Here is a 72089-nt window from a genome sequence, read left to right on the forward strand (position 1 = left end):
ATAGATAAAATACTAACAATTTTTCAAAACAAATTTCAATATGATAGTACCTAACCCATCGTTGAGGTTACTAGCTACAGAAATTAGGAACATGATCTACAAACTTTTCATCTATGGCAGAGCAAAAAAAAAAAGGACAACAGATATTATATTTCATCTAGCTACAGATACCATGCATATGGCAGAGCAAAAAAAAAAAAAAAAAACAGAACAAAGCAACAAGACAACATGCAGAACAAAATGCAGCACCAAGACAGATCAGAAGAGAACAGGCCCAGAAATGCAGCACCAAGACAGATCAGAACAGCAAAACAGAACAGGTCTAGAATTGTAGCACAGGTCCAAAACAGAACAACACCAAGACAGAACAGGTCCAAAATTGTAGCACCAAGATAGAGCTAAAAGAACAAATCAGAACAGCAAAACAGATCAAAACAAGCCCAGAATTGTAGCAAAACAGATCAGAACAACACCAAAATGCATCAGAACAGGAAGAAGACTACTAGAACTAGAAGATCAGCACCAGAAGATGACTAATAGATCAACACCAGAAGATCAGCATCAGAACAATGATTCTGATTTGTGGGAATTCTACAACTGGGCTTCAAAATGCAAGATGACTACTAGGTCCTAGCACCAAGGCAAAATCTGATTTGTGGGAAGCTGAATAAGAAGTCATTAATTGAAAATGGACAACTCTTGAGCACTAGACCAAGTACTAGACCCCCCAACTTTTTCATGACAAAACCTAACAACATTAAAATCCCCCATCCAAACAGATACCATGTTGGACTACTGGGAAGCAATATCAACCAAAGTGTCAAAAAAATAACTTCTCAAAATTTGAGTGTTCTCAGTATAAACAAAACCAGCAGCAAATGTGTTTTATTCATGTTGTGCTTTGTTTCCTTCAAAACATATTTTGAAATGTCTAAATGTCGTGTCAGATTAACAATCAGCACAACATGAATAACAACCAAACAGCAGCACACAAAAACAGCAGTCAAGCATCAAGCAGCCAAAATGGACAAAAACAGCAGCGATTTGTCAAATTCAACAAACAGAGACAGAGCAGAAAACCAGTAAATCTGCCACAGATTGTGGGAAAATTAGCCAAACAGCACAGTTGACTGAATGGAAAATCTAACATGAGTATGAATTTGATTTTCAATTTTTTGACAAAGTTCATAGAAATCGTAGAGGAAATTAATTACAAGGGTAATAAGTTCATATAATATGAATGTACTTGGGAAATTGGGGTCCGAACAAGAAGAAGAATAAGAAGAATCAATACATAACTAGTCTAAGCACCATATTCTTTATTACCCCCATTACATCAACAAAACAAGCCGGACAAAGAAACAAACTGAGTTAAAACTCTAGGTCCGTATCTGTATCAAAATCACTTTATATCTCATCTTCTTCTTCGTCATCACCTACGATTGTTAGTTCATCATCGTCATCACAGATGAAAGCATCATCCATAACACCCTTGGGTTGTACACACTTATTGGACTGAGAAACTTCCATTGAAATAATTTCAGGTTCAATGTCATCCCGACGCAAAACAACATCATAATCAATAGGCTCAGTTAGTACAACAGTACTGGCTTCATCATCTTGCAACACTTCATCAAATTCTGGCACATCCAGCTCTGGCATATCCCAAATTCGTCGATGTTGAAACTTTTCCACAACTCGCCAATTCGGCCCTAACTTTGTATCATGAACATAGAAAACTTGTTAAACTTGGCTTGGGAATACAAACGAGTCATCTTTATACCATCGACTTCTTACGTCAACAGTTGTCACATGTGGTTCGACACGCAAAGTTCGAATACTACCGGTGTTATACCATTCACATTGGAACCAAACAACCCGATGTCCAAACAAAAATGTCAGTTCCCACAATTTACAAAGGTAGCCGTAGAACTTTATCAATTGGCCTTGGTGGTCGCCTTCCACTACCAACCCACTATTTTGACCTTTACGATGGTTATCGCGGTCGATAGCATGGAATCGGACGCCATTATGTGTTCACTAACGCATTAGGTCCATTGGCTAATGACCACATCTCATCGGTTGCTTCTGATGACTTTTGATTTCGCAATTGGTTCATCTATACAAGGAAGTATGTCATGTCAATTCAAACTTCGAATAATTAAACGTTATCTGCAAACTACACACTAACGAGTTTTGGCTTACGCGATGTTTGAACCATTTAGGAAATTCTTTGCATTGTCGCGTTGCAATGTTGCATGAACTTCCATATTTTTGTTGCAACACGAGCTTGTGTTCCCTAGTTAATACAATGTAAGTCATAAGTAATTGGAATAATGAAGACTTTAAAAAATAAAAATCATGTAGAAAATCTATGTTGCATATATGATGAGGAATCATACTCTAGATATTCGTCTACTTCCAAACTATTGTGTAAAAGACAAACCAATGAGCCAATTCGTGGTCAGCTACGGACACATCAATTGCCCTTGGGAGGTGACCAAAAGGACGGACATTTTGAGTGAAAATCGCCAACCTCGGGCCATTGTCATCCCCATCATAGTTCTTTTCTTCCCGGTTAAACACCGTTTCAACTTCATGCAAATACAATGAACAAAACGTCGTACACTCTTTCGATATGTAGCCCTCTGCAATGGAACCTTCTGGCCAAGCTTTGTTGCCCACAAATCCTTTAAGAAGTCCGAGCATCCTACATGTAAACATCGGCCTGATCGTCAGTATGGTCATATTGAACTATAATTAAATGAAAAAAGTTTTGACTCGTAGTTATACCTCTCAATAGGATACATCCATCGATATTGCACAGGCCCTCTAAGCCTAGCCTCGTAAGGCAAATGAATTGCTAAGTGGACCATCACATCGAAAAAAGCAGGAGGAAAAATCTTCTCAAGCTTACACAGTATAAGTACGATTTGTTCTTGCAATTTCTCCAAATCAGTCACCCTCAATGTCTTTGAGCACAATTGTTTGAAAAAAGTACCCAACTCAAACAATGTGGTCCCAATCTTAGTAGGAAAGTATCTTCGTATCCCAATGGGAAGAAGTCGTTGTAGAATGACATGACAGTCATGACTCTTCAAGCCAACTAATTTACCACCATTCATAGTGACACAATTGGACACATTTGCTGCATAGCCATCAGGATACTTAATCGATTTTAAGAAATCAGAAAACCCTATTCGTTCTGCGGGGGACAATGTGTACAATGCCGGAGGCTTCTCAAAAGAGCCATTTGCATGCCTTATCAAGTGTAACTCCTTTCGTATTCGCTTGTCCTCCAGATCCAAATGTGCTTTGTCCGTGTCCTTGTTCTTGCCATCTATGCTCAATAGTGTCCCAAGTAGATTGTCTCATATATTCTTCTCTATGTGCATGACATCAAGGTTATGTCGAAGCTTAAGTGTTTTCCAATAGGGTAGGTCGAACAAAATGCTTTTTTTTGTCCAGTTCGGAGTTGGATTTTCAGTCCGTTGTCTTTTTTGGTTGGTTGGATGCTTTCCATACGGTCTGTACGTCCCCAAATTAATTTGGTCCAGTATTTGTTCTCCCGATAACTCCACAGGTTTGGACCGATTCTCAATTTCACCGTTGAATAGCGTACTTCTTCGCCAATTATGGTTCTCAGGTAAGTACCGCCGAGCACCCATATACCTTATCTTACTTCGCAACCTCTGAGATAATACATCCATGTTACAATTAGGGCAGGCTAGGTAACCTTTTGTACTCCAACTAGACAAGGAACCATATGCAGGAAAGTCGTTGATGGTCCACATGACTGCTGCATGCATTGTAAATATTTGGCCGTTTGAGGCATCATATGTTTGCACACCATGCTCCCACAGATTAGTTAACTCTTCTACTAATGGTTGCAAGGAAACATCGACGTCTCTTCCAGGTGCGGATCGTCCGGGAATAAGCAATGACATCATGAAAAACGGATCTTTCATACACTTCCATAGGGGTAGATTGTAAGGCAGTAAGATTACGAGCCACATGCTGTACGATTTACTCATATTTCCGAATGGATTGAACCCATCTGTGGCAAACCCAAGCCTTACATTCCGAGGATCCGTAGAGAACGTAGGATGTAGCCTACCAAAGTCCTTCCATGCCTCACCATCAGCTGGATGTCGCAATACTCCATCATCCACACACTTATCTTTGTGCCATCTCATATGTGCGGCTTTTTTTTTCAACATGTACAATCTCTTCAACCTCGGTGTCAAAGGAAAGTACCTCAGTATTTTGTGTGGAATTTTCTTACCCGTCTTGTCGTTCAACTTGTATCTAGACTCCGTACATGTAGGGCAATTCTCCAACGTGGCGTTGTCCTTCCAAAATAAAGTACAATCATTCTTGCATGCATGAATGGCCTCATATCCCAAACCCAATTCACGTAAGAACTTTTTCGCTTCATAAAGGGTCCATGGAACATTTTCATCGCACTTTGGTAGAATGTCTTTGAAAACTTGCATAACCATATCGAAAGATTTGCTGCTCCATTTATTGTGCACCTTCACATGAAGCATCTTAATTACGAAGGACAAGATGGAGAACTTTTCACACTCTGAATATACTTTGCGTTGAGCATCATCAAACAACTTCATGAACTTCAACAAATTGTGCCTTTCCGAACTAGTACGTTCTTCGTCGATATCATCATCCATGAGACCACTCATGTAAATCTCTTCTAACATGGTTGGTAGTTCACCCATATTTTCGTGATTGGTTGTCGTTCCAGCTCTGTGGCTTTCAGTATCATCGTTTCGCATAGTAGGATAAGCACGAAACATGGGAACATGTTCCTTGTGGTGGACCCAAGTTTGATAAGAACATGCGATTCCTCTTCGAATCAAGTGCAACTGTACAACGTGTGGACTGAATTTCGTGCCGTTCAAGCAATCAACACAAGGACAATGGATTTCATCTCGCGGCCCTAAATTCTGCGTAGCGAAATTGATAAATTACTGAACACCTTCTAGATACTCTTTACTTTTTAGCCTATCTTCAATCATCATCCAACTTTTGTCCATTATTGGAACAGTACACATCAAGCAAAGATGAACCTGGCAATGGACGGCAACTTGCAAAAATACTCCGTAATGGAAGAGAGCTTCTGCAAAGTGTAGGGGTTCGATTAGCATTGGTTTTTGAAATGAACGAAATAGTAATAACAGAAGGGGATGTTTTGCCTATTTGTCAATTGCATATAGTTGGCTAATTTCACTACTAACTTGGCATGTATTCATACGCAAATGTGACATACATTCACAATACATTCACATTTCTATGTGAAACTAACACCTCCAAATATTAGTGTATTCAATGTTATTTTTATGCATTATTCACAAATAAGAGTGTATTAAAGACTCTTTTAAGCATTACGCAGTAGTTGCTACTGATTAATCACATTTTCTAATCCTAATTTGTTATGTTTTGGACACAGATTTCTCAACTGAGGCTGACTTTTAAAGAAATTATTTTCAACTATACAAAGCAACCACAGTGTAAACCTCAAGTTTTTCGTAGTGTGTTTGTTGATTGGTCATCAGCACGCCGTCATGGGGTATGTGTTCATTGTTGGGTCATCAGCAACGTCTTTCCATAATTTTAGTTCATGACATTATATTGCTAACCCATGCTGAGGGGAGAAGAAAATGTTTTGTTAACTGATAATCCCAAAGCAAAATACCCAAAGCAAACTACTGGTTGTTCAACTATAATTTGTTAAAGATGCATATCCTAACGTCCACGTGTATTGGGTGTACAATTATAACATATTTAAGAACTCTTAGAGAGGAAAATAACAAGTATTAAAAAAGTCAATATTCTAATTTTTTTAAAAACATGATAGACTTAGAATATGAATAGCAAGAAAATATAAAATACAGTATAGAAAAATATTGACACATGCCCGATGAAGAAGACAATGTAATGAGAAAGACAACTAAACAAAATTTGTTTACCACATCATAATGAAAATTCTCCAAAAACCAAACAAAATTGAATGCAAAATGCAGGCTTAATTCACCACTACCAATATATTGTTACCCCACCAGAATGGATCTTTAAAAATTGATTCAAGATTGTCATGTTATATAACCAAATTACAAAAGCAAGCACCCATTTCATTTAAATTTAAATCTACCAAAACATGGAAAATAATACTAGAAAAAAGCAATCAATATAATAAGGAAAAAAAGTGAAAACAAGATGACATACAATATGATCAATTAACACTTTTCTCCATGAGCTTGGCATATGCTACATCCATCATAGTTCCACTTGGGAAGCTCTTCGGGACCTTTAAAAGGTACAAAAAGAGTAAAAAGTCTGTGTAAGACCAACACCAGCATATATTACAAATCATTGTGGCTAATCAAGAAGATAAACCATAACCACAAGAATGAAATGGAAATTCGTCCTAAAAAAAAAAGAATAAAATGGAAACTAAATATTTAAATAAGGAAAAAGTATTACCCTTGCTGTACTTCTGAGATCGATGCTAGAATCACCAATCCTTTTCAACAATTCAAAAAAAAAAAAACTTGGGTGAATAAGACATAAAATAATTCAAAAATTATGTAATTTGGGAAAATTCTATAAAAACTGAAGACAACCACCACTAACACTTAAAAGAGGGAAAGAAAATCACCAAAGATGGTATATTAACAAGACTATCATTAATAGAGTTCCAAATTCAAAGAATGAGGGGAAAAAATTCCCAAATAAAATCATTGAAAATTTGCATCAAATGACGACAAATATTCTGAAAACTATAACACATGAAGATTAGGAATGTAGTTGTTATTGATTGCTGCATGGTACATACCCAATTCGAAGTTGTTCCTCAAACCCAAAAATGATGGTGTGTAGGTTTGGTAGAGAGTGAGACCTGATGAGAGAGGAAAATACAACTAAGAATGAGAATACTCCCATCACTCATATGAAAACAACAAAAGCTGTACATGGAAAAACCCTAAACCCGTAACAAAAGCATTGGAAAGTTCAATGATTAGAGGTATTAGAGGGAAAGTTCAAAAATTATTGGAAAGTTCAATAGTTCAGTCTAATACCTCTAAAATCATTGGAAAGTTCAATGATTAGAGGTATATCCCTCTAATATATCAATAATTTTTTCAGAGGTCAATATACCTCTGAACTTTCCAATGATTTTAGAGGTCAATAAAATCAGTGCAAATTTGATAAAATCATCGGTAATTTAGAGGTCAATATACCAATGATTTGATAAAATCAATGATTTTTTCAGATATATTGACCTGTAATATATCCCTCTAATATATCAATCAATATATCTCTAATTTTATAAAATCAATCATTGTTAACTGATATATTAGAGGTCAATATACCAATGATTTTATTCCCAAATTGTCAATATACCAATGCAAATTTGAACTTTCCAATGGTTCACAAGTTTTTGTTGGTGGCTTGTCCCTAATACCAATACAAAATTCATATTGGTCATACGGTTCAACAATCCAAAATCGGGAATCAGAAATCCATAATCTGAAATTTCAACCAAATCCATTCACGAAATAAGAAAAAGCCCTAACATGCAAATACGACATGAACAGAAAATGAAAGAAAAAACACATATACAAACCCTACAGAAATGGGAAGAGGCGGCGAGACAGAGATAGAAACACACTGACCCAGATCGACAGAGAGGGAGAGAGATGAGAGACAAATACACATCCAGAGTGTAGTGAAAATGATGAGATATAGGATCAAAACATCTATATCCTTTAGACATGGAAGAATACCCTAAAAAGACACAACGAATAGACTTGTCATCTAACTTAGCGTGAGTGGGACACCAGTCCTGAACAAAACATGTACACCCAAAAACACGAGGCAAAAGAGGAATAATGGTAGTATTAGGCATAAGAATATGGAATGGGGTAAGGCCATATAACACACGACTAGTAGTCCTATTAATGAGATAGACAACAGTAAGAACAGGCTATGTACCAATAAGACTTAGGCACACACATGCCACGAAGAAGACAACGTATGACAGACATAATATGACGGTTTTTACGTTCAGCTACACCATTTTGTTCAGGGATCCGAGGACACGTAAGTTGTTGAAGAATACCCGTTCGATTAAGGTGGGAACGAAACTCGTTGGAGATGTATTTCCCACCATTATCAGAGCGGATGTTTCGAACAACTGTACGAAATTGTGTCTTACCCATTTCAAAAATTGAACGAAGATGGGAAACACATCAGACATGCAGTGAAGTAAATAGACCTAAGTGCACTTAGTGTGATCATCAATAAAAGTCACATAATAACGATGACCTGAAAAAGTAGGAGCAAGAGAGGGACCCCAAATATCAGAACGAATAAGCTCAAAAGTACTAGGGGCTTGTGTCATATGTGGTATATAACTAGTACAGATACATTAAGATAACTCACAAGTAACACAATGAAATTTAGAATCCTTGCAAGCTTTATTTAATAAAGGGAAAAGTTGAAATAAATATTGAAAGTTAACATGACCCATACGGGCATGCCATAACTCTAAAGTTTGAACAGAAAAACACAAGTTATATAAGGAGTCTAAACAGACGCTTGAAAATTGGCTAAAGTCGAAGAAGGTTGGTCTGATGGATCCCCAAAGTAGTATAGCCTGTTACGCATATATTCCCTGCCAAAAAATCCTCTTCAAACTCAGGATTATACGAGAAGGATTATTTCGTACTCGTACAATATATATATATATATATATATATATATATATATGCGCTTAACTCTTTTATGAATTTTCTCAATAAGCTCAATAGCCTAAATGTCTACTATCGTTTCTCAATCAGTATGATAACTTTTTCAATATAAAATTTTGGATAAATTATACAAATAGTCCCTGTAGTTTACGCGATGTATCAATTTGGTCCATGTTTTTTCAATTTGCTCAATTTTGCCCTTTCATTTAACGAATTGTGTCATTTTAGTTTAATAAATAACGATTGTTAACTTTGGTGGACGGAAAGTCAAACTATGTGTCAATTTGGTCCCTGTAATTTACATAAAGTGTCAATTTAGTCCCTCTGAAAATCGAGCAAATTAAAATAATAGGGACCAAATTGACACATTATGTAAACTATAGGGATCAAAGTGACACATTGTGTAGACTTTTCGTCCACCAAACTTAACAACAGTTATTTATTGGACCAAAATGACATAATCTATTAAATTAAGGGGCAAAATCGAGCAAATTGAAACAATAGAGACCAAATTGACACATCGTGTAAACTACACGGACCATTTGCATAATTTATCCTAATTTTTTTGAAAGTCATTCAGGTTAAGAAATTTTATTTATAATTTAAACACAAGTGCTTCATTACTTTTCTATGAAATAAAAAGGACGATGTTTTTCAAATTATTTTTTTTTTCTAGATTGGTAATACACAATAATTTATCAACTATTTTCATTTGTGATATAAATGATGAGTTCTCAGTGTCTTGAGTTTTGAGATTCGACCACTTCTCTTTCGAAATGAGTAAAAGCCTCATCGGTGTCATCTGAAACAGTTCATCGAGCGGAAGAGTATTGAGTAGGCGGTGATGGAGTGATTGACAAGGGTGATGATGATGGACATGCCTGATCTTGGTGAGTGTCAATGGCAGTGACAATGTCTTCATGCTTGAGAATGTACTTCCTCCACAAATATTTGAGATCCAAGTGCACCAAGAAACTCCTATGCTCATAAGCTAACACAGCCATAGATATAATGAGAGCAAAAGAAGCAGCAACTCCAACTTTGAGAAATAGTCCCCAAAAGCTATGGACACCCAGGCTATTGGAAGACACCGTACTAGTAGAGTCTGGACAACTGTTATTCTGCAACCACTTTTTGTCAATTTCTAACATTTTATCTTCTTCAATCACATGCAAGATTGCTGTTGATACATCACGTACTAAATGGGAACCTTTACGAAATGCCTAGTAAAGTAAAAATCAATCGAGGTATTATAAGAAATTTGGGTGAGAAGAAATATATATATATAAATATATGCACATGATGAGACAGAGGTCTTAAATAGATAAATCGGTAGTATCGAGCAAAATATATTAGATGATGCAGTCGTAAGTTTTTTATAATCATTTGTGACAATTTTTTGGTATTTGACAACCATTTAATGCATTGCCAAAAATGCCATTTGTTGTAATATTGGCTAAAATGAGTATCAATAACGTGTATTGACCATTTTCTATTGATTTGCAACCAGTTTACAAGTTGATTAGATGATTTTAAAAAATTTACAACCGCAACACCTAATTTCTAAAAGGTATCATATGATATTTATGATATTATTACATAACTACTAATACTGATATGTCTCCCGATATCATTATTTAAAATTGTGATAGGAACTAAATTATCTGCATAGATTATATTGTGAATTACAAGACTTAAATAATGGTGTCGAAAGATCAACAACTGGATATGTATTTGTATTACCCTATTTGTTTCAGACAGCTGCCAAAATTTAAAACCATGAATGAGAGAGAGAGAGAGAGAGAGAGAGAAAATATACAAAGCCAAAGCCGCCAGTCTTGTGGATTGGTGCAACCATGGTATATTTTGAGCAGTGTTTTCCAGTAAAGAGTTTCAAGTAAGGAATTTCATCGAAAGCAGCAACTATACTTTGATTTGAGAGAGCGGCATCCAATTCTCCTTCCACAGTATTATAGCCCTTAAGCTGAGAATCACTGAAATTCATTCGTTTCATGATATCATAAATAAATGAGACTTTTGGATAACCAACTGATTGCCCTTTGTTTATAATCTCTTGCACATCAGTAATAGATGGTTCTAGTTGATGAACTATCAACAGTGAGGTTAAGCTAGCCGTGTAACTTTGAGTCAGAATTAACACCACGAAACACCATATGATCACCACAAACCTTGCCAAGTTACTTACTACTTTCTCCTCTGTAATAAATGTTATTTTGGTAATTAGTACAAATAAAATAAAAATAAAAAACAAATAAACAAACTTAGAAAGAATTCTTAAATGCTAACATTGCTATTTCAAATGGATTTGAGGCCATTATTATTATTATATATGACTGACCAAGAAAGCATTCAAACTCTTGGGTTGTGATGTTATGGGTATATGATAAGAGTATTAAGTCCATATGTCCAAATGCATAGTTGCAGCACCAACAACAGTCTAAGTTCAAGCAGCTCAACCAAGGGTTGTAGCCTCAGCACAAGTGTGTGCAAGTGAATTGTACATGTAAGGAATCGAAAGTAGCTAGTTTAGATTCAAGATCAACGACGGGCTTGTATAAGTACACGTGTAATAGAGAAGGGGATTAGTGAGTTAGAGTTTGATATAAATATCTGTAACCTCTTGTTAATTGATTCATCCAATACAGAAATCAGTTTCTTGTTAGTATATCATGGAATTTCGATCATACATCTTGTGTTTAAATTTTAGACTTGAGTATGTTAGTTTTGGAAATGCATCCCCTCCATATTACTATTTTTCATATTCTTTAATACTTCAATTTGTGAGTCTCATTGATCCGAACTACTGATCTCATAATCTTTGTAGCGAAGACTATTTGTGATATCAATGAACAAATAAAAAAACTGCATTTTGTTTTATAAACTCATAGTTATTGTCCATTTTAAAAAATAAAATGTAATTTTGTCATGTGTTTAGTGATATCTGATGAAATTGATTTTCTACACAGTTCATCTGTACTACTGGGTCTACGAGATGAACATTTTAATGGTGATTCAAACTGTTCATCCCGTAGACCCAGTAGTAAAGATGAACTGTGTAGAAAATCAATTTCATCAGATATCACTAAACACATGACAAAATTACATTTTATTTTTTAAAATGGACAATAACTATGAGTTTATAAAACAAAATGCAGTTTTTTTATTTGTTCATTGATATCACAAATAGTCTTCGCTACAAAGATTATGAGATCAATAGTTCGGATCAATGAGACTCACAAATTGAAGTATTAAAGAATATGAAAAATAGTAATGTGGAGGGGATGCATTTCCAAAACTAACATACTCAAGTCTAAAATTTAAACACAAGATGTATGATCGAAATTCCATGATATACTAACAAGAAACTGATTTCTGTATTGGATGAATCAATTAACAAGAGGTTACAGATATTTATATCAAACTCTAACTCACTAATCCCCTTCTCTATTACACTTGTACTTATACAAGCCCGTCGTTGATCTTGAATCTAAACTAGCTACTTTCAATTCCTTACATGTACAATTCACTTGCACACACTTGTGCTGAGGCTACAACCCTTGGTTGAGCTGCTTGAACTTAGACTGTTGTTGGTGCTGCAACTATGCATTTGGACATATGGACTTAATACTCTTATCATATACCCATAGCATCACAACCCAAGAGTTTGAATGCTTTCTTGGTCAGTCATATATAATAATAATAATGGCCTCAAATCCATTTGAAATAGCAATGTTAGCATTTAAGAATTCTTTCTAAGTTTGTTTATTTGTTTTTTATTTTTATTTTATTTGTACTAATTACCAAAATAACATTTATTACAGAGGAGAAAGTAGTAAGTAACTTGGCGAGGTTTGTGGTGATCATATGGTGTTTCGTGGTGTTAATTCTGACTCAAAGTTACACAGCTAGCTTAACCTCACTGTTGACAGTTCATCAACTAGAACCATCTATTACTGATGTGCAAGAGATTATAAACAAAGGGCAATCAGTTGGGTATCCAAAAGTCTCATTTATTTATGATATCATGAAACGAATGAATTTCAGTGATTCTCAACTTAAGGGCTATAATACTGTGGAAGGAGAATTGGATGCTGCTCTCTCAAATCAAAGTATAGTTGTTGCTTTCGATGAAATTCCTTACTTGAAACTCTTTACTGGAAAACACTGCTCAAAATATACCATGGTTGCACCAATCCACAAGACTGGCGGCTTTGGCTTTGTATATTCTCTCTCTCTCTCTCTCTCTCTCTCTCTCTCTCATTCATGGTTTTAAATTTTGGCAGCTGTCTGAAACAAATAGGGTAATACAAATACATATCCAATTGTTGATCTTTCGACACCATTATTTAAGTCTTGTAATTCACAATATAATCTATGCAGATAATTTAGTTCCTATCACAATTTTAAATAATGATATCGGGAGACATATCAGTATTAGTAGTTATGTAATAATATCATAAATATCATATGATACCTTTTAGAAATTAGGTGTTGCGGTTGTAAATTTTTTAAAATCATCTAATCAACTTGTAAACTGGTTGCAAATCAATAGAAAATGGTCAATACACGTTATTGATACTCATTTTAGCCAATATTACAACAAATGGCATTTTTGGCAATGCATTAAATGGTTGTCAAATACCAAAAAATTGTCACAAATGATTATAAAAAACTTATGACTGCATCATCTAATATATTTTGCTCGATACTACCGATTTATCTATTTAAGACCTCTGTCTCATCATGTGCATATATATATATATATTTCTTCTCACCCAAATTTCTTATAATACCTCGATTGATTTTTACTTTACTAGGCGTTTCGTAAAGGTTCCCATTTAGTACGTGATGTATCAACATCAATCTTGCTTGTGATTGAAGAAGATAAAATGTTAGAAATTGACAAAAAGTGGTTGCAGAATAACAGTTGTCCAGACTCTATTAGCAAATGTATATACAGAAAGTATGTGAGAGATCAAGAGATATTGAGAGAGAGAGAGAGAGAGAGAGAGAGAGAGAGAGAGATTCATACCGTTGTTCTTCAGACAACGATGGGCGAGCGAGAGAAAGAGAACGATGTCAAGAGTTTGAGCGAGTCAGTGCCAGACTAGGGCAAATATAAATAAAAGAAAATAGGGAAAATAAAAACCTTGAAAAATGTTGTCATAAGTATATTTTTTGCTACGGTTAAATAGACGGTCGCAAAAAAATAGACGTAAAAAGTCAATTTTCTCGTAGTGATTGTTGGACTAGAATAGGACCACGAGATATCAAACTATTCACCATTGTTAGAAGGATATGGATGATAGTGGTATAGAAGCAAACTATTCTTGTTAGTTTTTGACTCGTTGTCCACTGGCAAATTAATTTAGTTTGATTAATCTTATTTCTTAATTGAATAAAGATTTGTAGAAAGATTTATTTTACTCGATTTTACAAGTTTCCTTATTAGTTTTGAATTGGATCGTAAAGAAACTAAATTTATTTGATGATTGTACTATAAATATAAGTTGTTATGTTGAAATACCTCTTGGGTTTATAATACTTATAGCTCTATATGTATTCATTCTTTTTGATAGTGACAATTATAGTTTGTGGGATTGTCCCTCAATGTTGGCTCTGTTGAACCACGTAATATTTGATGTCTTGTGTGATTGTTTCTATCTTTGTTTGTGTTCTTCCCAATATTCATAAGTATCATCAATTTGATGTGGTTAAATTTTTTAGAAGTTCTCTAAATAATAGAGTAGAAATTTGGGAAGGAAAAAGCAAAGAGAAAAGGAACATAACAAAAGTAGAAATTAAAATTTTGTTACTTTTCCTTTCTTTTTACAAGTTGAAGATGGAAGCATACCCTAAATGTTATGTTTTGTCTTGCTTGCATGGACAATGCATGACCATATGGAATTGGTTTCTTAATGTTTTAACTCTTGTTGGATAAACAATCCATAAATTCTAGACAACTAAAATTTGTAGTTGTGATGAGACAAACTGCTGCTATAATATTTTTTCTAGTGTTTTGTGGCTTCAAGCTCTTTATACAATGATATGCAAATGCAGTGAAGAGAAGGAAGAGAGGGAATTACTGTGGGAGAAAATGGTTGAGAAAGAGAACCAAACACTAGTGCTGACTTGTCGCAGAGGAGTCCCATTAAAATCTTCATTAATTTGATGTTCAAGGATCCAAATCACAAAAGCAATGAACACAAAGAAACAAGTACTTGTCACCCATAGATCCCAAGTCAATGGCTTCAAAAAAAACCCATGCACTTTTGTAATTCTTCTTGTCTTTGAAAGGTACGATCATTGTCACACCAGATTCAGTGTATGAGAATGTAAAGTCCATGTAATTGGATCTGTTTTCCCTAATAGTAACATCTCCAACAACAGCATCAAATTTCTGTTCATCCAACAAAAAAACCAAAAAAGTGACATATTTATAAATTATAACCCTAATAATGCCGTTATTTAGTAATTTCATATTCACTTTCCCACTGCAAATGAGATCACCAAATAAAAATATTATTGTTCTAAAAAAATAATAAATTGTGTCATATACTTCGCACATGATATAGTTTTGTTCAAATCTCTAACAAAATTCTAATAAAAAGTGTTAAGTGTAACAAGTTCTTTCTTTTTGTTGATTAGAAAACTGGAAAAAAAAAAGTGTAACAAAATAATACTTTAAAATAGTTAACTGTTGAGTCTTGAAATTCATAAAGTAAAATACAAATAAGTCATAACTTAAAAAAAAAAAGAATTCTTATTATTATTTTTAAATACCTTTATACGCCGAAATTAAATTATCAAAAAAATTAAATCTGTTTTTCATCTTCTCTTCTGCTGTCACCACCACACCACCACGTCTGACAATCATCCCCAACCTTTTCCGAGTTCGGATCCTCTCCAGCCAAAAGTCCCTCCTGTCCTCCAGTCAAGGGCCACGATTTGGCCACGTGGCCCTTTGAAGATCTACGGCTCAGATAAAAATAAAAAATAAAAAAAGAATTTCATTTCTCTGAAATGGAAGAACAGAGGATGCATTTTTTTTTCTTTTTTCTTGCGTTTTTCTAATGCAGATATTTTGGAAGAAGAAAAAGAAGAAAAATCAAGATGATGAAGATTTGTAGATTCGGATCTGCAGAGGAATTTTTTTTTTTTGTTGTTGATGAAGATGATGATGATGTTGAAGATGATGATGTTGAAGATGATGAAGATTTGATGCGTTTTTTCTGCAGATGATCTTGATGATCTTCAATGGATAGATGATGAAGGTGTTGAAGATGATGTTGAAGATGTTCAGATTTTTTTTAGATGATTTGAATATATATGCAGATTTCTGAAAAACAATGGATAGATGATCTTCAAGAATATATATTGATGATCTTCAAAGATTTTTGAACACAGAAATCTGCATCAAAACTAAAAAAAATTTCTGCAGATGTTGATGATCTTCAAGAAAAAAAATTTATGCAGATTTGAAATCTGATTTTTTTTTTACAGATTTACTCATAGATCTGTATTGAAAATATCAATTTAAAAAAAAAACGGAACTGAAATGTTGAGGGGAATAATCAATTAAGTTTGAAGAAGTTTGAAGATGATATTGATGTTCAAATTTTATCACAGATCTGCGTTTGATAATCAATTAAGATTGATGTTCAAATTTTGAAGTTTGAAGCTTGAAGATGATGTTCAAATTTTATCAATTAAGATTGATGTTCAAATCTGATCTTGAAGATTTTTTTAGCGTTTGATAAAATTTGAACATCTTTAGATGATCTGAATAATCAATTAAGTTTGAAGATGATATTGATGATGTTCAGATTTTTTTTTAGATGATTTGAAGAAGACGTTTTTGGTGAAAAACGAATTTTTTTTTTTTTTTTTTTTTTTTATCTGAGCCGTAGATCTTCAAAGGGCCACGTGGCCAAATCGTGACCCTTGACTGGAGGGATCCTTTGGCTGGAGAGGATCCGGACTCACCTTTTCCACCTCAAATGTATTGGTAAAATATATTCCTTCTAATAATATATAATATATATTCCTCCTCGTTTGGCAAGTGATAATTTTAGCTAAAAATTTAGAAAGTCATTAAAAAAAATTAAAAAGCCAACAATCTATATCAAAAAGTCAAAAATTTCCTTTTCTCTTTACTTTTTACATATGTTTTCGTAAAAAATTAAAAATTCAATATACTAATTTTTTTTATATCATATTTTCACCAAAAAGCTAAAAAATTACTAAAAAAACTTGTTCCCAAATGAGGGTGTATAGAATTTGATAATCCAACACAACCCTTTCAATTGAGATGTAATCACATCTCATATGAGAGAATTACGTTGATAAATTATATTTTGTCCCTTTTATATTTGATCATTTTTTTTATTATTTTGGTTTTTAAATTTTATTTATTTTTCACTTTGGCCCTTTATGTTTCAAAATTTTTCAATTTACTACAAAAGCTAATTTATGTTTAAAATTATATAGAAAATGATACATTAACAATTATGTGACATAAAAATATTTTGTTGTATATAACTCATAATAATATATATTTTATATTATGTGATAATTAACGTAATATTTTTTGATTAATTTTGAACAGAAATTAATTTAAGGAGTAAATTAAGAAAAACTTGAAACAAGAGTTATTGAAAAAAAATAAACTTTAAAGATTGAAGTAAGAAAATGGTTAGTGTTCAAGGATCGAATTATGTACACATAGAAAAAAACATTAAATTGAAAAAATATTTATATAATTAAAATAGTCGATAAATTATGGTGGGAAGGGGTGTTTAATTAACCTACCCCAAGGAAAAGTTGGTGCAGCAAGATGTCAAAACCTCCCTGCACTCCCATAAGGCTTTTCAAAGGGAATGTACTCGTATGGAACCGAATATGGCAGCGCCGCCATTACAGCGTCGAAAACGTCTATGCAGTACCCAGTGACCATCGTCCTGTTAGTGATAGGATCTCTCCTCACCCTCACAAAATCAGTATAAAAATTCTTTACTGGAACTGCCACTCTCAGCACCTTTCCATTTGTTGGCACCACCCATCCCTTCGGAGTATATATAGTATCACCTTCAAAACTCAAAAAAAAAAAAAAAAAAAAAAAAAATTAAAATACAAACCCTTTTTAAATAAAATAATGCTACAGTGACAAATTTATTTCTACCATCTTATTTTTTCGTTTAATTTGTCACTTTACTTATTGTCATTGAATTGGAGGTATACATGAATAGTTAGACCTTTACACTAATGTCATGTTGACTAAAATATGATAGTATAATATGGTATAAAAATATAATTAGTGTAACATTATTGTTTTTAATAAAATGAAAAGTGTGTGAAAGAGTAATCAAAATGAAGCCAAAAAAAGAAGAAGTAATAATTCATTGGAATAGGCTTTTTTTCGGTCTATAGAATCCAGTTAAGGCAATTTTCAACTCACTTTGGGCTCATTTCGATAATTCAAACTGTTCATATTGTATGATTTACTAAGTAGATCCTTAATGCAAAAAGTTTTTTTTTTTTTTAAAAGCACAAATGATCCAACTATATGACTACTAATGTTTGCTCAATTTCATTTTAGATATGCTGCAAGACCGAGAATATCAACCATTCAGATAAACAAAGTGAGCCTAGTATGAACCCGGTCATTTCAACTTGACCCTTAAATGGATAGAAGTTAAATTATTAGTCAATCCTATATGATGGACTTAAATACTTATAAATCTTGTATACTTTTTTAATGCACTAATAAGCCTTAAAATATTCATTTGACTCCAACACTTTTTAAAGATATTAATAAGTGAAAAACTGAGCTTAACTTGAAAGTAAATAAATCAAGTCAATAGAATTGGCTGTAAAACTCTTTAATGGAATAGAGGAAGCCTTGTCCCATTTTATTAACAAAAAATAAAATGGAAGTAGTGTGGAAGAGTATCAAAAGAGAAATAATTATTGTACATAATTAAAATATAAAAAATTATAATGTTATTGAGATTTATATTAAGTGGTACAATAGGTGATACCTATTGTAACACTTAAAATAAATTTGAATCACACAATTCATTTCCGAATAATATTAGGGATTATGAAAAAAATATCATGAAATGCATCATGAAGATTTTTCATTCTTTGATTAGTGTGTAATGTTTTATTGTATATGTAATCCAAAGGTGGAGAATCTTTTATGATCATCTTCATGATATTTTTTTTATAATCCCTAACAATAATCTTCATTTCCTGTCTATGTTTTAATTCTGTCTATACATATAGCTTTGTTATTATAACAAAAAAAAATGGAAGTAGTCTAGGAATAGCTGCTATAAATGGAAAAAATTCATACGTTAGTATATCACCTGGCCATATAATAGCTTTAAGGTTTGCCTGAGATGTTGAGTAATCCTTGTAACTCGTATTTACTGCATCAAACTTTAATTGTCTTACAATTCCATGTTTCGGCGTCCAAAATCCGATCCCTCTCGGCCCATGTCCGATCACATTCACAATCTCAAAAGCAGATGATTGTAGTTGCCCATCAACAAAGCAAAAATTTCCACTAAGTCCTCTAAATCTAGTGCTTGAAAGAGCTTGACAAAGATGAATACCATTTTGAGACATCTCAACACTTTCAAAGTCACTGGTTGAATTTTTTGCAATGTTGGAAATGCTCAAATTCAACGGCCCAACTTTCTCAACCGCCATTGCCAGGGCTATGGCTGCATCGTATGCCCATAACCGAAAAACATTTAGATCACTACTAGTTTTCTCTTGGTGCTTTTTGTTTTTCCATCTACTAATAAAATCTTCAAGCTTTTTACTTTTTGGAACGTGTGGTTGTACACCAATCACTCCTTGCATTGAGTCGATGATGATTGTGTTGCGGATCGGGGGCACACCAGGGAACTCAAACAAGCAATAACACACAAGTTTTAACGTGGTTCGGCAAGTCGCCTACGTCCACGGGCAGCGGATTCACTATATTAAACAAAATGGTAAGAATTACAACACTCTCTGTAATTCTCTCTCTCTCTTTGCTCTCTATTATCTCAGCTGTGTTCAACTCTCCTTAGCTTCTCTATATATAGAGATTACAAATGCAAGAGGAACTCTTTAAAATGAGCTGGCTGCCAGCCCATTGTTGTGCTTTCGGTGGCTTTACAGATTAAAGCTTCACATGGCTTCTCATGGCCTCATGGTCAACTCACATGGCCTCATGGCTTCCCCACCATGTAGCTGGCTGCCACTTTCCATGGTTTGGCAAGAATCTGTAGCCAATTTTCAACAAATCTCCACCTTGGCGAGGATTCTCTTATCCAACATAGTGATCGATCAACACTGCCATGCACCCGAAGGTGCTCAGTTCCGAGAGATGTTGACCAAGTCCAAACAATGTTGGAACTTGATCCCAGAAACTACCTTTGTGAGCATATCGGCCGGATTATCTGTAGTACCAATCTTTTGAAGCAGAATATCCCCTTTATTCACAATTTCTCGGATAAAATGGAAATGGACATCAATGTGCTTGGTGCGGGCATGATGAACCTAGTTCTTTGCCAAACAAATGGCACTCTGACTGTCACAAAACACCTCAACGTGCTTCTGAACAATTCCCAAGTCTTCAATCAACCCATGTAGCCAAATAGCTTCCTTAAAGGCTTCCGTCACTGCCATGTACTCTGCCTCTGTAGTAGACAAAGCCACCATTGACTGAAGCGTTGACCTCCAACTTACCGGCCCTTTAGCAAGCGTAAATAAATACCCTGTTGTTGACCGGCGTTTGTCTAAGTCACCAGCATAATCTGAGTCCACATATCCTTCCAAATTCTGCCCGAGTCGGTTATCTCTCTCGAACTTCAATCCCAGATTGACCGTGTCATGTATGTACCTTAGGATCCATTTCAATGCCTGCCAGTGATCTTTTCCTGGATCATGCATATACCTGCTTACCATACTCACAGCATGCGAGATGTCAGGCCGTGTACAAACCATAGCATACATTAATGCACCAACTGCATTTGCATATGGAACCTGTGCTATATGCTTCCGTTCTTCTTCTGTGCGTGGAGACAACGAAGCACTAAGCTTGAAATGAGGGGCCAATTATAGCGACCCCGGTCTTTTCCCATTTGATTATTGTATCCGGACTCAGGTTCCGTAGATTCTGTCATTGTATAATTGTTGTTGTTGTCCTTTATTTTCTCATTTGGAATTATAGGATGTGTTGGGCAGGTTTGTTTCAGGTTGGTTGGGTTTAGAAACCAAGTGTTGCTGTCCAGGATTTTGGTTCTTCGCTCGAGCGAGGAGTTGGTCGCTCGAGCGAGAGATGGCGTCCAGTTTTGACCTATAGCTTTGCATTCTTGGCTCGAGCGAGTTTTTCTTCGCTAGAGCGAGTTAGTTTGTTCTTCGCTCGAGCGATGGTTCTTTCGCTCGAGCGTGAGTCTGATTACAGACCTGAGGATTTGAGTTCCTCGCTCGATCGAGTTTTCTTTCGCTCGAGCGAGCTTTTGGGTTGTTGGCTCGAGCAAGGTTTCCTTGGCTCGAGCGTAGCTTTTCTGTGTCTGGTCGCTCGAGCGACAAAGGCTTCGCTCGAGCGAGCCTGTCCAGTTTATATACACAGCAGCGGGTTTTGATCAGTCCTTTTCATCTTCTTTTTGATTCCAAACCCTAGGTCCGACTTCTCTCTCTCCCTACTCACCTTCTCTCTTAGATTTGATCCACTTAGGAAGTGTTTCTACCCTAGATCCTTCATTAAAAAGATAGAGTGAGTCGAGGGCTTCCAATTAATCTGAACATTTGGCGATTTGGAGCACTTTGGTATTTGGGCACTCATCTCTGTCTTCACCATTTGGGTTGTTTTCTTTGAGGTAGGGATTTCCTACTCCATTTTATAGGTTTTGTTCTAAGTTTTGGTATTTTGATATGTTGGGGATACTTTGGTAAATTCTGGGAAAAACCCTAGTTGTATTATTAAATTAATTTGTATAATTAATTCATGGAGATGGGAAAAGATGGTTTAATTCATGGAATTGGGGAATTCATTGATTAAATGGCGTAGTTGGATAATTTGAATTATTTGTCTATTGAATTGTTGGCATAGTTATTTTCAGTTTAGAAATAACTGTTTTGGGCTATCGGTGGAGGATAGTCGTGATTGTTGTAGACATTGCATGTGGATTAGGAATAACTGAAACTAATCACATTGGTTAAGTCATTAATTTTGACTATTGCATTGATACAGAAAATACGTGTATTGATTGAGCATTGCATTTGCATACATTGTTTTGTGTGGGAGGAGATAGGGGATGTACTCCACGGTTTAGGGGAAGATAGGGGATGGACCTCTAAACTGGATTTTTGTTTGGGAGGAGATAGGGGATGGACTCCATTAGCATCACTTTTATGTGTGCTTATTTATATAGAAGTGTTTTATTGATACAACACTAAAATGTGTATCAATCTGGAAGTATGAAGTGTTTTGAATTGAGCTTGAGTCTCATTTGTTTGTTGATATTGGAAGAATGTGACTATGATATATATAATTCACTGTTGTAAGTTCGGCCAGGTTCTGAGTCATGTTGATTAAGTTGGAAAGTAAAAATGTATCTTAGACAATAGTGTCATGAGGCTGTAAAATGAAGTAATTGATTATCTTGGTTAACCATCTGTTGAATGCTATTGCTTTATTCATTGCTTATATGTGGTTTAGAATATTTCTACTGGGCTGTGGCTCACCCTTTATGGGAACATCATTTTCAGGTTCAGGTGATAAACTACCTCCAAGGACTTAGCTTGGGAGGGTTTGGCTTCTGGTTTGAAGAAGACTACCTTTAGTTAATTGTCTTTATTTATTAGTACATGTAAACATTCAAGCCTAGGGCTTTTCTTGTATTGAGTTAGAACTCATATTTTTGTATCCAAGTGTTGGCTTGTAAAGATGTAAGCCTGTAAGGCATTTTATTCAATGTTACATGTAATGCTTTATTTAGTAATACTCTGATGAATGAATTAATAAATTGTCTTCTTTAAATAATGCATGTCAATGATATATATAATGGGTTAATTTTGAGGGCGTTACACCAATGGTGTACTTACAGCTTTGGTTTTCCCATTGATGCCAAATCTGTCTAACACCTTTTTCAGATACTGGGTTTGTGTCAGACAAACCGTGCCCTTCTTCCTGTCTCTCTTGATCTCCATGCCAAGAACTTTCTTTGCTTCTCCCAAATCCTTCATTTCAAACTCCCTTGCTAACTGTGCCTTGAGTTTGTCAATCTCCACCTTGCTCGTAGATGCAATCAGCATATCATCTACATATAAGAGCAAATAGATGAAGGAACCGTCGGGAAGCTTACGGAAATATACACAATGATCAAATTGACTTCTTGTGTATTCTGTCTTCATCATGAACCGATCAAATCGCTTGTACCACTGTCTCGGGGATTGCTTCAATCTGTACAACGATTTGTTCATCTTACAGGCCCAATTCTCTTTTCCAGCAATTTTGAAACCATCTGGCTGGGACATGTATATCTCCTCTTCAAGATCTCCATGTAAGAAGGCAGTTTTGACGTCGAGTTGGGCGAGCTCGAGATCAAACTGTGCAACCAAAGATAACAAGATGCGAATAGACGCGTGCTTCACAACAGGTGAGAATACCTCATTGTAGTCTATTCCTTCCTTCTGAACATAGCCTTTAGCTACCAATCTAGCTTTGAATCTGATGTTGTCTCTTCCTGGAATGCCTTCCTTCTTGGTGTAAACCCACTTACACCCAATTGCTTTCTTGCCTTTTGGAAGTTGCACCAACTCCCAAGTCTGGTTCTTGTGAAGTGACCCGATCTCTTCATCCATAGCCTCCTTCCATTTGACACTTTCTGCATTATGCACGGCTTCTTTGAAAGTGCAATGAATATTGTCTTCAATGATTGGAAGTGCATAGGCTACCATATCGGTCATCCAACTGGGTTGCTTAGTAACCCTTTTTCCTTTCCTGATTGCAATGGGTTCTGATTGTTGCGAAGCCTCTGGATCTTCATTTTCATCTGAACTCTCTTCAGAGCTATCCTCTGAGACTTCTTCAGGATAGTTGATTGGCTGACTAGTCTTTGCTGGAGTCTCAAACTCCACCTGCACTGACTTCTTCAATGCTTCCTCATTCTGTTGAGGATCTGGTTGCTTCAGCATTGCAGACTTATCAAAGGTAACGTCTCTTCTGATGAGAACTTTCTTTGATTCAGGGCACCACAGTCTGTATCCCTTGACACCGTCACCGAAGCCCAAGAAGATGGCTTTCTTGGCTCTTGGATCCAACTTAGATTCTGTAACATGAAAATATGCTGGACATCCAAAGATACGTAACTGATCATAATCAGTAACTGGGACTCCTGACCATACCTCCATGGGAGTCTTCCCATCTAATGCTGCAGTAGGTAGTCTGTTGACAAGATGACGAGCATAGTTCAATGCCTCGCCCCAAAATGCCTTGCTCAATCTAGACTGTGACAGCATACACCGGACTTTCTCCACCAAAGTGCGGTTCATGCGTTCTGCAACTCCATTCTGCTGCGGTGTTCCAGGAACTGTGAAATGTCTTACTATCCCTGCATTTTGGCAAACCTCAAAGAAGGGATCTGATGTATATTCTCCACCATTGTCAGATCTGAGCTTCTTGATCCGTCTGCCTGTCTGGGTCTCAATCATCTTCTTCCACATAAGAAAGATGTCTAAGACTTCATCTTTGTGTTTCATTGTATAAATCCAAAGTCTTCTAGAGAAATCATCAATGAACGACACAAAGTAGTGTTTACCTCCCAACGATGCAGTCTTGGAAGGACCCCATACGTCGGTGTGGACGTAGGCTAGAATCCCTTTGGTACGGTGAATTGCAGTACCAAACTTGATTCTTGTTTGCTTGCCCAATACACAATGCTCGCAGAACTCAAGCTTCCCCGTCTTGGCGCCTTTCAACAGGCCTTGCTTTACCAACCCTTGTAAAGCCTTCTCACCGACATGCCCTAGGCGCATGTGCCAAAGTTTGGAAGTGTCTGATGCATCATCTTCTGAGCTGGTGGAGACAGCCACTCTCCCTGTGACTGTAGAGCCATCTAGGAAATATAAATTTCCCTGTCGAGTACCCTTCATTGCAACCAATGCTCCTCGAACAACTTTAAGGACTCCACCTTCCATGGTTACTCTGTAACCTTTGGAGTCTAAAACTCCCACTGAGATGAGATTCTTGGTTAGATCTGGTACATACCGTACATCTTCAAGAATTCTGATTGTTCCATCATGGATCTTCAGTTTAATTGTTCCAATCCCCTTTGTTTGGCAAGCTTGGTCGTTGCCCATCAGCACAACTCCTCCATCGAACTCTCGTAAGCTCGAGAACCACTGCTTGTTAGGACACATATGGAATGAACATCCGGAATCTATTATCCATTCATCAGACTGGCCATATGATGAAACTGTGAAGGCTCCTCCTTCATCATTATCTCCATCTCGTGCAATATTCACCTTCTCTTCTGTCTTGTCTTTATTTGGACAATCTTTTGCCCAATGTCCCTTCTCGCGACAAGCTGCACACTCGTCTTTTGCAAGACGTCTTTTGTCTGAAGGTTTCCCCCTAGATTTTGAGCGAGACTTTCCTCGCCTTGTATTTCTTCTGTTATTTGTTCTGCCTTTGACTGTTAATGCCTCGGATGTTGAGTCCCTGTTTACAGACTTATCTTTCCTTCTGAACTCATTGTTCACCAAGGCGTTTGCAACATCAATATACTTGATCTTCTCTTTACCGTACAGTAAAGTAGTAGTGAGATGATCATACGAGTCAGGCAAGGAATTTAACAATAACAGTGCTTTGTCTTCATCACCAACGTCATCATCCAAATTCTTCAAATCCGTAATAATTTTGTTGAAATTATTTAGGTGTTCGTTCATCGAAATACCTTTAATGTAGTCGAAACGAAACAACTTCTTCCTCAAGTAGAGCCGGTTCTCAATGCTCTTTGTCATGAACTTATCTTCCAGCGCCTTCCAAAGCTTCTTCGCAATATCATATTCTGTAAAGGCATACTTCTCCTCTTTTGCAAGGCAAAGTCGGATGGAACTGCAGGCCAGGAGATTCACCCTCTCCCATTCTATCTCGTCCAGGTCATCTGGTTTGTCTCCCAGAGTGAAGTGCAGGTTCATTTGGACAAGCATATCCTTAACTTCGCATCTCCACATGCCGAAGTTGCTGCTTCCATCGAACTTCTCTACCTCGAACTTGGCATGGGACACCGGGGTCCAATGCCTAAAAGTGCTTGTACTGGCTGAATTACTTACAGACTCGGTTGATCTAGAGTCTGCCATTTTTTTTTAGAAACTTCAATTCAAAAAACTGACCGTACAGATGCGTCCGGAACACTCCAAATAGTTGGGAAGCACTATTGGATCGTCAAAAACGGACTCCGAATGGCTCCGATCTGGCAAAAACACTTTGGAAGGGTCAGATCTGCAGAATCTGGTGCGCTGAGATGCACCGGATAATTTCTCCCGTCAACGGCTGGTCAACGGTCGGTCAACGGCGCAGGCGGCGCGGTCAACGGAGGATCGGCGGCGCGGTCAACGCGGCTCCGGCTCAACGGCTCGGCTTGGTCAGCGGCTCAGGCTGACTGGGCTGACACGTGGCTGACACGTGGTTGACACGTGGCCTGTCAGTCAGACACGGGTGCTGACGTGGCTGGATGACGTGGCGCTGACGCGGTGCTGGCGTGGCGCTGACGTGGTGCCACGTGGCTCGTCTTCTTCCTGGAGACGCGCGTGTGGCGCGTGTCTGCGATTGGGATCACGCGCCGGTGACTGCACGACGCGTGTGGGCGCGTGCCGAGACTGTGGCTGATGCGCTTTGTTCAGGGAGCGCGTGAGGGCGCGTGTGGAGGCTTCTGGGCTCTGTTTTTGCTGTTCTGGACTCCTCTCGGGGAGTTCTTCCTTCTGGTATGGTCAAAAGTGGATTTTGAGCACTTCGAAATCTGGGCACTTTCGGGAAAAATTCGATTTTTCGCAACCCGAGCTCTGATACCAATTGTTGCGGATCGGGGGCACACCAGGGAACTTAAACAAGCAATAACACACAAGTTTTAACGTGGTTCGGCAAGTCGCCTACGTCCACAGGCAGCGGATTCACTATATTGAACAAAATGGTAAGAATTACAACACTCTCTGTAATTCTCTCTCTCTTTTTGCTCTCTGTTATCTCAGCTGTGTTCAACTCTCCTTAGCTTCTCTATATATAGAGATTACAAATGCAAGAGGAACCCTTTAAAATGAGCTGGCTGCCAGCCCATTGTTGTGCTTTCGGTGGCTTTACAGATTAAAGCTTCACATGGCTTCTCATGGCCTCATGGTCAACTCACATGGCCTCATGGCTTCCCCACCATGTAGTTGGCTGCCACTTTCCATGGTTTGGCAAGAATCTGTAGCCAATTTTCAACAGATTGAAGGGTCAAAAAAATTCAAGGAATTCGTTATCCCATCAGTTATGATCCAGACATACCCTTCACTCATCATCCCGATTTCATTTGCTTTGGTAAATAAGCGAGCGCTAAGAGAGCAAGTCATGTGTACTACAAAAACCCGGGTTTGCATAGTCATCAGCTTGTAAAGCTCTGCAACAATTTCTTCATCACTGGCCATAGGATGAATTATACTTTTATACAGAACACGAATTTCGTTTTCTTGAAATGCATCAGTCAAAAATGGAATCAAACCTTCTCCATACTCATTTTCTGTGTAAATGGGTACAACTTCTTTCCATCCAAAAGCTTGAATTATAGCCGTTATGGGTTGTACTTGAGATGAGTCATTTAGAGCAGCTCGAAAAAAATATGGACTCCGAAGATAAGAGAGGGAAGAACTTGTTGCAGAGAATGAAATAATGGGGACATGAGCTTCTTCTCCAAGATGAATTAGAAAATTTGCTTGCATGGATGTCAATGGCCCAATGATGGCTTTCACTTGTTCTGTTTTCAGAAGTTCCACAACTGCATTTTACATGTACAAGAATGAAATGATATTATTAAGATTAACTCTATGGCCTCGTTTGAGAAGTTTACTATTTTAGTTTTTTACTATTTTAGTAGGTTAAAATATTTGTGTTTGGGAAGATGATTGGATTTTTTTATAGTTAGATGTGATGTTTGTAAGAGAAAAAGTGAAATGATTATGAGTTTGATGTGATATTTTGTTTTATTGACTATTTTAACCTATTTTGTTTTTTTTTTTGTAAATTTTAACCCAAAAGGCAAAAAATAGCCTTTGCCAAACAAGGCCATTGTGACAATTTGTTTTAGGTGACCACTCGAGCGGTGGAAAGACCCCTCGAGCGGAGATGAGGTACTTTCAGTAGTTTGTTTTGTAGGTCGAGAGACCACTTGAGCGAATAATTGGTTGCTCGAGCGAATATAAGGGGTCCCCTGTATCTCGTTTTATAAATAGAGATGCTAAGAGGTCCCGTTCACCACTCGGCGTGAATTTAGTAGCTCAAAAGCACTTTTTAGATCATTTATTTCACTTTTATTTTTCTTTCCTTCCTCTCTCACTAATTCCAAAAACCCTAGAACTCTCTATCTACATATCTCTTATTTTACCAAGTTTCAAGCTTAAATCACTTGCAAGAAGTAGAGTCTATGTAAGGATTTACTTTTTACCGATTGGATTTTGATTCTACGAAGGATTCTTCTTAGAAGTTTAGTTTCTTGCTCTTTCCTTGAGGAAGGATTAGTTTTAAATTAGTATCTCTTTAGTTTGAGAATGATTATGTAGTATTGTTGTGACCATGATACTTTATTTTGATGATTGAGCAAAAGTCAAGTTTTATGTTTAACATAAAAAGGGGATTTTATCCAACATTTATTAAAATTTCAAATAAATTCTTATGGATTTTGAGTATTGGTGTTGAGAACTACCATATATATGAAGTAGGGATGGCAATTTAAAACCGGCCCGATGGGGACCCGACCCCCCGATCCCGAATTGAGCGGGTTTTCCCCGAAAAATACCCCCGACGGGGCGGGGATGGTGATTAAAAATCAATCCCCAAACAGATTCGGGCCGGGGACGGGGATCAGTGTTCCAGTCCCGTACCCGGCCCGGCCCCGTCCCCGATCCCCGGCCCGGCCCCGTCCCCGATCCCCGGCCCGGATCAATCCCCGATATATATATATATATATATATATAAACTAGGTCACTGACTACTCTCTCTCTCAGAAAATACCCGTGTCCTCCATCTCTCACTGACTACTCTCTCTCTCTCTCAGATCCACCACCGCCGACCACTGCCAAGCCTCGCACCACCACCGCCGACCACTGTCAAGCCTCGCACCACCACTGCCGAGCCTCGCACCACCACCGCCGACCACTGTCGAGCCTCTCACCACCACCGCCGAGCCTCGCACCACCAACGCCGACCACTGCCGAGCCTCGCACCACCACCGCCGAGCCTCGCACCACCAACGCCCACCACTGCCGAGCCTCGACACCACAAACAGATGAGATCTTTTTTTTATTTTTTTTTTTAGATCTGTTTCAGATCTGTCTCAGATGAGTTGTATTTTCTGATGATGTTGTTGATGTTGTATTTTCTGATTGTTGATGTTGTATTTTTGGATGATGTTGTTTATGTTATTGTATTTTCGGATGTTGTTTCAGATCTGTTTCAGACTAATAATTTTGTTTCAGATCTGTATTTTCTGATGATGATGTTGTTGTTGTTATTGTTGTTGTTGATGAGTTGCATTTTCTAATTTTTTTTTTAGCCGGGAAATGCTCGGGGTCGGGGAAACCCGATCCCCGTTGGGGGCGGGGGTGGGGGCAGTGATAGGTTCCCCGTCGGGGATCGGGCCGGGGCCGGGGGGAAATTCTACCATCGGGGATCGGGGACGAGGAGTGCGATCCCCGGCCCCGCCCCGCCCCGTTGCCATTCCTAATATGAAGAGGGGGTAAAAGCCCAAATTTATTAAAACCTTAATTTTGATTTTGGTGAAAAATGATGCTTTGATGGAATTGGTTCTCAAGTCTTGAAATTATGTGGGTAATTAGAATTTGGAATACATTATTAATGTATGTTGAGTTGAGATTGTGGACTTGGAAATTGATAACCCATGTATTCTATTTTCACTATTCATCTCATGTTTTATTGAATACCTGATTACTTGGAATATGGTAAAAGAGAGAAGTAAATAGAGTATGAGTTTGGGTAGAGAGTCGATTTTTTTGAGAACAATGTGTTGTGTTGATACACGTGCAGGGAGTTAAGGTACCCAATTGCCCTGTCTTGAGCTTATCACCGGACGAATGTGGAAAAATATTTTTGGGTATCCACTGATCCTGCCATATGATAGTCGGCAAAAGTGGAAAAATAAATAGATGATTTTGGGTACGCACCACCTGCCATATTAATAGCCGGCAAATGTAGAGAGTAGTTTTGGTTATAACCCTATGTGTATAAGTAGTATGAGGCTCTTATGAGGGATTCATGACATATTTACCACGTCTGTGCTGAGAAAGTTTTTCAATGAAATTTTATTTTTTTGAGCATAAACTTTAAATTATGTTTGGGTTATGATGATGCCATGTAGATATTCAAATAATTAGATACTTTGTTAAATGTATTTGTACTAGGCATATAGCTCATCCATATATAACATTTTTAGAAATTGGTAATATGCCATCATCTCAATGAGATAAAATATACTCTTTTGTTTTGATTGGAGCACTAAGGCTCATCAATGTTTAAATGTGGAAGCTCCAAGCTTATTTGTTTAGGACCGTGAGTCCATTTTTGTTGTAATAGGGCAATGCCTTGAATTTTTGTATGCCATTAAGGCATTCTATCTTGTACACTTGTTAAACTTTGTTATATGGAAGTGTATTTAATATGTTGAACAGGAAACTGTAAAGGAAAACCCTAGTTCAGTGAGAAAGAAAACCTTTTAGTGTTTAACTATGTTTTGATTGATGTTTTTATATTAAATATTTTGAGAAACCTTAGTTCAGTGAGAAAGAAGACCTTTTAGTATTTAACTATGTTTTAATTGATGTTTTTATATTAAATATTTTGAGGGCGTTACAAATATAGCTCTGATACCAATGAAGGAAAATATGCGGGTAATCATATTACTTGAAGCGGAAACGATTTGGATTGGATGCTTGAATTACAAGCCTTGTCCGGAAAACCCTTCGTCATCAATTGAGAAGCTACCAGAGTTTCTCAATGTATTATCCACACTCTAAATCCTTAGGTTCTATAATGGTGACCTCAGAGGGAAGAACAGAGAGAGAAATTCTGCAGAGATTTTTCCGGTAAAACTCCCACAACAATAATACGTATATTATTTTCTCTACATCAAATATATAGAGATTCTCTGCTAATAAAGGTGGAGTTGTAGTCTCCCACAACAATTCAAACACCTCCTAAAAGATAATCCCTTTAATTATCTTATTTAAATAAATAACCCATGTGGATGTTCCATGCGTAATAGGTCGGGTCAAATCTGACCCAATTATCAATAAGCCATCTGTTTGTTGTGGCTTTTCTGGGCAGGAGGTGTGATCTTTGTTACGGTTGTCATGGTTGAATTCTCTTTAATCATAGAAATTGTGCTCCAGATAATTGTGCAGTATTTTAAGTGCCAACTTAGCTGGGATCATAAATTTTTGCTTTGATGTTAATAGCATGATTCTATTTGTTCCGCTTTTTCCTATTGATGTATGATACAAGGCTTCATTTTGATTCCTATTCAATAAAGGTTATTTTTACTGATAAAAAATTAATTTTTGCCTAGCTAATAATAATAATTTTAATAATTTAAGGTTGACATCTAAGAAGCACGGAGACGAATACGGGATACGGGTACGATACGATACGGATACGGCGATACGTCAAAATTCGAAAAAGTAGGATACGGATACGGCGGGGATACGTTCATAAAAAATATTTTTTTCACAATTTTTAGTAATGTAACATACACAAAAATAAAACTTCAACAATTTTTAGTAATGTAACATACATAAAATAAAACTTCAACAATTTTTAGTAATGTAGCATACATAAAAATAAAACTTGAAACAAAAGACAATATTTAATGTAGCATCACCCATAACAACCATAATGCATCACCCATAACAAAAAATTCATCAATTCAATTAAATTTCAATAATTTTAACAATATAGCATCACCCATAACATCCATAATGCAATTCAATCCCAAATTAAGGGAAAAAAATTTACAAAGTTCGTTTATTTATCAATAAGTTTATTTATTTATTTATTAATAAATTTGTTTTACCTTATTTGATTTATTAATAAGTTTACAAAGTTTATAATTTTATAAGTTGACAAATTTTATTTTTAATAAGTTTATTTATTTATTAATAAGGTTTTTTTACCTTATTTTATTTATTTATTTATTAATAAGTTTATTTATTTGTTTGTTTTGTCAGATTCAATAAACCGAATATACAAGTTTTTTTTTTTTTTTTAATATCTTATGTGATTTGCAGAGTCTACATATAAAAAATAAAAAATAAAAAAAATTAAAATAATACAAATAAATATGCAAACAGACATAGGTAAGGGAGGGGGAGAGACAAGTCGACGAAGAGGGAGGGAGATGAGATCGACATCTCGAGCCAGACAGATAGATCGAGCGAGATCGAGAGGGAGAGGGAGAGAGAGAGAGTTCGTGAGAGGCAGACAGAGGGAGCGAAAGGGAGAGAGAGGAACGAACCTGATCGCGAACCTGATCGACGATCGGCGAGCTGCTGTTCGAGACGATCGGCGAGCTGCTTCTCCTCCTCCTTCGCGGCTGTGTCGAATACCTAGGTAAGAGAGAGTTTGGTTTACTATTTTTCTTTTTTTGTGTTTTATTTCATCTTTTTTTTCATATTTTACAATTTTACCCCATTTTAAGTTTTTTAAATTATTTTTTTGCCCCCGCCGTATCCATACTGTATCCTCGCGTATCCGAGACATATCCGAAATTCAAAAATTAAAAAAAAAATCGAATACTTCATTTCCCGTATCTGATACATATCCTCGCGTATCGGGCGCGTATCCATATCCGAAACGTATCCAATACGCATACGTGACCTATTTCGGAGTATCCGTGCTTCATAGGTTGACATTCTCCCTAGTTGGAATCCCAACAGCTTTCAATAAATTTACCACATAATCTATTTTATGATCTTCATTATTCATTTTATAAGATTATTCGAATAAATCATCTATTTGAAAAGTAATAAATAAACAAATGAAATTGAATTAATTGAACAACTATAGTTATATGATTAAATTGCATTTGTCTTAAAAATAGTCAATTTATTTTCAAAATCATGCCATTTATTTTTTAAGAATAAAAATAATTCGATGATGGAATTACAAAATTATTGCAAAATGTAAGAAAAATTCAGGGAGTCAACTAGTACCCCCAGTTGAAGGGACGGGATTATCTACAATAATCTTTTTTGTAATAATCTTTCAATATTAGTCTAAGGTCTCGTTGGGAAACATGCTATTTTAGTAATTTTTTAATTTTTTGACTGAAATATAAGATAAAAAAAACTAGTAGTTTGGAACAACTTTTTAATTTTTTTTACGAAAAAATGTACAAAAAGTAGAGAAAAAATGAAATTTTTGATTTTTTGATATAGATTATAGATTTCTTAATTTTTTTAGTAACTTTTTAACTTTTAAGCTAAAACTGTTGTATGTCAAACGAGACTTAAGTAGATGATTTAAGTTCAAAACATAATTAATTATGATTTAAGTAGATGATTTAAGCTTAAAACACAATCATTTTATTGCAAGAAAGTAGTATAGAGAATCCTACTCCCCAGTTGAATTAGAAACATGAGAATTCTTCCCTATAATTTGTGAATTTGCCAAAGAAGAAGACGCGTGGGGCATTTAAAGAATTCTTCCCTATAATTTATTGTGAATTTGCCAATGAAGAAGACGCGTGGGGCATTGTTAATTTGTCTGCATTGGATGATGGACCAAGATCACCATGGCCTTATTCAAAAAATAATAATAATAATAATAATAATAATAATTCTAAGAGTTCGTGAGTTAATTTTTTAATTTTTTGATTATTTTAGTTTGAAATTAAAAAATTTTATTTGAAATATATTTTTTAGCTTTTTTTGTTTTTGTAAGAGAAAAAATAAAATGATTATGATTTGGATGTGATATTTTATTTTATTAAATTAAAAAATTTATTTTATGTTTTTGTAACTATTTCAGCTCAAAAAACTTTATTTTAACTTATATCAAACAAAGGCTTAATAGGTCTATGCACTCACAAAAAGAATATTAAAAAAAAGTATCTTGTGAGATAATTTTCTGTTTTTATTTTTTCTTGGATTTATACAAATATTGTATTAATTAATCTGGTTATTTATTACATTCCAATATGGGAAACAAGCCTTGTATATATCGTACTAGATATATCTCGTATTAGATATTTCTGATGAATGTGTGACCTCAATTGTTACATATTGTCTTAGTCACATCGCTTTCTTGAAACCAATCACTTTGATTTTTTTGGTTAAAATTTTAAATATGAAAAAAAAATTACTTAAATAAAACGACCTTGACTTTCTATTAGACGTATTTAAATAGAAAGATTGTGTTTTGTTAAGTTTTCAAATGTATTTTTTAGAGCTCAAAATTTAAAATTTGTTTAGTTTATAGTTTTTTAAATTATATTCTATTAGTTTTCTATCTTTTTTCTTATTCTTTCATATTCTACACATTAATTAATATTTTTTTTTCTCCTCTCTCTCATTGTCTAATATCTTACACATCAATCAATTACTTTTTCTCTCACATCCATCTATTCAATTATAATTCATCCAAAATTACAGAACTCCAACTACAAAACTATTTTCAAAATATAAAACCAAACAACTTTTTGAATTTTGAAAACTCTTTTCAAAAACTAATCTTTCACAATTAATTTCAAAATCAAACCAAACACAGCTAAAATTTTTTACTCAAAATTAAAATAAAATCATTTAAAATGAAAAAAAAAAAATGAGGGAAGGTTACCAAAAAGCTAACAAAAATATAATATAAAATGGCTTATTTTAAGCATTAAAAAAAATCATTTGTATCAAAAAGTTGTTAACATCGAGATCCTACATTGAATCGTTAGAAGAGTTTACAGGATCAGATCGAGGATCGTAAGATCCTATCGAAAATGAAAAATTACAAAATAATTTAATTCAAATAAATATTTCTTAAATAATATACACAAAATAAGCCTAATTTATAATAAAAAGAAGTGAAGATATTGTGAAAAATATAATACTTTATATAAAATGTAAATATAATACTATACAATAGAAAACTCAATAGTAAAAGTTTTGCATTTTTTTTAAAAAAAAAAAAGGTGAAGAAGAAGAATTTTATAACAGAACACTTTGCAAAATAATGCATAAAAAGTAAAAGAAAAATATTTAACAAAATTAGATATGAAAATAGCTTGAGAACTCAAAAGAGCAGTTTGATCGAATGATAAGGTTTGTTGCTAGCGTCTCTGGGCGAGCGGGTTCGAGTCACAAAAAAAGCCTCTCCAAAATTTTTAATGAAATTGCATATATCTTACCCTCCTCAGACTTCACTAAAGTTAAGTTTGTTTTTCCAATTAGTTAGTTTTCTTAAATTACTACAAATTTTAAAATTTTATTTTCCTAATTTGTTTTTCTTAGTATATTTGATTCAATATTACTTATGCATTTATTCATTTGGACCACATAAATTGGTATTTAGGTAACAAACATAAAAATTTACAATAAAATAGATCATATAATACAAAATCAAGCTTACAAATTAGATCAGATAGGATCGGATTCTGATTGGGATTCTATGATTCTATAAGATCCAATTATTAGGATCGAAAGATTCTATCTGTAAGAGATTTTTCACATAATTCAGATCGATTGTGCCCAGATAGATCGTAAGATCATAAGATCCAGGTCGAGATTTTGACCGCCATTATCAACTAACTGATCATAAGTGTATGAACTAATTGAAAAGAAAAAATAAATTAAATATAACTTGCATTTTATTGTTTTCTTGCATAAATTCAATATCTAAACATGTTTTAAGCAGAGATGGTTCAATTAATAAGTCACTTTACTTATTACTTAAGGCTTCCAAAAACAAATTTAAAAATTCTAATTTATGAAGGCTCTTTTTTTTTTGAAAAGCCTATTAAAACAAAGACTCATTTTGTTGTTGTTGTTGTTGTTGTTTTTTTTTTAATTTTCTTTTATTTTATTTTATTTTATCAGCAAAAAAAGATTATATTAATATAAAATAAGCATACAACATAAAGGCTAGGGAAACTGTCAATGCCTTGCATCCTAATTACTGACACCGGACAAGATCAATCATATGCACACCCACAGCAGGAAGAGGTTCCAATACAAATAGGAGCAACAAAACAGAGAGCAACTTAGCAAGACCACACCAAGTCAGCCCACAGCATACTAGAGCTAACTATCCCTCAGCCCCCATTCCTATTACAGTATTGAACTTGCTGCAGGTTGAAGACTATCTTCGGTGGCTACTAGGATTAAGAGTACTTAATTATTGATTATACATATATAACTATATATAAATTATATTTGAGAGAGAGAGAGAGAGAGAGAGAGAGAGAGAGAGACCTGCTGCAGCTGCACCAACAACATTATCCTTGGAATCCCTGACGTGGAGCTCCAGTCTGGTTTTGTAATGAACATGAGATGAATAGAAGTCTGAGAGGGCCATGGAGATACCCTTCAAACCCATCTTACCAACCCAAGTGTTCATGTCAAGAACCACTCCTACCTTTACTTGGACTGTTGTTGTGTTTGTTGTGCTCTGTGCCATGGCCGTTCCTCTCAAGGAAATTATTGTAATAACTATAAAGAAAAGGAAGAGAGAGAAAACAAGTTGTATGGTTTTTCCCATCATGTTAGAACCCTCAAGACAACTTTAGAGCCTAAATCCAAACTAAAGCATATATTTATACCCGCGTGATATATGAGAAGTTATTAGTTGGTCTTGGGGTACTGTCATATGGTGCCCCAACAGTGTTGTGATTGGTGAAAGAGATGAGACTTCCGAATTTATATTAAGTGATTGGAGAACATGAGGGGATATGATAAATTGTGATTGATGAGGGGCATGGTCACATGGCTCCACTTGGACCAACCAATAATTTTTCGTTATATATGGGGAACAAGTCAAAAAAATATATGATTTTATATATTATTAGAAAAATATTTCATTCACGCAATTTTTCTCTCCCAAATCCTCCAAATGATTGCAAGTAAAATTTCAAAAGTTGACCCCACACTCCAACTGTTATAGAACTTGCATTATGTCTTGCCATTTCATTCGGAGGGTTAGTGAGGAAGGAGGGTTAGGTGTCAAGGGAATTAAGGAGGTTAATGAAAATTTGTTACTAAAATGGTGGTGGAGGTTTAGGTCTGATGGCTTTATGGAAACAAGTTTTAGTTTGCAAGTATGGCTCTCATGGTGGAAGATGGTTACCAGTTTTGAATCTTGAGGATGATAGGAAGCTATCATCAATTTGGAGAGACATTTTGATGGTTATTTTGTCTAACTCAGATCTGTTCAACTTCTATGTTAGCAATCTGAAAATCAAGGTTGGTGATGGCAGGAGGATTCACTTCTGGACAGATAGGTGGTGCATGAATAGTCAGATGAAAGAGAAGTTTCCTAGGTTTTATAGCTTATCTATTGAGAAAGGAGGTACTTTGCAGGAATTTGTGCATAGAAGCAGAGCTCAGGGGGCTGGGCGTTCTCTTTTAGAAGATCTCTTTTAGCATGGGAAGAAGAAGAGATTGGAAGGCTTCAGGGTTTGTTGGGAATTGCTCCATTGCTCAGCCTAAATTGCTCCGATCATTGACATTGGGAGGCAGCCTCTTCAGGACAATTTACTGTTGCATCAGTAAGGAATTGGCAAGAAGCTAAGCATGGTCCTAGGTTGCAAGTTGCTGAGATGCTGTGGCAAAATGCAGCTCCACCAAAAGAACAATTCCTTGGATGGTTAGCATGGAGATGTAGGGTCAAGGCAGCAGATTTCCTTCAAAGGAATGGGGTGATCAGGAGTACTGAGATTCTTGTGTGTCCTTTCTGTAAATTTGAACTTGAAACAAGCAACCATGTTCTGCTACTTTGCCCAGAAGTGTGGAGAGTGTGGTCTGATCTTTTGGACTGGTGGGGAATTTGCTAGGTAACTCCAGCAAGTGTGGAGGGGCTGCTACATTGGTGGATGAGAGCTAAGTTTAAAATAGAGGAGCAAATACTTTGGTAACTTGTGCTTATTGCCCTATTGTTGTCGATATGGAAAGCAAGGAATGTGTAACGCCCTCAAAATAATATTTAGAAACCCACATTAAACTTAATTTTATTCATCAGAGTATTCCTTACAAATATATTACATGTTGACAACAAAAGTAAATGCCCAACGGCTTACAACTTTCCAAGCCAACACTTGGTTACACAAAAGAGAGTACTAACTCATATCATATTAAGCCATTGGCTTGAATGTACATGTAATACAACAAAAGATAACAAACTAACAAAGAGTATTCAACTCCTAGAACCTCCCAAGCTATGTCCTTAGAGGTGGCATATCACTTGGACCTGAAAATGATGTCCCATAAAGGGTGAGCCACAGCCCAGCAGAGATTTACTAAATCAAATATAAGCAATGACTAAAACAATAGCATTTGATAGATGGTTAACACTTAATAACCAGTTTATATCACTATACAGTCCCATGACAATCACGTCCATGTTACGTTCCACTTTCCCTTACTTAACCCAATCATTTCATAAACATGGCTCAGAACCTGGCCAATCATTCAATGAGACTATATCTCAGGTCATAACATTTCCATACTTTACAATTCAAATGAGATCACAACTCATATTAAAACACTTCCAATACTTCAAATAATACACATATTCATTGTATTATCACTTCCATTCAATACACATATTGCTGTATTAACACTTCAATCTGATCCATGTATTTGTTGTATCTATGAAGTCCATCCCCTATCTCCTCCTAATTTACAATATTAACCTTAAGGTTCATTTTCATCAATAATACAACAATAATTCTATTTCTCAATGTCTTACACACATATGGGTTTTATTATTTGAAAACCCCTCTTTTATAAATTACACAACAACCCCAACTTTTTCCAAAATTACCCAAACTTCACCAACTAACCAAAATGACCAAAATTAAAGACAAAACTCATAAGACAGAGTAGGGTATCCCTACTTCGAAAATAGAAGCTCAAAGGAGTAGATGAGGAAGAACCAAAGTGCTCCAAATCCACTATTTTTTAGATTAAAAAGGAGCCCTCAACACCCTCTACCTTTCTTACAAAGAACCTAGGGTAGCAACACACAAAAAATAGATGAAACCCTAGAGAGAAGTTAAGTGTAGAGAGAGAGGGAGCTGAATCTAGGGTGTTGAAATCAAAAGGGATGAAAAAGTGAAGTGTAATCCCGCTGCTGTCTACTGATATAACACAGGCTCGTTCGAGCGAAGGATTGGTCGCTCGAGCGACCAGACACAAAGAACACTCGCTCGAGCCAATAATTCGAAGCTTCATGTCTGCAACCCAGAAGCACGCTCGAGCGAAGAAAAGCTCGCTCGAGCGAAGAACTCCAAAACATAGTCCTCGCTCGCTCGAGCGAAGGAAAGCTCGCTCGAGCCAAGGATTGTAACTCTCAGGTCTAAATCCAGACGCAGACGCACGCTCGAGCGAAGGACTTCTCGCTCGAGCCACCGGACACATTAACCAACTCTCGCTCGAGTGAAGGAAACCTGGCTCGAGCGAAAGATCTAAAACGAAGAGCTCGCGCTCGAGCGACAAAGTCCTCGCTCGAGCGAAGACACCAAAACTTAGGCAGCAACCATTTGTTTCAAAACCCACCAAACCTGTTACAAACCTGCCCAACACATCCTATAACTCAACTATAAGGAATTAAAGAACGGAAACAAGATATAAACAACAATCAATACCACGGAACCTAAGTCCGGAATACTGTACATAAAGGGGAAAACCAGGGATCGCTATAACCTCCCCCCCTTAAAGAATTTCGTCCCCGAAATTAAGTACGAGTTTTCGAAAATGAGTTTTTCTCAATGCTCAATAACATTACAATTTAAAATTCCATAACTTAACCCATTACTGGTTATTCCATCTCTATTCAAGAGGCATATTACAATATATATTACAACATGCATTATCAACATGCATTTCCTTCAAATCCAACGATTTCCAATATATAAGATTTACAATTCCATATCATATTTAATGTTCATGATATATTTCCATTTCTGCAACACATTCAACATATATAATGTTATAATAAACTTCCATTTCAAGGCAGGTTCTACAATACTTCCACAAACCGGAATATATACAATGTTTTACAACTTAAGACATATTCAATACTCTTAAGGTTCATCAATACAAAAAAATATACAACATATGCTTAAACATCCACAAATAGGTCCGGATATTTCTCTCGGACCTCCAACTCACGTTCGCAAGTGGCTTCCTCCACCCTGTGATGTTTCCACAAAACTTTTACCAATGGGATGGTCTTGCCTCGCAAGACTTGATCCCGCCTATCCGAGACCCGAACCGGTCTCTCCTCAAACGAGGCATCCTCATCTACCTCTAAGTCGGTCCAATCCACTACATGCGATGGATCCGGTTCGTATTTCCGAAGCATACTAACACGAAACACGTCATGAACTCCGGACAACTGCGGCGGCAAAGGTAAACGATAGGCAACCTCGCCAATCCTCTCAAGGATCTCAAAAGGGCTAATAAATCGAGGGGACAACTTCCCTCTCTTACCAAATTTCATCAATCCCCACCTAGGTGATATTTTCAAAAAAACATGATCACCCACCTCGAATACCAAAGGCCTCCTCCTACGGTCGGTATAACACTTTTGGCGACTCTGGGCTGTAACAAACCTCCTACGGATAAGTTCAACTTTCTCTGTCGTCTCACGAACCAATTTCGAGCCCAACAAAGGTGCATCACCCACCTAGGCCCAACAAACTGGAGACCTACAAGGTCGGCCATACAAGGCCTCAAACGGTGCCATACCGATACTCGACTGAAAACTGTTGTTGTAGGCAAACTCCACTAATGGCAAGTGCCTCTCCCACGACCCACTAAAGTCAAGAACACAACCTCGAAGCATATCCTCAAGGATCTGAATAGTACGCTCGAACTGCCCGTCAGTCTGAGGATGATAAGCCGTTCTAAAGGTCAACCTAGTGCCCAAGGCACTTTGTAAACTCTACCACAACCTAGCAGTAAAACGTGAATCTTTATCTGAGACGATCGACACTGGGACCCCATGCAACCTCACTATGTCCTGAATATACAAGTCGACAATATGATCTACTGAATCTCTCACGCGCATAAGGATGAAGTGCACCAACTTAGTTAACCGGTCTACAACCACCCAAATAGCATCACTACCCCGCTGAGTCCTCGAAAGACTTACAACGAAATCCATAGTGACATGCTCCCACTTCCACTCGGCAATAGGCAAGGGTTGTAACAAACCCGCTGGCCTTTGATGCTCGACCTTCACTTGCTGACAAGTAAGACACTTCGATACAAAAACTGCCACATCTTTCTTCATACCCCGCCACCAAAACTGGCGACCCAAATCCCGATACATCTTAGTGCCTCCCGGATGCACCGCAAGGCGTGAATGTGAAACTCTCGGAGTACCTCCTCTCGGCAAGACTCCGGTATAAACAATCGGTCTCGGTATCTCACACTCAGGTCGGGATACACAGACAAACCCTTCTCAACCTTCCCACTAGAGATCTTCTCTCGGAGGGATTCCGCCTCAAGGTCACCTCTCTGTGCCTCTAACACGCGACTCACAAGTGTAGGCTACGCAACAACAGAAAATAAGGCCACAGCCTCAACAGACTCGCCCATAAGCAAATCAAACTCACCAAGTGCACCCAACATCTCCCACTTCCGGATGGCTATACAAACTACATCACTGATAGATTTTCTGCTAAGGGCATCGGCCATAACATTGGCCTTCCCCGGATGATAATGTAACTCAAAGTCGTAATCCTCAATAAACTCCATCCACCTTCTCTGCCTCAAGTTCAAGTCTTTCTGTGTAAACAGATATTTCAGACTCTTATGATCCGAGAACACCTCGAATCTCTGACCAAAAAGGTAGTGCCTCCAAATCTTCAAGGCAAAAATCACAGCTGTTAACTCTAGGTCATGTATAGGGTAATTCCTCTCGTGTATTTTCAACTGCCGCGAGCCATAAGCTACCACTTTCCCCTCTTGCATAAACACACTACCCAAACTCTCTCGTGAGGCATCACAATAAACCGCATAACCCAACCCTCTCTCCGGAATAATTAAAACCGGAGTGGTGGTCAATCTAACTTTCAACTCTTGAAACGACTTTTCATAAGTCTCACTCCATGCAAATTTGACCTATTTCCGCGTCAATCTAGTTAGCGGCGAAGCTAGCCTGGAGAATTTTTTCACAAACCGGCGGTAATACCCAGCTAATCCCAGAAAACTACGGATCTCAAAAACACTCTTAGGCTGTGCCCAATCCTGCACTGCCTCAATCTTGGATGTATCAACAGACACCCCTTTCCCGGAGACTACATGGCCTAAGAACTTGACTTCTTCTAGCCAGAACTCACACTTTCCAAACTTGGCATACAGCCTATGGGCTTTAAGCAACTCAAGCACTACTCTCAAGTGTTCCTCGTACTCCTCCTCAAAAGATGAATAAATCAGAATGTCATCCATGAAAACGACCACAAAACGATCTAAGAATTCTCGGAAGATCCGGTTCATAAAATCCATAAATACTGCCGGTGCATTGGTGAGCCCAAAAGGCATCACCAGAAACTCATAGTGGCCATACCGCGTACGGAATGCCGTCTTCGGAATATCTTCCTCCCTGACCCTCAACTGATGGTAACTCGATCTCAAGTCTATTTTAGAGAAACAACGGGACCCTTTCAACTGGTCAAACAAATCATCTATACGAGGCATAGGGTACTTATTCTTAACCGTAGCCCGATTCAACTTCCGGTAATCAATGCAACGTCTCAAGGCACCATCTTTCTTTTTAGCAAAGAGGGCCGGTGCTCCCCACGGCAAAACACTAGGGCGAATAAAGCCCTTATCTAGCAATTCATGGAGCTGAATCTTCAACTCACTCAACTGGGCTGGGGCAAAACGATAAGGTGTCATAGAGATTGGCGCCGTGTCGAACACTAAATCAATAGAGAACTCAATCTCTCGATGAAGTGGTAAGCTAACAAGGTCCTCGGGAAAAACATCTGAATATTCAAAAACCACTCTCGGCAATACAGTCTGGGTCTCATCACACTCACTACTCATGAAGCTAGCAAAAAGACCACCAAGCTCACTTCGCCCTCGCGGATCATACACCGTTGGCAAAACACTACCAACCCGATCCCCCAAGAAATGGAAGCAATCCCCGCTCAAGGTATATACAGTGATCCTCTAGCGGTAACAGTCAATAACAACCCGGTATGACTATAACCAGTCCATACCCAAAATCACATCAAAACCTGACATAGCCATAATTACAAAAGAAAATGGAAGCCGGCGGTCGGCGACCTCTATATCACAGCCCCGACACCCCTGTTTCAAAATCAATTCACCCCCAACAGGTGATACAACACATATAGGAGATGCTAAGTGTGCTAACTCCAACCCCAAAACAGATACAAATGTAGCATATATAAAGAAATGGGATGTACCCGTATCAATCAACACACCGGCAACCGAGTTGCAAAACAAAAAGGTACCTCTCACAACAGATGGAGCCGGTACAAGATCCTGCGCGGTAACAGCATACACGCACCCAAAAGGTCTCTGATCTACCTGCTCACCCTTCGGAGCAAAAGACTGCTTCACAGACTGGGACGATGAAGCCCCCTGATTGGCCCTCGAGGCCTGTATTGACTGTACTGGCTGAAAACTCTGCGTCTGCCTAGAATCAAACGCACCCGATGTGGCACTCAACTGCGGACAAAACCTCTTTAGGTGCCTCGCCTAACCACACTGATAACAAGACAGTGGCTGACCTCTACCCTGACTCTGGCTCTAAGGTCGAGCCGAAGATGAAGCTGCCCTCTGCCCTCCTTCCCTCTGCGGGCAAGCTGGAAACTTGTGGCCCAGCTGACCACACTTGAAACAAGTAACATCTCCCTGACTGCCTCTTCCAGAACTTGCATTCGGCATTAGAAAGGTAGATCTCGCAAAAGCTCCCTGAGACTGCTGAGGGTTAGAACCCCTCTGCCTCCTACCATCCCCCTAACCATCCTGACTCCTCTTGGAGCCCCTCAACCTTTCCTCCTCCTCATGCATCATAATCTCCATATGGGCCGCAGCATCTACAAGGCGCCCATACTCCCGGGTCATAGACCCTCCAACTCTCATCTTGAGCCTGTGCTTCTTCTCAAATTCCAGACAACGGCGTTCCTCAGACGCCACAAGCTCAGGTGCAAACCTGGATAAACTAGTAAATGTGGCCTCAAACTTGGCCACTGATGAACTCAGCTGCTTTAGTTGGCAAAACTGATCTCTCAACTTCTCCCTGACAGCGGGAGACAGAAACTTCTCCTGGAAAGCATCTACAAAGGCCTCCCAAGTGCCACCAATACGACCCCTCATGAACTTCCACCACTAACCCGCATCCCCCTTTAACTGGAAAGACGCCAAGGTCACCTTCAACACCCCGTCTTCGATGCTAAGCATCTCAAACGTCTTCGTCATCTGCTCCAACCACTCATCAGCCTTAAGTGGCTCTTTCGGATCCCCCAAAAACTTATCCGGATTAGACTGGAAAAACTCCCTCTTCAGAAAGGAAGGCCCTGCATCAACAACCTAGGCTTGAACTTGATTCTCAACTCTAAGAATGCCCATGGATTCCCTCAAAGCTCCTGCTATCTCGCGGGCTAAGGCGCCCATGGCCTGCTGACTTACTAGCTCAGCCACATTGGCCTAGCCAACACCCTCCTGCTGCGTCGGAATATCATCCGGTATAGGCACCTCCTACCTCCTAGGCCTACCTTGCCTACCATCACGTTCTCGTCCTGACATCCTAATAAAGGTAACGAAGACATTAGCACATTCACAAATGTGCCGAAGCTATAACACTCGCGTCCTAATGCATTGGACAACAGTAATTCATTCCACGTAAGTACATAATCATATAAGCACCTACGAATTTCATTTTCGGATAATGACAGTCCCGAGGTGTTACCAGAGTTCCGGTTAGAAACAGTATTGATCAAGTGCTTTTCCAACAGGACTCCCAGAAACCCAAGGATCCAATCAACATCCTAGAAACTAAATCCAATACCCATATAGTCACATAATCATGTTATCAAATAAACATATAACATCATGCATAAGTCTCTAACAAGCGAGTCAGACCAATTGTGGTACTAACCACTTCCCGCGTACCCAAGGTATTCGAACCCGGTACGCTCTGATACCAAATACTTTGGCAGCTTGTGCTTATTGGCCTATTGTTGTCGATATGGAAAGCAAGGAATGTGTAATGCCCTCAAAATAATACTTAGAAACCCACGTTATAGACATGCATAGACATAAGTAAACAAAACTTAATTTCATTCATCAGAGTATTCTTTACAAATATATTACATGTTGACAACAAAAGTAAATGCCCAACGGCTTACAACTTTCCAAGCCAACACTTGGTTACACAAAAGAGAGTACTAACTCATATCATATTAAGCCATTGGCTTGAATGTACATGTAATACAACAAAAGATAACAAAATAACAAAGAGTCTTCAACTCCTAGAACCTCCCAAGCTATGTCCTTGGAGGTGGCATATCACCTGGACCTAAAAATGATGTCCCATAAAGGGTGAGCCATAGCCCAGCAGAGATATACTAAACCAAATATAAGCAATGACTAAAACAATAGCATTTGATAGATGGTTAACACTTAATAACCAGTTTATATCACTATACAGTCCCATGACAATCACGTCCATGTTACGTTCCACTTTCCCTTACTTAACCCAATCATTTCATAAACATGGCTCAGAACCTGGCCAATCATTCAGTGAGACTATATCTCAGTTCATAACATTTCCATACTTTACAATTCAAATGAAATCGCAACTTATATTAAAAAACTTCCAATACTTCAAATAATACATATATTCGTTGTATTATCACTTCCATTCAATACACATATTGTTGTATTAACACTTCAATCTGATGCGCGTATTTGTTGTATCTATGGAGTCCATCCTCTATCTCCTCCCACACAATACACATATTCCAAGTATATAAATAATTATCATATACAAGGATCAATCAATTCACATATTTGATGTATTATTTCAACCGTCATGTTCAATGACATATTCAATATGATTAGTTTTGATTTTCCCTAATCAACATGCAGTGTCTACAACAATCAAGACTATCCTCCACTGATAGCCCAAAGCATTTATTTCTAAACAGATAATAAATGCATCAACAGGTATAATATCAACAACTTCACTGGTGAGTGATTAAATTATCCAACTCCGCCATTCAACTTTATTATTCTCCAACTCAATTTCATATTCCCACAAATTAATTATTCAAATTAATTTATCACATAACTAGGGCATTTTTCCCTAATTTACAATATTAACCCTAAGGTTCATTTTCATTAATAATACAACAATAATTCCATTTCTCAATGTCTTACACACATATGGGTTTTATTATTTGAAAACCCATCTTTTATAAATGACACAATAACCCCAACTTTTCCCAAAATTACCCAAACTTCACCAACTAACCAAAATGACCAAAATTAAAGACAAAACTCATAAGATGGAGTAGGGTATCCCTACCTAGAAAATAGAAGCTCAAAGGAGTAGATGAGGAAGAACCAAAGTGCTCCAAATCCACTATTTTTCAGATTAAAATGAAGCACTCAACACCCTCTACCCTTCTTACAAAGAACCTAGGGTAGCAACACACAATGAATAGATGAAACCCCAGAGAGAAGTTAAGTGTAGAGAGAGAGGTAGTTGAATCTAGGGTTTTGAAATCAAAAGGGATGAAAAAGTGAAGTGTAATCCCGCTGCTGTCTACTGATATAGTGTGTGTTTAATGGTTATCAACCAAATTTTGCTGGGATTGGGGAACTTGTTAAGGTTAGGGTGGCTTTGTGGGAAAAATCAAACTTGAAAGGTGTTCAATTCACTATCCTTGACATTGTTTCAAACATTAGGGATGTTCAATTTTGTCTGTAATTGGTTGGTTTGCAGCTGCTGTTAGTGTGCTGTTGGGGTTTGGTGTGTTTGGTTCTTGTTTTGTTACTCTGTTGGTTTCTCACCGACTGTTGGTGGTGTGCTCAGCATATGATTTGGTGTGGTTTTTAGTGCCAACTTAATTGGGATTGTCTCGCTGTGATGCTTTGAGCAATCGCCTTGTGTTATCGATGTATCTTGTACTCAATGCATGATTTTCTATCAATAAAGCTTCCTTTTTGATTAATCAAAAAAGATATTATTATTACAACTAGGGGTGTGAGCAGTACGTTTCAGATGGTTTGAGAATAAAATTATAAACCAAATGGCAAATTGACGGATTGACAAATAACCAAATCATGGTTTGGGACGGATTGACAGATTGAAAAATATTCTTAACCAATTATCAAGCATTTACATAATATATAACACTAATTTGCATAATGTTTTTCATACATATGAAAGAAACTAATTTTACATAATGTTTTTCATATATAACTACTAATTTGTAACAAATTTCACATCTTAAATCTCTCTGACACTCATTTTTACTTTGATGTTTCATTAGAGGTTAAAAAATATATATTTATTAACTATAGCGGAACGATTTCGAAAGGGAATATAAATTTTAAAATTTAATCCTTGATTAACGGATAGAATGGTGTGGATTGGTGTGATTTTAATAAATTTGGCGATATTTTGCACGGTCCTAATTACAACAATGTTAGAAATGCATAAATCAAACACCAAATGAGATATAAATGTCTCATAAATGAGTCCCACATTATGTCCCACTCCTTAGAAGTTATCTATATGATTGATCATCTGTACACTTTAAACTTATCTATATATATTAAGGAAAAGAGGATTTCTAATGATAAGCATTGTGAGAGCTCTAAGATCTCCAACTAATTTTGTTGGTTTTTTAAATTAAAAAATATATTGAAAAAAAAAACTATTGCCTAATCTATTTAATTAATCATTTAAAAAATAATAATTATTCCTTGATTTATGCTTGGAGTCATTTTGCTGCCTCTAATGTTTACTAAACAGGTCAAGTATACTTAAGTTCATAATACATTTAAACATGGGTATGGCTTCTGTCTAGTTCAGGATCGGACTAGACCGTGTTGTTGGGCCCGTGGGGGCCCACCACGGGTCTCGTTTTGATAATCTGAACCGTTCAATATGTAGAAATCATCGAGTACTACATGCTTGTAAAAAATCACGTTGATTGGATATCGATAGCTATGTGATCAAAATAGTTTTTTGTCAACCGTTAATTTGTTTACCATCCAATTTTTTTAATACGAAACTGATTTGATCATATAGCTATCGATATCCGATCAACGTGATTTTTACAAGCATATAGTACTCGACGAGTTCTACACATTGAACGGTTCAGATTATCAAAACGGGACCCGTGGTGGGCCCCCACGGGCCCAACAGCATGGTCTAGTCCGATCCCGAACTGGATAGAAGCCATACGCTTTAAACATATTTGTGTGCAGAAATAAATTAGACTTATATTTTATGTGTGTATATTTCATTTTAAGTGGACACTCTCAAGTGAAATATTGGGTAGTTCAAACCGAATCGCAATTGTTGGTCAATGTTAAGTCACATTCATGTAATTAGTGGTGAATTCTCTGCCTTCGGATTTTTCCCGAAAATTAATATCTCAAACCCTAATTTCAATTGTCAATTTAATTCCTCAATTTCATTTAATTGCTGTTTAGTTATAAAATCAATCATATCTTTTTAACCAAAATTAATTTAGGAATTTTGCAATCGAATTAATCTAATTTCACATTTGTCCCTATGGATCGATACCTGGACTTACCATTATTCTGATAGAATTTGGTATAGTTTAGTGATTTATTTTTGGTGTGTTCAATGACCCATCAGTCCGTATCAATGTATATTGATTTTATAAGTAGTCTTTCGACAAACAATTACGTATTTGCAGGACGGTAAGAAAGGAACGTAAAACTTTGTAATTATGCAATTGATATCGAAAATTTTATTTTATAACATCATGATCTAACATTGATCAGGTAATTTTAAATATTTTTTAATTTTTAATTTTTGGTCTCTAATTATATGTTATATGTTGATGGATTCTACTAATACTTTTTAAAAAATATCGTAAGGTTGGAATATATTGATCATCAACATAGTTTTGATTGTATACACAATCAAATTTGAACTCATTCTTATAAAACCTAGTGTATTAAGAAACATATCAAATTATATATATATATATATATTTGAGAAGGATGCACGTCTTTTTGATTTATTTTTAAAACAAAAAAGACTCCATCTCTCTAATTTTCTTCCCTAAAATTCTCACCTAATGAGGGGGAGTTTAGAAGGGAAAAATTAAGAGATGTAGTATTGTTCTTTTAAATTAAATAAGATTGTATACCAGCGTGACGGCGTCAACCCTACTTTTAAGTAAGAAAGTAGTACAATAAACTTTTCTTTTTTATATGATAATTGAGAGGGTAATTTATAAATGAATTGGGCAGAGCTAAGGAAGAGGCTTCTTTGGAAGTTAGGCCGCACATCGGACCGAGATAGGAGCTGATGTAGCTCGGTCTAAAAACTAACGAGCTTAGGTCAGGTGAAGTTCGAATCGAGCTATGGGCCGAGGTGTTTGGGCTTCACAAGTTGGACCTCGCCCTTGTTAGCTCGATCAGAGATTGCTGTAGTTAGCTTGGTCTAAACAGACAAAACTGAGGTAACATCAATGACGAGGGCCGAGCTATGTGTAGCTCAGCAGGGTGGCATTCATTAGATCGGCTTCCAATCAAATGGTCCAAATGGCAAGGGACCGAGATAAGTCAGTTCGGTCAGGAATGTATAAACCGAGGTAAAGGGTTCAGCCATCTCACTTGGCTTGCAGTGATGAGACTTCTAGTAGGACTCTGCTAAGGAGAGTTAGAGTCCTACTGGGATTGTACAAACCATCTCACTTGGTTGGTAGTGAGTAGGAGTGTGACTCTTAGGAGGACTCTGCTAAGGAGAGTAGAGTCCTACTAGGATTGTGCAAAACCATCTCACTTGGTTGGTAGTAAGTAGGGTGTGTGATTCCTAGGAGAACTCTCACAGGGAGAGTTGGAATCCTACTAGGAATGTGCCAAGCAGAGTCTATAAAAGCTCATGACCAGACCTATGTACAGGTATCCCAATTCTTACTCTAGAATACATAGAGCTTATTGTCTATTGTCTAGTTGCTGACTTAGGCATTGGAGGGGTTTTCAGTAGACACCCGCCGGCTAGCTCACAGTTGTGTTTTCAGGAAGTAAAGCGACGACGTTTGGAGGAGCGCAAACTTGATCAACAGGATCATACGAGAAGAATTATTTCGTGCTCGTACAATAATATTGTATACTGGTATCAAACTTCTTTTTCAATAGTTGTTTATAATATAAGTTATTTCCTAAATAACATAATCAATAACTTTATCTCTGCTAATTAATTCCCTAAAGCCTTTCTTTAAAAAAAAATAATCCTATAATCACTCATCCTCTCACTCATTTTCCTTTTCTCTTTCTCTCTCTCTGTCACGACCCAAACCCGCCGCTATGGGTTTAGCACCGTAACCGGCCAGTAATCCGAGATTACCGAAGGCCTGCTTAACAGTAAAACAGTAATACAGAGTACAGGGGCTGGCGGAAGCCAAAACAGTAATTAAAAGATATCCAATGAGCTGTGACAGTCTGTATGCAAAAAGACTTTTTTTTTTTAAAACATATTCACATTCAGAACAAAACAGTACTATACATACATATACAAACATTCGAGTTAAGGACCAAGTCCCTACCATAACAGTACAGTACAGGTCTATACAGTCTATACAAAACAGATACAGAAAGGGAAAAATCTAAAACACCCCGAAACAGCTTAGCTTGGCAGCACTTGGAACCTCAAGGTGAGGCACGATGGTTGGCTTGACAAAACAAGAGCTAATCCGACGCTCCTAACTCCGGTCCGGTACCTGAACACCTACATATATATATAAACAGTAAGCTAAAGCCCAGTGAATAACATATGCGTAAAGAGGTTAAGAATGGATATCCTTTCAGTATTGGAAACAGTCATTTATCAGTATATCAGTCATTCAGTTTGTGGCTCATAATTCATGCCATAACAGTCATTCAGAAACTATAATAGTTATATGTGGTACATCCAATAGCAAAACAGTACAGTAGGTCTTAACAGACTGAGCAGTCAATGATGGCCATCATATCAGTAAACAGTAGTGGTTCCAAACATGCGAACAGATAGAGATCTCTGTAACAGTAGCAGTAACAGTTCAATAACAGTAATTTGCTATGGATGCCACGAATACAGTTCACAAATATGACAAATATTCATTTAGTAAACAGTGTCATTTCATAAAGCAGTACAGTCATTTGTTCAGAAAATAATCTCAATTGAACATATCTTTACAACATTGTTACTCACAAAGTTCTGGGCTACAGATAAGCTAGTATGCGTCCTCGGATGCCAACCCTACACAGTTACAGAACGAACATACACTAAGCTACATAGTTGGGAAATAATAACTTAATCCCTAATTTGCCTCGGTGTGGTTCTACATCAATATCCTCACTAAGATGCCTTAAACTAGGCCTAGGAGTGCCTAGGATGGAATGAGGATGCAAAGATGCACTTTAAAACACTTTTCAGAATTTTCAGAAACACAGGGGTCCTGCTCGAGCGTGGGTTTTCTTGCTCGAGCGGACATGCAGACAAAAAGGCTCCGCTCGAGCGTGGATTACTCCGCTCGAGCGGACTGTAAACTACAGTAAAAGTACTGGATGCACGAAATTCACGCTCAATGGGCGCTTGACACCCGCTTGGGCGTGAGACACAAGTCCTCGCTCGAGCGTGCACTCCCCTGCTCGAGCGGACTGTAAACACATGCAAAGTACTGGATGCACGCGTTTCCCGATCGAGCGTCACTTTCCCCACTCGAGCGGACTGCATGAACACAGGTTGTACGCTCGAGCGTGAGTCCAAATTCTGGAAATTTCATATTGAACCTTCAAGCTTGAAATCAACCTTAAAAGTACCAAAAAGGATCATTTTGGGCTAATTTTCTAGAAAACACTTGTAAATTCATAATATAACATGATTCAAAACTCAATTTGTAAAATCAAGGCCCAAAGGTGAGTCAATTAAACCCATTTTCAAACAAAACTTCAAGAACATGAAGAACATGCAACATGCACGAATTTAATCAACTTCAAAGCTTCCAAAGCATGATCAAGTGAGTTAATTCGCTCCCAAACATGATGAATTCGTGGACTATAACCCAAATACAGACATGCATGCAATAATTTCCATGAAAACAACTCTAAACTTCAAGATATGCATATGCATGCATTATTTAAGCTTCAATTCAACAGTCTTAAACCAATTTATGACCTTAGACTCTTATCTACCATGAATCATGCAAGAACCAACTTGATTTCATAATTAAAAGGATGAAATCCTTATCTAGGTTTCTCAATTACAAGTATAGAGGCTCAATTATGCAATTTGCCTTCAATTTATTCAAGTCTCCAAGTTAAGTTTGATGAATTCAAGCCTATCCTCCTACTCTCTCTCTCTCTCTCAATCAGTTTGCTCTAGGAAATGACTGAGGAAATGTTGTATCAAAAGTGTAATAGACTTCAAGCATGAATTGATAAGTGGCCTACTATCATGGCATTTTGGTAAATAAAGTCAACTTATGTAATTTAACATTATTAAATCTAATTTAATCATACCAAATCAAATTTCAATCAAATAGACCATAAAATCACATAAATTCCAATTAGCATAAAACATTAATCAATTTCAGATTCGGCCGCCGATAAGGCCTTCAATTTGTAGTTTAAAACATAAAACACGAACAGATAATTTAACAGTCAAACAGATAGACATGCATTTAAACTAACACATTCAATCAATTAACTCAGAAGTCCAATCAATTCAATTACTTATCATGATCTGTCTCAGTTTAGCAGTAATCAGTGATGTTATCAGTAAACAATAGTAAGGGTTGTCACACACACTCTCTCTCTCTCTATTTATATATATATATATATATATATATATGTGTGTGTGTGTGTGTGTGTGTGTTTTCTGATTTCTACTTACCAAAAATTCCTAATTTATCACCCTTTTGTTATGTCAAATATTCTTAAAATCATATATAAAATTATTTTACATATAAAAAAATTCTCTACTTTTACTTTTACTCTAATTATTTTAAGAAATCAAAATTTTAAATTTGTATCATTGCACAACTTATAACATAAAGAAATTACTGTAAGTGATGTGATTAATTGTAACAATGTGTAACACAATCCTACTTAAGCTTCGTTTGGCATATAGCTTTTGGGCTAAAATAGTCACAAAAAGACAAAGTAAGCTAAAAAGTTAATAAAACAAAATATCACATCCAAATCACAATCGTTTCATTTTTTCTCTCATAAAAGTTAAAAAATTCAACAAGTCTATCCCAAACGAAAATTTTTAACCTCAGTCTAAAATAACTAAAAAGTCAATTCACATCCAAAACGAAACAAAAGCTTAAATTTGAAGCTCCAAAACCTCAAGTTCCCCATCTATCTATAATAAAAATAAAACAAAATTTTAAAACACTTACCAAATATATAATTTACGACATCCCTTCTCCAAAAAAAAAAAAAGAAAAACAAAAAAAAAAACAAAAAACAAAAAACAAAAACAAAAACAAAAATGACAACAAAAAAAACTCATTTATCTATATATAAAGTCAAAGAGTCTTTTTAACTAGAGAGTTGTAATTCTTCAACGTAAAATTTTAAATTTTTTACAATTCAAATGGGCACACTAAGGGGTGTTTTGGGAGCTTGATTTTTAGTCACTTTTTTAGGTTTGTAGTAAAAGGTAAAAGTTGACTTTTTTTTATATTTTTTTTCATTTGAGAAGTTGGTTTTTAGCCACTGGTGAAATTATAATTCTACTCCTCATGGTCAAAATGTGCTACATGAGTAAAGTTGTAAATATTTTAAATTGAATGGAGGTAGTTTGGTCATTTTATTGTGATTTGATATCATAAACAAATATTAATAAAAAAGGCCAAAAATAACTTTTTACTAACTTCTCAAATCATTTGTCTAAAAAAGCTAAAAGCTTGGTTAAAAGCTAAAAAGTCAATTTTTACCATATTCCCAAAATAGGCCTAAATCTAAGGCCTTGTTTGAGAAGCAAAAGTTGGGGGTTTTTTTAGCTATTTTAGTCACAAAAAATAAAAAATGTTTTTTAGCCCAATATGATAAAATATCACATCTAACCCACAATCATTACATTCTTTTTCTCACAAAAAAATCAAAAATACCAAAAAAGCCTAAATCCCTTCCTAAATTAGGCTTTTTAATCTCAGGTTAAAATAATTAAAAAAATAAATAAAAAGTCAACCCACTTCTCAAACGAATCCTCAATGCTCTTTCAAATTTGATGGCCAATTTAAGATAATTCTAACTCTTTATTATTTAATATAAAGGACGCACCATCAATGGTAGTAAAAAATAAAAATAAATAAATAAATAACTCTTTAAATGTAATAGAGATGAAAAATTGCGGTTCAAATCGAACCGAACCGAATTAAAAATATATATATATATATAATATCAAGTTTTATTTTTATTAATTGATTTTTTATAATTTTAATGATATTAGGATGGTATAGATATGTAATATTAAGTAATGCCTTTACATTGTTAGTTTTTATTATGAGTTAAATGTAATTAGTTTGAGTAATTATTTTGTTAATATTAACAATTTATTATTGTAAATAGAAATTTTTGGAACCGTAAACCAAACCGAAACCGATCCGGTTTTTTAGTTTGGTTCTGGTCCGGTTTTGCAAGTGTATCGGTCTGGTCTGGTTCTCAAAATCACAGAACCGTTAGGATCGGTTCGGTTCTTGGATTTTCTCAGAATCGGACCAATCCGGACCGTGTACACCCCTAACTATTTGGTTGGATGTGTTTGTTTTCTCATCGGATTAAATGTCTGAAACGGATTATTTTTAGTGAATCTAATATTTAGTTAGACGGACTGGATATGATAAATGAGCAAAAGACTATTTTACCCTTTTTCAATTGTTTACTAAGTAATAGCAATATTAAACATATCTTTAATATTTTAATCATTTTTAGTTAGATTAAATAAAAATTTATTTTATTTTATTTTTTACACAATTAAATAAATTAATTTTTTTAAAATTAAATAAATAAAATATCAATAAAAATATATGTTATTTTTTAATTAAAATTTTAAATAAATTTGTTTTTAAAAATAATAATAATAAAACAATGAAAATAAATAAAACATCTATTAAAATTTAAATAATGAAATTAAATAAAATATAAACAAATTTTTAAAATAAAACATCAATAAAATATCTAAAAAAAATTATTTAAAAAATTAAATAAATAAAAATCAATAAAAAATTAAATAAAATTATTTTATTTTTAAATTGAGACATTTAAATTTTATTGAATTTTATTAAATATAATACATAATTAAATAGTAGATGGTCAAAATGGTTATTTTACCACCTAACCCCAACAGTAAATAGTCCCTCCAAAATTGTCCCACACCCCCCTAGGATAGTATAATCCCCCATATGGGGGGGACAAGGAGTCCGACCGAACTCCATGTCTGGCGGACTAAAAAAAAAACAAACGATAGACTACTCACTCCTTCGGATAAACAATCCGAACAGTGAATAATCCCCCCTAATCCCCCAATCAACACATCCTAAGTAATTAAGATATTAGTTAAAGTGTAAGTAGTTTGTTAACACCCACACCATCTATAGACTCCCAACACAAATAAATAAGTCTAATAGATATGATAACAGAAATAAATAAATGATACGTTTGGTTTTTTTTTTTTTTCTTTTTTTTTTAAAAAAAAAGGAACAAGAATTTCATTATTAAGACTGGTAGTAAAATTCATGTGACAATACTATTCAAGCATTTTATTTCACTAGAATTTTCTATGAAAAATTTATAAAAGTCTAATTACGTATTTATTTATTTATTTATCTAAATGGTTAACATTTTTCTGAGAATTTTGAGAATTGGAGGAATCAGATTTTGATTCTTGTTAGAATAGATAATTTGGAATCAACTTTATATTCCAACCAATTCTAAGCATTGTAATCATGATGTTCAAAATCAGTTCCTTTCAAACTTATAAAAGTCTAGTCATTTTTTAATTGAAATAAAAAACAAAAAACAAAAAAGAATAATTAAATAAGTAAAATGAAAGTAACACCATTCACCATAGCACAACCTAAAATAATAACATATTAATTTAGTTATTGTGAACTAGATCTATAAAACAATTAAATTAAGGGGACTTACCACATGTTTGTTGTATTTATTTATTTATTTATTTATTTATATTATATATATTCAATTGGTTTAATGACTAATGGATAACTAATATCTCTTCACTATCCCATATGGTGGTTTCATAAGACTTTACAACTTCCTTGATGGTGAGAAGTTATAAAAATGGGAGAGGGGCCTTAGACTAATTTTTCCAATACGGAGATTTTTTTTAGGGTCCTTGATATTAAGATTTTAGAGCATAAAGGATATTCAATATTTTCATAATTTCTAAGGTCCTTCAAATCGATCCAGAGAAATTTCCATCCAAAGAAATTTCAAACCAGAGAAATTTGAAATTTCTCTGGTTTGTTCAATTTTTTTGATTTTCTATGTTTTGAAATTTCTCTAAAATTGAATTTTCTCTAATTTGCTCACAAATAACTCTGTGATTTGTTCACAATTTTCTCTGTGTATTTGACTAATATTCTCTGATTTACTCATAATTTTCTCTATGTTTTAACCAAACCAAAGAAAATTGTGTCTGTTACTTTTCTGTGTTAATTTTCTCTGTGTGATGGCCAAAGAAATTTGTTGATTTTCTCTGGCCAAACCACACATTCAATTTCAATCCACAATTTCAAGTAACCAAATCCATAATCTAAAAACTCAAAATGAATTCAAACCTTATCAAAATTTCTAACATCAACTATCTTCAAATAAGACACCTTAAACTCCATCAACAAATCTCTCTCCATCAATGCCAACTTCACCAACGCCACCACTGCAGTCAACCCAGAGAAATTTCCATCTAGAGAAATTTCAAACCATTTCTCTGGTTTGTTCAATTTTTTTGTTTTCTTTGCTTTGAAATTTCTCTGGGGTTGAATTTTCTCTAATTTGCTCACAAATATCTCTATGATTTGTTCACAATTTTCTCTGTGTATATTGATATTGCTTTGTGGAAGTTTGAGACCACCAAATACTACTGCATTGTCATTGATGCTCCTGGCCATCATGATTTCATCAACTCCACCACTAGAAGTTTGGAAGCTGGTATTTCCAAGGATGGTTAGACGCCTGAGCAACATGCTTTGCTTGCCTTCACTCTTGGTGTCAAGCAAATTATGGGAATTTCTCTGGCCTTTTCCAAAGAAATTCTCTTCAGAGAAATTCTCGAATTTCTCTGGCCTTTTCCAGAGAAATTTCCGAAAGGGTTGTTCCCATTAAATTCATAACTACTGAATGCAAATCTGATGTAGACATATAATATAAAAGATACAGAACAAGTCACTTACAGTGAAACCACTAGAAATTAAAGTTGTGTCATACAAAAGATCAATAGCTCTCAAAGCTTCTTCATCATATGGGTCACTCTTGAATGCAGCCTGCATCATTCACAAATAGAAAGTGAAAAAAAAAAAAAAAAACTTGTAATTAGCTGGGGTTATATTGGTACAACGAATAATGAAAATGGGAATTTTCTAATTATTGACCAAATTGTCATACATTCAAGGTGTTAATGATTGGGTGTCGAGGATTGTTCTCAAACACCCTTCTTCCTCTCATGAATTCCAAGCTAGTGGTGTCACCTACTGTTTGGGCCTTCATCAGCCTGCAAGGAATTCAATTCTGTGTCAAGAATGTCAGAAGAAACTGTCAAAACTATAACACCTATGAAGCATGAATAATCCACTTCACCTCTCCATATTTGCAGACCAACCAAACTTTCCAGACACAAGAACACAAGGTGACGTGCTCAAACGATTTGAGATTTGAACACTAGCAACTTTGTCACCCAACCTTTTCTTGATCCAGTCACAAGTTTGGCCAAACTCCTACTTCATCTCCTTTTCCTTCTCTTCATTCTTATCACTTGGACAATTTCCAAGTTTATCTATAGGTAGTAAACTACACACACACACACACACACAAAGAAAGAAAGTAGTAGAGATAACTGAAGAAATTTGCACTCCGTCTTAGTAATGGGTTATCATACCCTAGATTACATGAATTCAGTTTTCGAACTCCAGCAGCCAACAAAAGTCACCACTTCAAAATTAGTGAATTATTCAAATAGAGACGAGAACGTAGCTGTTACTTCTTTTTTTTTATTTTCGCCTTCTTCCTTTTTCTCATAACATCTAGAAGAATAGCTTCCCAATATTGTCAATCTGATCACATTTTATTATTGGGCATTGGATCACGTCTCATAGAGATGAAATCGAACTGCTTGAAGCTTAGTGAGACCGCGTAGAGATCAAGTAGCGAGAGAGAGAGAGAGAGAGATGAACAAACGTTCATTCGAAATTACCCAGAGAGAATTGAATAACATAGAATTTCTCTCTGCACAAAGTAATCATTCTCGCTCACCAATGCAATCTTTGGTCCAGTCTCTGGGTGAGCCCAATTAGCCTTTCCTACCACTGTAATATGTGATCCCAATGTCAACCCACATGGAATCACCATGATTCGACTTCTTTGTTTCAATTCATTGCCTGAAATCGAAATCGAATGAATACACGATTCGGATAAATTCTTTTCCATATTTTCCAATTTGAGTAAAAATGTCCCAGATGAAATCTCTTCCCAGAGCTTCTTTCCCACCATGAAAGCATGGTTTGCCATCTTGTGAAGCTTTGTGAACTGTGATCTTGTTCAGTAAAAAGAGATTCAACAAAGGGCTTGATGATGGAAGTAAATGGAGGTTTGGTGAGGTGAAAGGAGATAGAAGCAGTGGCGGTGAAGCAGACGGAGCAGACAAAAGAGTTGGGGTCACCGTCGGCAAAGCTAGGAGGCCATGGACAACCTTGAACCTCGCTGTAAATAGAGGCAACATGGCTGGTTAACGGCCGAAGACTTTGCAGCAAAGAAATCGCCGTTGGATACCAACCCAGCTGCCATTGATGTATGGGAGAGAGAAAGAGAGAGAGAGAGTGTGTGTGAGAAGAGAGAGAGACCAAACTTAGTTTTTGAAGCCTTTCGTTTCTTCTTAAATTTTTCTGTGATATATGGGTTTGGGATTGAAGGACCTTAGACATCATAAAATAACATTGTGGATCTTTTCTATTATTAAAAGTAGGAGAGGGACCTTAGACTAATTTTTCCTATACTTATTGTTCAATTGATCTTATAATAATTAATGGCGTTTTTCATCAAACGCTATTAAAAAAGTCACTAATTATTAATTTTCAGCAACAGTTTAAATTTTTTGTTACAAAAAATATCATTAATTATAAATTTTAGTGACAGTTTAACAAAATCGTTACAAAAAAATGTCACTAATTTTTAAATTTGAGCTACAATTTAAAAAATTCGTCATAGAAAATGTCACTAATTATAAATTTTAGCGATAATTTATAAAAATCATGATAAAAAAGTCACTAATTGTCAATTTTTAGCGACATATGCAAAAATCGTCAAAAAAATTATTTTTAGAAAAGATTTTATTAGGACTTATTTACAATATGACTTGTTGGGAATTAATTCTAACTATCAAGGCTTATTAATAGTTTACCCTTAAATTAAGTTAGCAGTATATTGTTTAAGTTTGATTTGAAATTTTAACGAGTTTTAAAATGGATTAAAAGTATCACTTGTTTAAATAACAATTTAATTTGAAATGAATTTTTAACATGTTGGACAGAATCAAATGCAAATAATTTAATTTTTTTTATTTATAATGTAGGTGTTTGAAAAGTTGATATTTTAATAAGCTATTTTAGTTTTTGGGTATTTTAGTAGGCTAAAATATTTGTATTTGGGAAGATGGTTAGATTTTTTTATAGTTAAATGTAATGTTTGTGACAAAAAAAAAATGAAATTATTATAGATTTAATGTGACATCTTGTCTTATTAGCTATTTTAACCTATTTTATTTTTTTTGTGAATTTTAACCCAAAAAATAAAAATATAACCTTTGCTAAACCAGGCCAATATATACGATAGTTAAAAAAGTATCTAAGGTTGAAAGAAATAATTTTTAACGAGTTAAAAACAGATTAAACTTAAATAATTTAATTTTTATAATGTGCATGGTACTTTCTCTATGACTATGAAGTCTCTTGGTAGACAATTTATTTTTTGCAAGTCAATTTTAGCAAAGAGTAGCAAGTAAGAGTTCTAATTTGAGCTTTAGTGATGTGACATAAAAAATAAAAAAGAAAACAAGAAAAAAATAAGTAAGCAAACGTAAACATCACATCGCATAATGGATCCCACAATTAGAGCTCCTCTTAGAGCTCTAAAATTAGAACTTTCAATCATTTTTGTTTAGCATAACAAGAAAGCTTTCTAGAAATGAATTAAGGTATATAACCCAAGGGATGTAACACACTTAGTAAAGGCCTGGGAGTTAAGACTGTTGGTCAAAATTGTGAAATTAAATAAATAGATTTATGAAGAAAACAAATTATATACTAAGAACATATGCTGATAATTACAACTAAATTTCAACAGAAATACACAAAAACTAATAAAGGGTAAAGAGACAAAACCGAAGTCTGCACGGAAGCAGTTTCCTTAAAACAGATTTCGCTGCCTCACAGGTCGAGTGCTTGAGGAAACCCGACGTCTGTCTCCCAGGATACGACGGTCAAAACCAGCTACGGCAGAAGCACTATCTGCCTAGCTTAGCGAACAAAACAATGGCAGCACTCTCTCACAATATGAACTATCAAGCAAACTGACTTGTAAAATTGAAGCAAAAATTTCTATCTTGAAACTTGACAGGAGGGTCTCAATTTATACATGTATAAGGGAGAGAGGAAAAGCCTCCAGCCTTTATGGCTAGTCATTAAAACACCAAGCATCCATAGCCCCTTTCCACAAAATGAAAAAGTATGGATGCCCAAAGGATTCACACCCTTTAGCCAAGAAAAAAGATTTAAATACTCTTTAAAATCCTATTCATGAATCTAACATCATGAAGCAATTTCTTGGCAATTTTTTATTCAAAACCCAATGGTTTTTAGCTCACTTGGACCCAACACAAAAAATGGTTAGGACCCACTTTAATATTTAATTAAAGTCACCACACTTTAATATTAAATTAAAGTCCCCAAAAATCATTTTTTTCCAACAATCCCCCACATGAATAAAAATTGACCGAATGACTCAACAAACGGACATCGTTCAACAATAAAGACTCTGAGAGAGAGTACAACAGACTAACCCCGACATCAGAGAAGGTAGCTTTTGGCTTTGAACCTCTCCCAGTGAAAACCTATCGAGTTTACTGGCAGATCAGTGAATAAGACATCTTGAACTACTCTACCGTTTATGTAAACTGAGACAATAGATCTCACACGGGAATTACTCCTACCACCATTATGTTCTCACTGGTGTGCCCTGTGTGGCCCTGGACACTAGCCTGGTTCAGCGAGTGGTTTCAAAGAATCTTGGCCTGCCCAATTCTTTTAGAAGCGGCCCCACTTCAAACTCACATAGGTGACTCTACTAAAGTATCCTGCAATACTTAGCTCAACAGCTTAACACATAAGAGTCATTAAAAGCTCAGCTTATCCTCTACACTTGCAGGTATCACTAATAGAAGGAATCGCTGGAGGTTTAACCTCCTCAGTGACATACCACCGTTACACGCAATTAGGTTGTCCCATTGAACCTAGATCTTTGGATCTCCAGTCAACTAGGTTGGGTTTCTATTCCGGTAACTTCCAAAGGCCTTAACCCCATTCCTTTTGACGACGTTTCGACTAACACTCGACTTAACCCTTGGGTTAGCGGATCCGCAATGTTGTCCTTAGACTTTACATAGTCTAAAGAGACAACTCCATTCGAGAGTAGTTGTCGTATGGAATTATGTCTACGACGGATATGTCTAGACTTTCCATTATACATATTACTATGTGCCCTACCAATTGCTGATTGACAATCACAATGAATACAAATAGCTAGCACAGGTTTAGACCAACGTGGAATATCTTCAATGAAATGGCGAAGCCATTCTGCTTCTTCCGTTGCTTTATCCAAAGCAATAAACTCTGATTCCATCGTTGATCTAGATATACACGTTTGCTTGGAAGATTTCCAAGACACGGCTGCCCCACCAAGAGTGAACACATATCCACTAGTGGACTTTGAGTCCTTTATATCTGATATCCAATTCGCGTCACTATATCCTTCAAGCACCGTTGGATATCGAGTATAATGCAGCCCATAATCCCGAGTGTAGTGTAAATACCTTAACACCCGCACAATACCCTTCCAATGAGAAGCATCAGGATTACTTGTGTATCTACTAAGCCTGCTAACCGAGTAAGCTATATCTGGCCTAGTACAACTCATCAGATATATTAAACTTCCAATTACCCGAGAATATTCTAACTGAGAGACACTCTCTTTATTATTCTTGGTAAAGTGTAGACTTAAGTCTACAGGTGTCGATGACACACTCGTATCTGATCCACTAAACTTCTCAAGTATCTTATCAACATAATGAGACTGAGAAAGTACAATTCCGCCAGAGATTCTGGTAATCTTAATTCCCAGAATAACATCTGCAATGCCCATATCCTTCATGTCAAATTTAGAGTTTAACAACTTCTTGGTAGTTTTGATCATATCATCGTTACTACCTATAATGAGCATATCATCAACATATAGACATAAAATGACATAACCTCTGATAGTGTCTTTGACATAAATACATTTGTCACATTCGTTGATTCGAAACCCATTTGACAACATTACATTGTCAAACTTCTCATGCCATTGTTTAGGCGCTTGCTTCAAACCATACAAAGATTTGACAAGTTTACAGACTTTCTTGCTTTGTCCTGGAGCTGAAAACCCTTCAGGTTGCTCCATGTAGATTTTTTCATTCAAATCCCCATTTAAGAAAGCTGTCTTTACATCCATCTGGTGTATCTCAAGATTGCGCAAAGCTGCTATCGCAATCACTATGCGAATGGATGTTATCCTAGTTACAGGTGAGTGCGTATCAAAGTAATCCAAGCCTTCTCGTTGCCTGTACCCTTTGATAATGAGCCTCGCCTTATACTTGTCAATAGACCCATCGGCCTTCATCTTTCGTTTAAAAATCCATTTGCAGCCTAAAAGCTTACAACCTTGAGGTAAATCTACCAACTCCCAGGTGTGGTTCTGTAAGATGGAGTCAACCTCACTTTTGATCGCTTCTTTCCATAAAGGACTCTCAGGAGAAGTCACAGCTTCGTGGAAAGTTTGAGGTTCGTTCTCAACCATATAAGTCAAGAAGTCTGACCAAAAGATTTGGATGTCCTAGCCTTTTTACTCCGTCTGGGCTCATCTAAAACCTCAATTTGATCATCACCTGGATCATCAAGATGATCATCCTCACTAGCAAGCTCATCAAATTGCTCCAAAGACCTTGGAACCCCTGCATGGGTTCGGCAAGGAAAAATGTCTTCAAAGAAACATGCATTCCTTGACTCCATGATGGTATTCCTGTGTATGTCTGGAATTTTAGACTTATGAACAAGAAACCAATATGCACTACTATTATGTGCATAACCCATGAATATACAATCCACAGATTTCGGGCCTATCCTAACCCGTTTGGGTGTAGGAATCGCCACTATTACAAGACACCCCCACATTCGTAAGAATTTATAAGAAGGCTTAACGCCTTTCCATAACTCATATGGGATCTTGTCCACTTCGCTTCAATACAAGTTTCACACTTGTGTTTCGTCAGAACAACCTTGTCGGACTCAAAAAACCATGCGAAAAACATGTTTACTGAGAAGAGACCTTGAGACAAGATTCTAACGAATGTCCGGAACATACAGGACTTCGTTCAAGGTTAGCTATTTTCCTGAGGTTAATATCAGGACCACCTTTCCCTCAAGAAATGAGGTAGTAGAGTTTCCCATAAACAACTTCTCACCGTTTGTAACCGGTTCGAAAGTTGTAAACAGTTTCTACTCGGAGCAGATGTGGCGTGTAGCCCCAGTATCAATCCACCATTCTCTTGGGTTTGAACCCACCAGATTCACCTCAGAGACAACGGCAGACAAGTGCATATCATCCTCCTCATGGGAGTGCTCTTGTAAGTCTGCCATATGAGCACGAGGTTTGGTCTTATATGGCTTCTTCTGCTTGCGGCAGTCACTAGCCCGATGCCCCTCGTTACCACAGTTATAACACTTCCCAAAGAACAGATAACCATGTTCCTGCAGCTTGTAAGCCGACTTCTTTGCAACACCACCCCTTAGCCCCAGCTTAGAGCTCTTGTTCACAGGGGGCTTCTTCCTTATCCCAGAAGATTTGCCATGCTCAACGACATTGGCCTTTACTGAGGAGGTACTCCCTCCTTTCTTTCTATTATCCTCTTCAATCCGGAGTCGGACAACCAGCTCTTCAACAGACATTTCCTTGCGCTTGTGCTTCAAGTAATTCTTGAAATTCTTCCAACCATTGGGAAGTTTCTCAATGATTACAGCAACTTGGAATGACTCGTTCAAAGGCATCCCCTCAGCATGAATTTCATGCAAGATCACTTAGAACTCCTGGACTTGGCTTATCACAGTTTTAGAATCTACCATTTTAAAATCAAGGAAAGGGCCAACCACAAATTTCTTTGCCCCGGCATCCTCAGTCCTGTATTTTTTGTCCAGAGATTCCCATAATTCTTTTGCTGAGCTCTTGGAACAAAACACACTATAAAGTGAGTCTGCCAAGCTGTTGAACACATAGTTCCGGCAAAGATAGTCTGTCTGCTTCCATGTGTCAAGCGCCATGACTTTCTGCCTGTCAGGCTCATTCTCTGCCACGGCTGGAGGATCCTCACTCAGAACCTTGGCAAGGTTTAGCGTGGTCAAGTAAAACAGCATCTTTTGCTGCCATCTCTTAAAGTTTTCCCCAGCAAATTTTTCTGGGCGCTCATGGTGACTAAGCGGTCCTCCCGGAACAACCGGAGTAACACCAGGGTTGACCACAGAGGTCACAGCAGTAGGGGTTGGCAATCCAGTTGCCCCAGGGTTCAAATCTCCACTAACATTAGTAGTAACAGCAGCATCAGTGATAGTTTCCATTTCTGAAAATTACACTCACTAACTTCTCATTTGCTCTTGTGAAGATTTGAACCATCAACCCTCTCACATCATAAACCTTATACGACACACTCTTTCCACTACACCTCTATAACACCATATACATTAAATTATGTAATCTAGCCTAGAAAATAATAAGCATGTAACAAATTGAGACTAGAATAGAATTAGCATGTCAAAATTGCAACATCCATAAATTATATTTTATAACCTTAAAATTCATGCAAATCATGGTAGGGAAATGATGAACCATACGCATAAAACAAGATCATACTAATACAATTAAGTATGCAAATTATAATAGAGCATTCTAATTAAACTAAGCAATTAGAGAGTACCATTGCATAATTTACAATTATTGAAATAGTGAGCAATTCCGCAACAATTCCTAGTAACATTATACAAAGCTAACCTAATAGTCTATATAAATCTATTCAATCAATTTCATAGAAAAGATATATAAAATCTGTTTTAAGCTTGTTGTTCAAAATTGTGAAATTAAATAAATAGATTTATGAAGAAAACAAATTATATACTAAGAACATATGCTGATAATTACAACTAAATTTCAACAGAAATACACAAAAAACAATAAAGGGTAAAGAGACAAAACCGAAGCATGCACGGAAGCAGTTTCCTTAAAACAGATTTCGCCGCCTCACGGGTCGAGTGCTTGAGGAAACCCGGCGTCTGTCTCCCAAGATACGACGGTCAAAACCAGCTACGGCAGAAGCACTATCTGTCTAGCTTAGCGAACAAAACAATGGCAGCACTCTCTCACAATAGGAACTATCAAGCAAACTGACTTGTAAAATTGAAGCAAAAATTTCTATCTTGAAACTTGACAGGAGGGTCTCAATTTATACATGTATAGGGGAGAGAGGAAAAGCCTCCAGCCTTTAAGGTTAGTCATTAAAACACCAAGCATCCATAGCCCCTTTCCACAAAATGAAAAGAATGGATGCCCAAAGGATTCACACCCTTTAGCCAAGAAAAAAGATTTAAATACTCTTTAAAATCCTATTCATGAATCTAACATCATGAAGCAATTTCTTGGCAATTTCTTATTCAAAACCCAATGATTTTTGGCTCACTTGGACCCAACACAAAAAATGGTTAGGACCCCACTTTAATATTTAATTAAAGTCACCACACTTTAATATTAAATTATAGTCCCCAAAAATCATTTTTTCCGACAAAGACCTCAGGTCGTAGCGCAGTTGCTAAGAGATTAGTCTCAAGTTGTTGTTATCACAACACTTAGTGTGAGTTTAATCCTTTCTCGCTATGCAAGTCCTGACTTAAGCGGAACTTGTCTTGGGAGGTCGAGCTAAGTTCTCAAGTTATAGTTTCTGACTCAGAATGAACAATAGGGCACCTTGGTGATTTTTGTAAGGACGCTGCCTTAAACCTGCGAGAGAGGAGGATGATTTTCCTGTAACAAATTAAAAAAAAAAAAAGAATTAAGGTATATAATATGATATCAGTTATTGGCCGATTAAAAAAAATGATGTCAATTATTGATGTGATAAAAAAAAAAACATAAGTTATAAAAAAATATCTTATAATAAAAGTTTTGCTGATAATTTTATGAGAAAATCATTGTTTACATAATTATCTTTACAATTTTTTGTAGGACAATCTTCACTGTATTTAAATTAATTAAATTCTGTTGTCTACTAAACAACAACCAGAATATAAAGAAATAAAGGAAATGAGAGAATTTGTTTGATTACAAAAATCAAACTCGAAATAAAAATAAAAATAAATAAATAAAAACAGATTTTATTTTGTTACAAAAACAAAATTGAAATCTGATTTAAATAAATAATAATAGACTGGAAATAAATTAAATAACTTACTTGATTTAATTTCTTCGAATTATAATCTGATCAAGTCCAGTGTTTGACACTGTGTCCTTAAGACAAATTCGTCCTCTCCACGGTGCTTTCAGAAATTGGACGTCTATCTCCTAGGATGAAATGATCTACTACAAACAATAGCAGCACTACAAATTGTTTGCCTTACGAACACACTAAGTGTTTACACTCTTTCTTTCAAAAAATAAATGCAGCAAAATGCAAAGATATATATCAGAGGATGGAGTACGAAAATTAGAGTAAAATCCAAATGGGAGGCTAGTCTATTTATAGATGTAAAGGTGGCTATTGGTTTTGAATTGAACAGGTATGAAACCTGTTGGTTTTGAATTCAAACAGATTTGAATCTATTGGGTTATATATCAAACAGATAACAAAAAAGGAAGGGCCCTGTTTAGATGTGCAATAATACCAAACTGGTTTATTTTGGGAAGGGCCCTGTTTGGATGTACAGTAAAACCAAACCAGTTTAATTTTGAGTTATGGATTTTATTTTACCAAAAAATAAAATTAAATTCAAATGTTTTTGGCCCAAAAAGATTAGTATTGGGCCGAAAAAGCCCAACCCAACCTCACACCCACGCCCAAGCCCAGGCCCAGCTCGCCCGACCGACCGGACGGACGGACGGCGGCCGCGCGCGCCCGCGTGTGTGGTGATTTTTGGTTCCAATGGGTCTAGCCCATTTTGCCCATAACCTCTCCCTCTATAACACTTGGGTACCCCTTGGGACGCACCCCAAGTACCAAACCCAAGCCTTATAAACCCATTCAAAACCTCCCACCAAATCAATGTGGGACAAGCCATTTTACAACCTTAAGGAATTTTCACCAAAACTCCATTTTCATGGAGCACACTTTGGCTTCAATTTCCCATTCACTCGGTAATGGTTTTGAGCAACCAAATATACCACGTGAATCACAACGCGGCATAGAACACGTTACCATTTTGACCCGTGAAAATCGACGCACGGGGCCCACCTAAAAAATATACCGAACTTAGAAAAAAATTCTGGTTTTACCCAGAATTTATAACCATTTCCAACAATCCCCCACATGAATGGAATTTGATGACAACGAAAATGCAACAGTATGCAGATTTATCGAAAGAGTATAAGTCGAAAATATCTTGCATCAGGATAGGTAGTTTTTGGCCTTGAACCTTTCCTAGTGATAACCTATCGGACTTACTGGCTAACCAATGGACACGATGCCTTGAATTGTTCAGCCGTTTGTGTAAGCCAAGACAATAGATTTCACGCAAAATATCTTCTGACACATCGTGGTTCTCACTGTTGTGTTCATTTTGGCCTTGAACGCGCCTAGTTTTCATAAGTGTTTCTAGAGAATTTAGCCTCTTCATTCTCATAGAACCGGCCCCAGTTCAACACTCATATAGGTGATTCTTATTGTGAGTATCTCCTTATACTCGTCTTGATTTATGCCTCAATCAAGATATAAGTAATCATTAAAAGCAAAGCTTATCCTTATACCCCTGCATACAACATATGTTGCAGATATCACTCTCACCATAGGAATGGGTAGGGAATTTTTTAATCCCTTGGTGCTTTCTGGCGAGCCATACATAACTTAGTTATCCCTTTGAACTTAGTTCTTGGGATCTCCAGTCATATAAGTAGGGTTACCATTATGACGACTCTTATATAATAGGCTTTAATCCCATCCCCTTCGATGAACTATACACTAGCTCTTTTGTCAAACCTTTTGTTAACGGATCCGCAATATTCTCTTTAGATTTTATATAATCTATTGAGATTATTCCGTTTGACAACAATTTCCTTACGGTATTATGTCGACGACGAATATGTCGTGACTTACCATTATACATATGATTCTGTGCCCTGCCTATTGCAGATTGACTATCGCAATGAATGCAAACAGCTGGCACAAGTTTTGGCCACATTGGAATGTCTTCTAAGAAGTGACGAAGCCATTCTGCTTTTTCTCCTGCTTTGTCCAACGCAATGAACTCGGATTCCATTGTGGATCGTGCGATGCATGTTTGTTTCGTGGATTTCCAAGAAACAGCAGCGCCTCCTAGAGTAAAGACATATCCACTTATGGATTTTGAATTTTTAGTATCCGATATCCAATTTGCATCACAATAACCTTCAAGTACTATTGGATATCGAGTAAAGTTCAAACCATGATCACGGGTGAATCTTAGATATCTAAGAACCCGAATGATCGCTTTCCAATGGTCGTCTCCGGGGTTACTAGTGTACCTACTCAATTTACTGATAGCATAAGCTATATCAGGACGAGTACAATTCATTAGGTATATTAGGCTTCCAATGATTTGGGAGTATTTTAACTGAGACACTGCATCACCTTTATTTTTCAATAAATAAAGATTGGCGTCTACAGGTGTTCTAGCTAAATTCATATCATCCTTGATAAATTTACCAAGAATTTTCTCAATATAATGTGATTGAGATAATGCATATCCGTCAGATGTTTTAGTAATTTTCATTCCTAATACAACATCTGCGACCCCCATATCTTTCATATCAAATCTTTTGTTAAGAATTTACTTAGTTGATTTGATCATGTTTTGACTGCTTCCAATGATAAGTATATCATCCACATAAAGACAAACTATGACATATCCTTGGTCAGTGTTTTTAACATAGACGCATTTGTCATATTCGTTTATCTTAAACCCATTAGTAAACATTGCATGATCAAATTTTTCATGCCATTGCTTAGGTGCTTGTTTTAATCCATAAAAGGATTTTACAAGTCGACAAACTTTCTTTTCTTGCCTTGATACTACAAACCCTTCGGGTTGCTCCATATAGATCTCTTCATTTAGATCACCGTTTAAGAAAGCTGTCTTAACATCCATTTGATGTATTTCTAAATTAAACAACGCTGCTATGGAAATAAGTATGCGAATGGATGTTATTCTTGTCACAGGGGAATATGTGTCAAAATAGTCCAGACCTTCCTTTTATCTATAACCTTTAACTACAAGTCTTGCTTTATACTTGTCAATTGAACCATCTGGTTTCATTTTTCTCTTGAATATCCATTTATATCCAAGAGGTTTAGAACCTGGTGGAAGATCCACCAATTCCCAAGTATGATTTTGCATAATGGATTCAATTTCATTATTAACAGCCTCTTTCCACAAAGGTGCTTCAGGACCTATCATTGCCGCCTTAAAGCTTTGAGGTTTATTTTCTAATAGGTATGTCAGAAAATTTGGACCAAAGGATTTTGATGTTCTCGCTCTCTTACTTCGTCTTGGTTCATCATCAGTTAAATCCTGTTGGTCGAGACTATTACTAGTCTCTTGTGTTTGATTATCATTAGTCTCTTGACTTTGTGTACAATCATAAGTTCTTTTCTGTGAACTTAATTCCTGTCCTTTCTTGTAAGGAAAGACATGTTCAAAAAACACAGCATTCCTTGACTCTATAATAATGTTCACATTTATATCAGGTATTTCTGATTTATAAGTCAAAAACCGATATGCACTACTATTCTGAGCATAACCAATAAACACACAGTCTACTGTTTTTGGTCCAATCTTAGTCTTTTTAGGAACAGGAACTTCAACTTTTGCCAAACACCCCCACACTTTTAAGTATTTGTAGAAAGGTGGTCGACCTTTCCACAATTCATAAGGAATGCTTTTGGTTTTCTTGTGGGGTATTCTATTAAGAACATAATTAGCAGACAATATTGCTTCCCCCCCACAAGTTCTGCGGTAAGCCTGAACTTAGTAACATGTCATTCATCATTTCTTTTAGGGTTCTATTCTTCCTTTCAGCAATTCCATTTTGCTGTGGAGAATAAGGTGTTGTAGTTTGGTGAATAATGCCATGTTGTGCACAAAATTCATTAATGGTGCATCATATTCACTACCCCTATCACTTCTAACCATTTTAATGGTTTTACCAAGTTGATTTTCAACTTCTGTTTTGTAGTGTTTAAACATTTCTAAAGCTTCATCCTTACTTCTAAGTAAATAAACATAACAATATCTTGTGCAATCATCAATAAATGTTATGAAATACTTTTTGCCTCCTCTAGATTGAATAAATTTTAGATCACATACATCAGTATGAATTAATTCTAGAGGTTCGGTTTTTTTTTTCAACCGATTTAAATGGAGCCTTAGTTAGTTTCGCTTCTACACAAATTTCACATTTATGATTAGGATTAATTTCAAACTTTGGTGTATGATCTAAACCAATTAATCTACACAAAGCATCAAAATTCACATGTCCTAATCTACCATGCCATAAATTTGACTCAAGAATATAAACAAAAGATGTGTTATTCTTATTCATAGCAATTTTTGGTACAACTGTCATTACATTCAACTTAAAGAGACCATCACTCATGTATCCCTTACCAACATACATACCACTCTTTGTTAATACAAATTTATCAGACTCAAAGACAAGCCTAAAATCATTTTTACTTAACAAAGAACCAGAAACTAAATTCTTCCGGATGTCAGGTACATGCAATACGTTGTTGAGGGTCAGTTCTTTCCCTGATGTCAT

General features: G+C 36.2%; 1 pseudogene; it reads right to left on the reverse strand.

Annotated features, from left to right (window-relative positions):
* Positions 1–6797: 6797 nt before the first annotated feature.
* On the reverse strand, positions 6798–36808 carry LOC114302962 (glutamate receptor 2.7-like; annotated as a pseudogene).
* Positions 36809–72089: the final 35281 nt, after the last annotated feature.

This window comes from Camellia sinensis, chromosome 1 (assembly GCF_055761805.1).
Source record: "Camellia sinensis isolate YWXY chromosome 1, ASM5576180v1, whole genome shotgun sequence".
Lineage (NCBI taxonomy): Eukaryota > Viridiplantae > Streptophyta > Magnoliopsida > Ericales > Theaceae > Camellia > Camellia sinensis.